General features: G+C 44.6%; 3 protein-coding genes across 8 annotated transcripts in view; 2 read left to right on the forward strand and 1 right to left on the reverse strand.

The window, feature by feature from the left end:
• LOC115115463 (OCIA domain-containing protein 1-like) overlaps window positions 1-19,055 on the forward strand; it is a 22,221-nt gene extending 3,166 nt beyond the window's left edge. For 2 of the 3 annotated variants that reach the window (XM_065003495.1, XM_065003497.1), the window contains exons 7-9: window positions 16,903-16,996; window positions 18,159-18,323; window positions 18,575-19,055. In XM_065003495.1, the coding sequence (XP_064859567.1) occupies window positions 16,903-16,996; window positions 18,159-18,323; window positions 18,575-18,612 (297 nt within the window). In that variant the 3' untranslated portion in view covers window positions 18,613-19,055. The remainder of the gene's footprint in view (window positions 1-16,902; window positions 16,997-18,158; window positions 18,324-18,574) is intronic. The other variant, XM_065003496.1, reaches the window with a different exon arrangement.
• A 3,075-nt stretch (window positions 19,056-22,130) lies between these two features.
• Window positions 22,131-24,245, forward strand: chic2 (cysteine-rich hydrophobic domain 2). Its single transcript, XM_065003498.1, has 6 exons — window positions 22,131-22,429; window positions 22,831-22,885; window positions 23,398-23,553; window positions 23,654-23,710; window positions 23,862-23,921; window positions 24,019-24,245. The coding sequence occupies exons 1-6, from the start codon at window positions 22,299-22,301 to the stop codon at window positions 24,067-24,069; spliced, it is 510 nt and encodes a 169-aa protein (XP_064859570.1). The 5' UTR covers window positions 22,131-22,298; the 3' UTR covers window positions 24,070-24,245.
• Window positions 24,246-30,376: 6,131 nt separating this feature from the next.
• On the reverse strand, window positions 30,377-58,088 carry LOC135561743 (NACHT, LRR and PYD domains-containing protein 1 homolog). 4 transcript variants are annotated; one of them, XM_065003508.1, is made up of 11 exons: window positions 58,018-58,085; window positions 55,454-55,624; window positions 45,084-45,463; window positions 42,950-42,987; window positions 41,887-41,951; window positions 41,544-41,758; window positions 41,099-41,355; window positions 40,827-40,952; window positions 35,404-35,536; window positions 35,288-35,317; window positions 30,377-32,262 (listed from the first exon to the last, which is right to left on the reverse strand). In XM_065003508.1, the coding sequence occupies exons 2-11, from the start codon at window positions 55,615-55,617 to the stop codon at window positions 31,925-31,927; spliced, it is 1,746 nt and encodes a 581-aa protein (XP_064859580.1). In that variant the 5' UTR covers window positions 55,618-55,624; window positions 58,018-58,085; the 3' UTR covers window positions 30,377-31,924. The 4 variants fall into 4 exon arrangements, with proteins under 4 accessions (XP_064859580.1, XP_064859579.1, XP_064859582.1 ...); XM_065003507.1 differs by lacking the exon at window positions 58,018-58,085 and adding an exon at window positions 56,460-57,991; XM_065003510.1 differs by lacking the exon at window positions 55,454-55,624 and having other exon boundaries at window positions 58,018-58,088.
• Between the last annotated feature and the right edge of the window lie 9,667 nt (window positions 58,089-67,755).

Genomic DNA, 67,755 nt, shown 5'->3' on the forward strand with positions numbered 1-67,755 from the left:
GTAGCTGGGAGACAGAGTGGTCAACACAGTCTAGTGTTGTAGTAGCTGGGAGACAGAGTGGTCAACACAGTCTAGTGTTGTAGTAGCTGGGAGACAGAGTGGTCAACACGGTCTCAGTCTAGTGTTGTAGTAGCTGGGAGACAGAGTGGTCAACACAGTCTAGTGTTGTAGTAGCTGGGAGACAGAGTGGTCAACACAGTCTAGTGTTGTAGTAGCTGGGAGAGACAGAGTGGTCAGACACAGTCTCAGTGTTGTAGTAGCTGGGAGACAGAGTGGTCAACACAGTCTCAGTCTAGTGTTGTAGTAGCTGGGAGACAGAGTGGTCAACACAGTCTCTGGGAGACAGAGTGCCAACACAGTCTCAGTGTGTTGTAGTAGCTGGGAGACAGAGTGGTCAACACAGTCTAGTCTAGTTGTAGTAGCTGGGAGACAGAGTGGTCAACACAGTCTAGTGTTGTAGTAGCTGGGAGACAGAGTGGTCAACACAGTCTCAGTCTAGTTGTAGTAGCTGGAGTGGTCAACACAGTCTAGTGTTGTAGTAGCTGGGAGACAGAGTGGTCAACACAGTCTAGTGTTGTAGTAGCTGGGAGACAGAGTGGTCAACACAGTCTAGTGTTGTAGTAGCTGGGAGACAGAGTGGTCAACACAGTCTAGTGTTGTAGTAGCTGGGAGACAGAGTGGTCAACACAGTCTAGTGTTGTAGTAGCTGGGAGACAGAGTGGTCAACACAGTCTAGTGTTGTAGTAGCTGGGAGACAGAGTGGTCAACACAGTCTAGTGTTGTAGTAGCTGGGAGACAGAGTGGTCAACACAGTCTAGTGTTGTAGTAGCTGGGAGACAGAGTGGTCAACACAGTCTAGTGTTGTAGTAGCTGGGAGACAGAGTGGTCAACACAGTCTAGTGTTTGTAGTAGCTGGGAGACAGAGTGGTCAACACAGTCTAGTGTTGTAGTAGCTGGGAGACAGAGTGGTCACAGTCTCAGTCAGTGTTGTAGTAGCTGGGAGACAGAGTCAACAGTCTAGTGTTGTAGTAGCTGGGAGACAGAGTGGTCAACACAGTGTTGTAGTAGCTGGTGGTGTAGTCTAGCTGGGAGACAGAGTGGTCAACACAGTCTAGTGTTGTAGTAGCTGGGAGACAGAGTGGTCAACACAGTCTCAGTGTTGTAGTAGCTGGGAGACAGAGTGGTCAACACAGTCTCTGGGAGACAGAGTGGTCTCTCAGTGTTGTAGTAGCTGGGAGACAGAGTGGTCAACACGGTCTCAGTCTAGTGTTGTAGTAGCTGGGAGACAGAGTGGTCAACACAGTCTAGTGTTGTAGTAGCTGGGAGACAGAGTGGTCAACACAGTCTAGTGTTGTAGTAGCTGGGAGACAGAGTGGTCAACACAGTCTCAGTGTTGTAGTAGCTGGGAGACAGAGTGGTCAACACAGTCTAGTCTAGTGTTGTAGTAGCTGGGAGACAGTCAACACAGTCTAGTGTTGTAGTAGCTGGGAGACAGAGTGGTCAACACAGTCTAGTGTTGTAGTAGCTGGGAGACAGAGTGGTCAACACAGTCTCAGTGTGTGTAGTAGCTGGGAGACAGAGTGGTCAACACAGTCTAGTGTTGTAGTAGCTGGGAGACAGAGTGGTCAACACAGTCTAGTGTTGTAGTAGCTGGGAGACTGGTCAGTCTCTAGTGTTGTAGTAGCTGGGAGACAGAGTGGTCAACACAGTCTAGTGTTGTAGTAGCTGGGAGACAGAGTGGTCAACACAGTCTAGTGTTGTAGTAGCTGGGAGACAGAGTGGTCAACACAGTCTAGTGTTGTAGTAGCTGGGAGACAGAGTCAACACAGTCTCAGTTGTAGTAGCTGGGAGACAGAGTGGTCAACACAGTCTCAGTCTAGTGTTGTAGTAGCTGGGAGACAGAGTGGTCAACACACAGTCTAGTGTTGTAGTAGCTGGGAGAGACAGTCTAGTGTTGTCAGTAGCTGGGAGACAGTCTAGTGTTGTAGTAGCTGGGAGACAGAGTGGTCAACACAGTCTAGTGTTGTAGTAGCTGGGAGACAGAGTGGTCAACACAGTCTAGTGTTGTAGTAGCTGGGAGACAGAGTGGTCAACACTCAGTCTAGTGTTGTAGTAGCTGGGAGACAGAGTGGTCAACACAGTCTAGTGTTGTAGTAGCTGGGAGACAGAGTGGTCAACACAGTCTAGTGTTGTAGTAGCTGGGAGACAGAGTCTCAGTCTAGTGTTGTAGTAGCTGGGAGACAGTCAAGTGTTGTAGTAGCTGGGAGACAGTCTCAGTCTAGTGTTGTAGTAGCTGGGAGACAGAGTGGTCAACACAGTCTCAGTCTAGTGTTGTAGTAGCTGGGAGACAGAGTGGTCAACACAGTCTCAGTCTAGTGTTGTAGTAGCTGGGAGACAGAGTGGTCAACACAGTCTCAGTGTTGTAGTAGCTGGGAGACAGAGTGGTCAACACAGTCTAGTGTTGTAGTAGCTGGGAGACAGAGTGGTCAACACAGTCTCAGTAGTAGCTGGGAGACAGAGTGGTCAACACAGTCTCAGTCTAGTGTTGTAGTAGCTGGGAGACAGAGTGGTCAACACGGTCTCAGTCTAGTGTTGTAGTAGCTGGGACAGAGACAGAGTGGTCAGTAGCTGGGAGACAGAGTGGTCAGTCTAGTGTTGTAGTAGCTGGGAGACAGAGTGGTCAACACGGTCTCAGTCTAGTGTTGTAGTAGCTGGGAGACAGAGACAGTAGTAGCTGGGAGACAGAGTGGTCAACACAGTCTAGTGTTGTAGTAGCTGGGAGACAGAGTGGTCAACACAGTCTCAGTCTAGTGTTGTAGTAGCTGGGAGACAGAGTGGTCAACACAGTCTAGTGTTGTAGTAGCTGGGAGACAGAGTGGTCAACACAGTCTAGTGGTTCTAGTTTGTAGTAGCTGGGAGACAGAGTGGTAGCAACAGAGTGGTCAGTCTAGTGTTGTAGTAGCTGGGAGACAGAGTGGTCAACACAGTCTAGTGTTGTAGTAGCTGGGAGACAGAGTGGTCAACAGTAGCAGTCTCTCAGTCTAGTGTTGTAGTAGCTGGGAGACAGAGTGGTCAACACAGTCTCAGTGTGTTGTAGTAGCTGGGAGACAGAGTGGTCAACACAGTCTCAGTCTAGTGTTGTAGTAGCTGGGAGACAGAGTGGTCAACACGGTCTCAGTCTAGTGTTGTAGTAGCTGGGAGACAGAGTGGTCAACACAGTCTAGTGTTGTAGTAGCTGGGAGACAGAGTGGTCAGACACAACAGTCTCAGTCTAGTGTTGTAGTAGCTGGGAGACAGAGTGGTCAACACAGTCTCAGTGTTGTAGTAGCTGGGAGACAGAGTGGTCAACACAGTCTAGTGTTGTAGTAGCTGGGAGACAGAGTGGTCAACACAGTCTCAGTCTTGTTGTAGTAGCTGGGAGACAGAGTGGTCAACACACAGTCTAGTGTTGTAGTAGCTGGGAGACAGAGTGGTCAACACAGTCTAGTGTTGTAGTAGCTGGGAGACAGAGTGGTCAACACGGTCTCAGTCTAGTGTTGTAGTAGCTGGGAGACAGAGTGGTCAACACAGTCTAGTGTTGTAGTAGCTGGGAGACAGAGTGGTCAACACAGTCTAGTGTTGTAGTAGCTGGGAGACAGAGTGGTCAACACAGTCTAGTGTTGTAGTAGCTGGGAGACAGAGTGTTTGTAGTAGCAAGACACAGTCTAGTGTTGTAGTAGCTGGGAGACAGAGTGGTCAACACGGTCTCAGTCTAGTGTTGTAGTAGCTGGGAGACAGAGTGGTCAACACAGTCTAGTGTTGTAGTAGCTGGGAGACAGAGTGGTCAACACAGTCTCAGTCTAGTGTTGTAGTAGCTGGGAGACAGAGTGGTCAACACAGTCTAGTGTTGTAGTAGCTGGGAGACAGTCTAGTGGTAGTAGCTGGGAGACAGAGTGGTCAGTCTAGTGTTGTAGTAGCTGGGAGACAGAGTGGTCAACACAGTCTAGTGTTGTAGTAGCTGGGAGACAGAGTGGTCAACACTCAGTCTAGTGTTGTAGTAGCTGGGAGACAGAGTGGTCAACACAGTCTCAGTCTAGTGTTGTAGTAGCTGGGAGACAGAGTGGTCAACACAGTCTCAGTCTTGTAGTGTTGTAGTAGCTGGGAGACAGAGTGGTCAACACAGTCTCAGTCTAGTGTTGTAGTAGCTGGGAGACAGAGTGGTCAAGCTGGGAGACAGTCTCTCAGTCTAGTGTTGTAGTAGCTGGGAGACAGAGTGGTCAACACAGTCTCAGTCTAGTGTTGTAGTAGCTGGGAGACAGAGTGGTCAACACGGTCTCAGTCTAGTGTTGTAGTAGCTGGGAGACAGAGTGGTCAACACAGTCTAGTGTTGTAGTAGCTGGGAGACAGAGTGGTCAACACAGTCTAGTCTGGGAGACAGTGGTCAACACAGTCTAGTGTTGTAGTAGCTGGGAGACAGAGTGGTCAGCTGGGAGACAGAGTGGTCACACAGTCTAGTGTTGTAGTAGCTGGGTTGTAGTAGCTGGTGGTCAACACAGTCTCAGTCTAGTGTTGTAGTAGCTGGGAGACAGAGTGGTCAACAGTCTCAGTCTAGTGTTGTAGTAGCTGGGAGACAGAGTGGTCAACACAGTCTCAGTCTAGTGTTGTAGTAGCTGGGAGACAGAGTGGTCAACACAGTCTCAGTCTAGTGTTGTAGTAGCTGGGAGACAGAGTGGTCAACACAGTCTCAGTCTAGTGTTGTAGTAGCTGGGAGACAGAGTGGTCAACACAGTCTCAGTCTAGTGTTGTAGTAGCTGGGAGACAGAGTGGTCAACACAGTCTAGTGTTGTAGTAGCTGGGAGACAGAGTGGTCAACACAGTCTAGTGTGGGAGACAGAGTGTAGTAGCTGGGGGAGACAGAGTGGTCAACACAGTCTCAGTCTAGTGTTGTAGTAGCTGGGAGACAGAGTGGTCAACACAGTCTAGTGTTGTAGTAGCTGGGAGACAGAGTGGTCAACACAGTCTAGTGTTGTAGTAGCTGGGAGACAGAGTGGTCAACACAGTCTAGTGTTGTAGTAGCTGGGAGACAGAGTGGTCAGTCTGGGAGACAGAGTGGTCAACACAGTCTCAGTGTAGTAGCTGGGAGACAGAGTGGTCAACACAGTCTAGTTTTGTAGTAGCTGGGAGACAGAGTGGTCAACACGGTCTCAGTCTAGTGTTGTAGTAGCTGGGAGACAGAGTGGTCAACACAGTCTCAGTCTAGTGTTGTAGTAGCTGGGAGACAGAGTGGTCAACACAGTCTCAGTCTAGTGTTGTAGTAGCTGGGAGACAGAGTGGTCAACACGTTGTCTCAGTCTCTAGTGTTGTAGTAGCTGGGAGACAGAGTGGTCAACACAGTCTAGTGTTGTAGTAGCTGGGAGACAGAGTGGTCAACACAGTCTAGTGTTGTAGTAGCTGGGAGACAGAGTGGTCAACACAGTCTAGTGTTGTAGTAGCTGGGAGACAGAGTGGTCAACACAGTCTCAGTCTAGTGTTTTAGTAGCTGGGAGACAGAGTGGTCAACACAGTCTAGTGTTGTAGTAGCTGGGAGACAGAGTGGTCAACACAGTCTCAGTCTAGTGTTGTAGTAGCTGGGAGACAGAGTGGTCAACACAGTCTAGTGTTGTAGTAGCTGGGAGACAGAGTGGTCAACACAGTCTCAGTCTAGTGTTGTAGTAGCTGGGAGACAGAGTGGTCAACACAGTCTCAGTCTAGTGTTGTAGTAGCTGGGAGACAGAGTGGTCAACACGGTCTCAGTCTAGTGTTGTAGTAGCTGGGAGACAGAGTGGTCAACACAGTCTAGTGTTGTAGTAGCTGGGAGACAGAGTGGTCAACACAGTCTAGTGTTGTAGTAGCTGGGAGACAGAGTGGTCAACACGGTCTCAGTCTAGTGTTGTAGTAGCTGGGAGACAGAGTGGTCAACACAGTCTCAGTCTAGTGTTGTAGTAGCTGGGAGACAGAGTGGTCAACACAGTCTCAGTCTAGTGTTGTAGTAGCTGGGAGACAGAGTGGTCAACACAGTCTCAGTCTAGTGTTGTAGTAGCTGGGAGACAGAGTGGTCAACACAGTCTAGTGTTGTAGTAGCTGGGAGACAGAGTGGTCAACACAGTCTAGTGTTGTAGTAGCTGGGAGACAGAGTGGTCAACACAGTCTAGTGTTGTAGTAGCTGGGAGACAGAGTGGTCAACACAGTCTCAGTCTAGTGTTGTAGTAGCTGGGAGAGTAGCTGGGAGACAGAGTGGTCAACACAGTCTCAGTCTTGTTGTAGCTGGGAGACAGAGTGGTCAACTCAGTCTAGTGTTGTAGTAGCTGGGAGACAGAGTGGTCAACACGGTCTCAGTCTAGTGTTGTAGTAGCTGGGAGACAGAGTGGTCAACACAGTCTAGTGTTGTAGTAGCTGGGAGACAGAGTGGTCAGTAGTCTGTGTTGAGAGCTGGGAGACAGAGTGGTCAACACAGTCTAGTGTTGTAGTAGCTGGGAGACAGAGTGGTCAACACAGTCTCAGTCTAGTGTTGTAGTAGCTGGGAGACAGAGTGGTCAACTGGGACAGTCTAGTGTTGTAGTAGCTGGGAGACAGAGTGGTCAACACAGTCTCAGTCTAGTGTTGTAGTAGCTGGGAGACAGAGTGGTCAACACAGTCTCAGTCTAGTGTTGTAGTAGCTGGGAGACAGAGTGGTCAGACAGAGTGGTCAGTCTCAGTCTTGTTGTAGTAGCTGGGAGACAGAGTGGTCAACACGGTCTCAGTCTCTCAGTCTAGTGTTGTAGTAGCTGGGAGACAGAGTGGTCAACACAGTCTGGGAGTGTTGTAGTAGCTGGGAGACAGAGTGGTCAACACAGTCTCAGTCTAGTGTTGTAGTAGCTGGGAGACAGAGTGGTCAACACAGTCTCAGTCTAGTGTTGTAGTAGCTGGGAGACAGAGTGGTCAACACAGTCTCAGTGTTGTAGTAGCTGGGAGACAGAGTGGTCAACACAGTCTCAGTCTAGTGTTGTAGTAGCTGGGAGAGTGGTCAGTCTAGTGGTCAGCTGGGAGACACAGTCTAGTGTTGTAGTAGCTGGGAGACAGGGGTCAGACAGTCTAGTGTTGTAGTAGCTGGGAGACAGAGTCTCAGTCTAGTGTTGTAGTAGCTGGGAGACAGAGTGGTCAACACAGTCTAGTGTTGTTGCTGGGAGTAGCTGGGAGACAGAGTGGTCAACACAGTCTCAGTCTAGTGTTGTAGTAGCTGGGAGACAGAGTGGTCAACACAGTCTAGTGTTGTAGTAGCTGGGAGACAGAGTGGTCAACACAGTCTCAGTCTAGTGTTGTGGGAGTAGCTGGGAGAGCTGGGAGACAGTGGTCAACACAGTCTAGTGTTGTAGTAGCTGGGAGACAGAGTGGTCAACACAGTCTAGTGTTGTAGTAGCTGGGAGACAGAGTGGTCAACACAGTCTCAGTCTAGTGTTGTAGTAGCTGGGAGACAGAGTGGTCAACAGTCTAGTGTTGTAGTCTCAGTGGTCTAGTGTGTTGTAGTAGCTGGGAGACAGTCTAGTGGTAGCAGACACAGTCTCAGTCTAGTGTTGTAGTAGCTGGGAGACAGAGTGGTCAACACAGTCTAGTGTTGTAGTAGCTGGGAGACAGAGTGGTCAACACAGTCTCAGTCTAGTGTTGTAGTAGCTGGGAGACAGAGTGGTCAACACAGTCTAGTGTTGTAGTAGCTGGGAGACAGAGTGGTCAACACAGTCTCAGTCTAGTGTTGTAGTAGCTGGGAGACAGAACACAGTGGTCAAGCACAGTCTCAGTCTAGTGTTGTAGTAGCTGGGAGACAGAGTGGTCAACACAGTCTAGTGTTGTAGTAGCTGGGAGACAGAGTGGTCAACACAGTCTAGTGTTGTAGTAGCTGGGAGACAGAGTGGTCAACACAGTCTAGTGTTGTAGTAGCTGGGAGACAGAGTGGTCAACACGGTCTCAGTCTAGTGTTGTAGTAGCTGGGAGACAGAGTGGTCAACACGGTCTCAGTCTAGTGTTGTAGTAGCTGGGAGACAGAGTGGTCAACACAGTCTCAGTCTAGTGTTGTAGTAGCTGGGAGACAGAGTGGTCAACACAGTCTAGTGTTGTAGTAGCTGGGAGACAGAGTGGTCAACACAGTCTAGTGTTGTAGTAGCTGGGAGACAGAGTGGTCAACACAGTCTCAGTCTAGTGTTGTAGCTGGGAGACAGAGTAGCTGTGGTAGAGACAGAGTGGTCAACACAGTCTCAGTCTAGTGTTGTAGTAGCTGGGAGACAGAGTGGTCAACACAGTCTCAGTCTAGTGTTGTAGTAGCTGGGAGACAGAGTGGTCAAGCTGGGACAGGTCTCAGTCTAGTGTTGTAGTAGCTGGGAGACAGAGTGGTCAACACAGTCTCAGTCTAGTGTTGTAGTAGCTGGGAGACAGTCTAGTGGTAGTAGCAGACAGAGTGGTCAGTCTAGTGTTGTAGTAGCTGGGAGACAGAGTGGTCAACACAGTCTAGTGTTGTAGTAGCTGGGAGACAGAGTGGTCAACACAGTCTCAGTCTAGTGTTGTAGTAGCTGGGAGACAGAGTGGTCAACACAGTCTAGTGTTGTAGTAGCTGGGAGACAGAGTGGTCAACACAGTCTAGTCTAGTTTGTAGTAGCTGGGAGACAGAGTGGTCAACACAGTCTAGTGTTGTAGTAGCTGGGAGACAGTGGTCAACAGTGGTCAGACAACAGTCTCAGTCTAGTGTTGTTGTAGTAGCTGGGAGACAGAGTGGTCAACACAGTCTCAGTCTAGTGTTGTAGTAGCTGGGAGACAGAGTGGTCAACACGGTCTCAGTCTAGTGTTGTAGTAGCTGGGAGACAGAGTGGTCAACACAGTCTCAGTCTAGTGTTGTAGTAGCTGGGAGACAGAGAGTGGTAGTAGCAGTCTCAGTCTAGTGTTGTAGTAGCTGGGAGACAGAGTGGTCAACACAGTCTCAGTCTAGTTGTAGTAGCTGGGAGACAGAGTGGTCAACACAGTCTAGTGTCAGAGTGGTCAACACAGTCTAGTGTTGTAGTAGCTGGGAGACAGAGTGGTCAACACAGTCTCAGTCTAGTGTTGTAGTAGCTGGGAGACAGAGTGGTCAACACAGTCTCAGTCTAGTGTTGTAGTAGCTGGGAGACAGAGTGGTCAACACAGTCTAGTGTTGTAGTAGCTGGGAGACAGAGTGGTCAACACAGTCTCAGTCTAGTGTTGTAGTAGCTGGGAGACAGAGTGGTCAACACAGTCTCAGTCTAGTGTTGTAGTAGCTGGGAGACAGAGTGGTCAACACGGTCTCAGTCTAGTGTTGTAGTAGCTGGGAGACAGAGTGGTCAACACAGTCTAGTGTTGTAGTAGCTGGGAGACAGAGTGGTCAACACAGTCTAGTGTTGTAGTAGCTGGGAGACAGAGTGGTCAACACAGTCTAGTGTTGTAGTAGCTGGGAGACAGAGTGGTCAACACAGTCTAGTGTTGTAGTAGCTGGGAGACAGAGTGGTCAACACAGTCTAGTGTTGTAGTAGCTGGGAGACAGAGTGGTCAACACAGTCTCAGTCTAGTGTTGTAGTAGCTGGGAGACAGTCTCAGTGGTCAGTAGCAGACAGTCTCAACACAGTCTAGTGTTGTAGTAGCTGGGAGACAGAGTGGTCAACACAGTCTCAGTCTAGTGTTGTAGTAGCTGGGAGACAGAGTGGTCAACACAGTCTCAGTAGTTGTAGCTGGGAGACAGAGTGGTCACAGTCTAGTGGTCAGACAGAGTGTCAAAGTCTAGTGTTGTAGTAGCTGGGAGACAGAGTGGTCAACAGAGGTCAACTGGGAGACAGAGTGGTCAACACAGTCTCAGTCTAGTGTTGTAGTAGCTGGGAGACAGAGTGGTCAACACAGTCAGTCTAGCTGGGAGACAGAGTGGTCAACACAGTCTCAGTCAGTCTGGGAGACAGAGTGGTCAACACAGTCTAGTGTTGTAGTAGCTGGGAGACAGAGTGGTCAACACAGTCTGGGAGACAGTGTGTTGTAGTAGCTGGGAGACAGAGTGGTCAACACAGTCTCAGTCTAGTGTTGTAGTAGCTGGGAGACAGAGTGGTCAACACAGTCTCAGTCTAGTGTTGTAGTAGCTGGGAGACAGAGTGGTCAACACAGTCTCAGTCTAGTGTTGTAGTAGCTGGGAGACAGAGTGGTCAACACAGTCTCAGTCTAGTGTTGTAGTAGCTGGGAGACAGAGTGGTCAACACAGTCTAGTGTTGTAGTAGCTGGGAGACAGAGTGGTCAACACAGTCTAGTGTTGTAGTAGCTGGGAGACAGAGTGGTCAACACAGTCTAGTGTTGTAGTAGCTGGGAGACAGAGTGGTCAACACAGTCTCAGTCTAGTGTTGTAGTAGCTGGGAGACAGAGTGGTCAACACAGTCTAGTGTTGTAGTAGCTGGGAGACAGAGTGGTCAACACAGTCTAGTGTTGTAGTAGCTGGGAGACAGTCTAGTGGTCAACACAACTCAGTCTAGTGTTGTAGTAGCTGGGAGACAGAGTGGTCAACACAGTCTAGTGTTGTAGTGGGAGCTGGTCTAGTGTTGTAGAGCTGGGAGACAGTGGTCAACACGGTCTGGGAGACAGTCAACTAGTGTTGTAGTAGCTGGGAGACAGAGTGGTCAACACAGTCTAGTGTTGTAGTAGCTGGGAGACAGAGTGGTCAACACAGTCTAGTGTTGTAGTAGCTGGGAGACAGAGTGGTCAACACAGTCTAGTGTTGTAGTAGCTGGGAGACAGAGTGGTCAACACAGTCTAGTGTTGTAGTAGCTGGGAGACAGAGTGGTCAACACAGTAGTCTCAGTCTAGTGTTGTAGTAGCTGGGAGACAGAGTGGTCAACACAGTCTCAGTCTAGTGTTGTAGTAGCTGGGAGACAGAGTGGTCAACACAGTCTAGTGTTGTAGTAGCTGGGAGACAGAGTGGTCAACACAGTCTAGTGTTGTAGTAGCTGGGAGACAGAGTGGTCAACACAGTCTAGTGTTGTAGTAGCTGGGAGACAGAGTGGTCAACACAGTAGTCTCAGTCTAGTGTTGTAGTAGCTGGGAGACAGAGTGGTCAACACAGTCTAGTGTTGTAGTAGCTGGGAGACAGAGTGGTCAACACAGTCTCAGTCTAGTGTTGTAGTAGCTGGGAGACAGAGTGGTCAACACAGTCTAGTGTTGTAGTAGCTGGGAGACAGAGTGGTCAACACAGTCTCTGGGAGACAGAGTCAACACAGTCTAGTGTTGTAGTAGCTGGGAGACAGAGTGGTCAACACAGTCTCAGTCTAGTTTGTAGCTGGGAGACAGAGTGGTCAACACAGTCTAGTGTTGTAGTAGCTGGGAGACAGAGTGGTCAACACAGTCTAGTGTTGTAGTAGCTGGGAGACAGAGTGGTCAACACAGTCTCAGTCTAGTGTTGTAGTAGCTGGGAGACAGAGTGGTCAACACGGTCTCAGTCTAGTGTTGTAGTAGCTGGGAGACAGAGTGGTCAACACAGTCTCAGTGTGTTGTAGTAGCTGGGAGACAGAGTGGTCAACACAGTCTAGTGTTGTAGTAGCTGGGAGACAGAGTGGTCAACACAGTCTCAGTCTAGTGTTGTAGTAGCTGGGAGACAGAGTGGTCAACACAGTCTCAGTCTAGTGTTGTAGTAGCTGGGAGACAGAGTGGTCAAGCTGGGAGACAGAGTCTCAGTCTAGTAGCTGGGAGACAGAGTGGTCAACACAGTAGTCTAGTGTTGTAGTAGCTGGGAGACAGAGTGGTCAACACACAGTCTCAGTCTAGTGTTGTAGTAGCTGGGAGACAGAGTGTCAGTCTAGTGTTGTAGCTGGGAGACAGAGTGGTCAACACAGTCTAGTGTTGTAGTAGCTGGGAGACAGAGTGGTCAACACAGTCTCAGTCTAGTGTTGTAGTAGCTGGGAGACAGAGTGGTCAACACAGTCTAGTGTTGTAGTAGCTGGGAGACAGAGTGGTCAACACAGTCTAGTGTTGTAGTAGCTGGGAGACAGAGTGGTCAACACAGTCTAGTGTTGCTGGGAGACAGAGTGGTCAACACAGTCTCAGTCTAGTGTTGTAGTAGCTGGGAGACAGAGTGGTCAACACAGTCTCAGTCTAGTGTTGTAGTAGCTGGGAGACAGAGTGGTCAACACAGTCTAGTGTTGTAGTAGCTGGGAGACAGAGTGGTCAACACAGTCTAGTGTTGTAGTAGCTGGGAGACAGAGTGGTCAACACAGTCTCTAGTGTTGTAGTAGCTGGGAGACAGAGTGGTCAACACAGTCTAGTGTTGTAGTAGCTGGGAGACAGAGTGGTCAACACAGTCTAGTGTTGTAGTAGCTGGGAGACAGAGTGGTCAACACAGTCTAGTGTTGTAGTAGCTGGGAGACAGAGTGGTCAACACAGTCTAGTGTTGTAGTAGCTGGGAGCTGGTCAACACAGTCTAGACAGAGACAGGGTCAACACAGTCTAGTGTTGTAGTAGCTGGGAGACAGAGTGGTCAACACAGTCTCAGTCTAGTGTTGTAGTAGCTGGGAGACAGAGTGGTCAACACACAGTCTAGTGTTGTAGTAGCTGGGAGACAGAGTGGTCAACACAGTCTCAGTGTTGTAGTAGCTGGGAGACAGAGTGGTCAACACGGTCTCAGTCTAGTCTGGGAGACAGTGGTCAACACAGTCTAGTGTTGTAGTAGCTGGGAGACAGAGTGGTCAACACAGTCTAGTGTTGTAGTAGCTGGGAGACAGAGTGGTCAACACAGTCTCAGTCTAGTGTTGTAGTAGCTGGGAGACAGAGTGGTCAACACAGTCTAGTGTTGTAGTAGCTGGGAGACAGAGTGGTCAACACAGTCTCAGTCTAGTGTTGTAGTAGCTGGGAGACAGAGTGGTCAACACAGTCTCAGTCTAGTGTTGTAGTAGCTGGGAGACAGAGTGGTCAACACAGTCTCAGTCTAGTGTTGTAGTAGCTGGGAGACAGAGTGGTCAACACAGTCTCAGTCTAGTGTTGTAGTAGCTGGGAGACAGAGTGGTCAACACACTCAGTCTAGTGTTGTAGTAGCTGGGAGACAGAGTGGTCAACACAGTCTAGTGTTGTAGTAGCTGGGAGACAGAGTGGTCAACAACACAGTCTCAGTCTAGTGTTGTAGTAGCTGGGAGACAGAGTGGTCAACACAGTCTCAGTCTCTGGGAGACAGAGTGGTCTAGTGTTGTAGTAGCTGGGAGACAGAGTGGTCAGAGTCTAGTGTTGTAGTAGCTGGGAGACAGAATGGTCAACTCAGTCTAGTGTTGTAGTAGCTGGGAGACAGAGTGGTCAACTCAGTCTAGTGTTGTAGTAGCTGGGAGACAGAGTGGTCAACACAGTCTCAGTCTAGTGTTGTAGTAGCTGGGAGACAGAGTGGTCAACACAGTCTAGTGTTGTAGTAGCTAGCTGGGAGACAGAGTGGTCAACACAGTCAGTCTAGTGTTGTAGTAGCTGGGAGTCAGAGTGGTCAACAGAGTGGTCAGACAGAGTGTCTCAGTCTAGTGTTGTAGTAGCTGGGAGACAGAGTGGTCAACACAGTCTCAGTCTAGTGTTGTAGTAGCTGGGAGACAGAGTGGTCAACACAGTCTCAGTCTAGTGTTGTAGTAGCTGGGAGACAGAGTGGTCAACACAGTCTAGTGTTGTAGTAGCTGGGAGACAGAGTGGTCAACACAGTCTAGTGTTGTAGTAGCTGGGAGACAGAGTGGTCAACTCAGTCTAGTGTTGTAGTAGCTGGGAGACAGAGTGGTCAACACAGTCTAGTGTTGTAGTAGCTGGGAGACAGAGTGGTCAACACGGTCTCAGTCTAGTGTTGTAGTAGCTGGGAGACAGAGTGGTCAACACAGTCTACAGTCTGGGTGTTGTAGTAGCTGGGAGACAGAGTGGTCAACACAGTCTAGTGTTGTAGTAGCTGGGAGACAGAGTGGTCAACACAGTCTAGTGTTGTAGTAGCTGGGAGACAGAGTGGTCAACACGGTCTCAGTCTAGTGTTGTAGTAGCTGGGAGACAGAGTGGTCAACACAGTCTAGTGTTGTAGTAGCTGGGAGACAGAGTGGTCAACACAGTCTCAGTCTAGTGTTGTAGTAGCTGGGAGACAGAGTGGTCAACACAGTCTAGTGTTGTAGTAGCTGGGAGACAGAGTGGTCAACACAGTCTCAGTCTAGTGTTGTAGTAGCTGGGAGACAGAGTGGTCAACACAGTCTCAGTCTAGTGTTGTAGTAGCTGGGAGACAGAGTGGTCAACACAGTCTCAGTCTAGTGTTGTAGTAGCTGGGAGACAGAGTGGTCAACACAGTCTCTGGGAGACAGAGTGGTCAACACAGTCTAGTGTTGTAGTAGCTGGGAGACAGAGTGGTCAACACTCAGTCTAGGTCTCAGTCTAGTGTTGTAGTAGCTGGGAGACAGAGTGGTCAACACGGTCTCAGTCTAGTGTTGTAGTAGCTGGGAGACAGAGTGGTCAACACAGTCTCAGTCTAGTGTTGTAGTGTGGGAGACAGAGTGGTCAGTCTCAGCTGGGAGACAGAGTGGTCAACACAGTCTAGTGTTGTAGTAGCTGGGAGACAGAGTGGTCAACACAGTCTCAGTCTAGTGTTGTAGTAGCTGGGAGACAGAGTGGTCAACTCAGTCTAGTGTTGTAGTAGCTGGGAGACAGAGTGGTCAACACAGTCTCAGTCTAGTGTTGTAGTGGGAGACAGAGTGGTCAACACAGTCTAGTGTTGTAGTAGTGTTGTAGTAGCTGGGAGACAGAGTGGTCAACACAGTCTCAGTGTTGTAGTAGCTGGGAGACAGAGTGGTCAACACAGTCTCTAGTGTTGTAGTAGCTGGGAGACAGAGTGGTCAACACAGTCTCAGTCTAGTGTTGTAGTAGCTGGGAGACAGAGTGGTCAACACAGTCTAGTGTTGTAGTAGCTGGGAGACAGAGTGGTCAACACAGTCTCAGTCTAGTGTTGTAGTAGCTGGGAGACAGAGTGGTCAACACAGTCTAGTGTGTTGTAGTAGCTGGGAGACAGAGTGGTCAACACAGTCAAGTGTTGTAGTAGCTGGGAGACAGAGTGGTCAACACAGTCTAGTGTTGTAGTAGCTGGGAGACAGAGTGGTCAACACAGTCTCAGTCTAGTGTTGTAGTAGCTGGGAGACAGAGTGGTCAACACAGTCTAGTGTTGTAGTAGCTGGGAGACAGAGTGGTCAACACAGTCTCAGTCTAGTGTTGTAGTAGCTGGGAGACAGAGTGGTCAACATGGTCTCAGTCTAGTGTTGTAGTAGCTGGGAGACAGAGTGGTCAACACGGTCTCAGTCTAGTGTTGTAGTAGCTGGGAGACAGAGTGGTCAACACAGTCTCAGTCTAGTGTTGTAGTAGCTGGGAGACAGAGTGGTCAACACAGTCTAGTGTTGTAGTAGCTGGGAGACAGAGTGGTCAACACAGTCTAGTGTTGTAGTAGCTGGGAGACAGAGTGGTCAACTCAGTCTAGTGTTGTAGTAGCTGGGAGACAGAGTGGTCAACACAGTCTAGTGTTGTAGTAGCTGGGAGACAGAGTGGTCAACACGGTCTCAGTCTGGGAGACAGAGTGGTCAACACGTTGTCTAGTGTTGTAGTAGCTGGGAGACAGAGTGGTCAACACAGTCTAGTGTTGTAGTAGCTGGGAGACAGAGTGGTCAGACACAGTCTAGTGTGTTGTAGTAGCTGGGAGACAGAGTGGTCAACACAGTCTAGTGTTGTAGTAGCTGGGAGACAGAGTGGTCAACACGGTCTAGTGTTGTAGTAGCTGGGAGACAGAGTGGTCAACACAGTCTAGTGTTGTAGTAGCTGGGAGACAGAGTGGTCAACACAGAGTGGTCAACACAGTCTAGTGTTGTAGTAGCTGGGAGAGCTGGGAGACAGAGTGGTCAACACAGTCTCAGTGTTTGTAGTAGCTGGGAGACAGAGTGGTCAACACAGTCTAGTGTTGTAGTAGCTGGGAGACAGAGTGGTCAACACAGTCTCAGTCTGGGAGAGTGTTGTAGTAGCTGGGAGACAGAGTGGTCAACACAGTCTAGTGTTGTAGTAGCTGGGAGACAGAGTGGTCAACACGGTCTCAGTCTAGTGTTGTAGTAGCTGGGAGACAGAGTGGTCAACACAGTCTAGTGTTGTAGTAGCTGGGACAGTCTAGTGTTGTAGTAGCTGGGAGACAGAGTGGTCAGTAGCTGGGAGACAGAGTCTCAGTCTAGTGTTGTAGTAGCTGGGAGACAGAGTGGTCAACACAGTCTAGTGTTGTAGTAGCTGGGAGACAGAGTGGTCAACACGGTCTCAGTCTAGTGTTGTAGTAGCTGGGAGACAGAGTGGTCAACACGGTCTCAGTCTAGTGTTGTAGTAGCTGGGAGACAGAGTGGTCAACACAGTCTAGTGTTGTAGTAGCTGGGAGACAGAGTGGTCAACACAGTCTCAGTCTAGTGTTGTAGTAGCTGGGAGACAGAGTGGTCAACACAGTCTAGTGTTGTAGTAGCTGGGAGACAGAGTGGTCAACACGGTCTCAGTCTAGTGTTGTAGTAGCTGGGAGACAGAGTGGTCAACACAGTCTAGTGTTGTAGTAGCTGGGAGACAGAGTGGTCAACACGGTCTCAGTCTAGTGTTGTAGTAGCTGGGAGACAGAGTGGTCAACACGGTCTCAGTCTAGTGTTGTAGTAGCTGGGAGACAGAGTGGTCAACACAGTCTCAGTCTAGTGTTGTAGTAGCTGCATCCGTCTGATACCGAGGAGTGTTGTCCTGGATGTACGATGAGCTTCTGCAACAACACTTGCAGTCTGACCACAACTGCATCCGAGGCCGTCTCTGGCTCAGTGTTACATATCCGTCCGTGTCCAACCTGATCTCCAGTCATTCCAACACCACGTGTTCCCGTTTTGATTGTGTGTGTGTCAGGTCCCGCCCAACGCCAGAGACTATGGATACAGTGACGCCCCCACCGCGGAACAGACCAGCCGCACCGCTGCAGACGTCGACTACAACATGCCAGGTAACCGTGGCAGCAAGTAGTAACCTAACTACAGTTGTTAACCATGACAACCCTCCAACGGTATCCTCCTAGTTAACTGCCCACTCCACCTCTCGTCCTGCAGCCCAACCTCTGACCTCTAACCTGTATTTCTTGAATGTCTGTCCCCTGCAGCCCAGGGTCGTTTTCACTAGGAACCGAACCGGGAAGGGTGCAGGGTGAAGTTGGCCCTAGACACTGATCTTAGGTCAGTTGCAAAATATTTTTTTTAAAACAGAACATGCAACAATTTCTGAGTTACTGTTCATATAAGGAAATCAGTCAATTGATATATATTCATTAGGCCCTAATCTATGGGTTTCACAGGACTGGGAATACAGATACCTTTAAAAAATATATATATATTTTTAAAGTAGGGGTTTGGATCAGAAAACCACTCACTATCTGGTGTGACCACCATTTCAAATCAAATTTTTATTTATATAGCCCTTCGTACATCAGCTGATATCTCAAAGTGCTGTACAGATACCCAGCCTAAAACTACAAACAGCAAGCAATGCAGGTGTAGAAGCACAGTGGCTAGGAAAAACTCCCTAGAAAGGCCCAAAACCTAGGAAGAAACCTAGAGAGGAACCAGACTATGTGGGGTGGCCAGTCCTCTTCTGGCTGTGCCGGGTGGAGATTATAACAGAACATGACCACCATTTGCCTCTTCAATGGCTGTGCAAAGTTGCTGGAAATTGGCGGGAACTGCAACACACTGTCGTAGACGGGTCTTTCCAGAGCATTCTAAACATGCTCAATGTCTGGTGTACGCAGGTCATGGAACTGGGACATGTTCAGCTTCTAATAATTGTTTACAGATCTTTGTGCCCCATGGGGCAGTTCATTATCATGCTGAAACATGAGGTGATGGCGGTGGATGAATGGCACGACAATGGGCCTCAGGATCTCATCACGGTATCTCTGTGCATTCAGATTGTCATCCATAAAATGCAATTGTGCAAACTGGGATGGGCCTACCTGAATTTGTCAAATAAAAAGTGCTCGTGTTCTTTTTCCTGACCTATCACCTCTGACCCCTGAAGCCTTATTGTTCCAATATGACGAGGAGCCCAGGAGGAAGCCAATCATGTACGAGGACTTCTAACCTTTACCCTCAAACCTCTGCCCCCCCCTCCAGCCCAGTCGTTCCTGGATGACGAGGAGCCCAGGAGGAAGCCCATCATGTACGAGGACCTAAGGAACAAGAACCGAGAAACCTATGAGGTCACGCTTACCCAGAAGGCTGAGACGCTGCTCAAACCAGAGTCTGACCGGCCAGGGAGGACCGCCCCCAAGAAGGACGGTGAGTCAGTGGATGTGTCCCAAATGGCACCCTATTCCCTACGTAGTGCACTACTTTAGACCAGAGCCCTATGGCACCCTATTCCCTATATAATGCACTACTTTAGACCAGAGCCCTATGGCACCCTATTCCCTATATAGTGCACTACTTTAGACCAGAGCCCTATGGCACCCTATTCCCTATATAGTGCACTATTTTAGACCAGAGCCCTAATGGTGTTTATCATCCCTTCGTCCTCTCCTCTCTTTTAGCAGGGAAGAAGAACGTCTACGGAGACAGCTTGGAGTGAGTCTCTCCATCTGTTATCACTGACAGTGCTGATTGGACTACAATACCCACAAACCCCTTCTGGTTGCTTTGCTATTATTGACGTCTCAATTTATGGGATTATGCATTTCCTTGATTCCTTGCGTCCTCTCTCCTCATAACCCATTGGATGAGGAGGTCAGGGGGTAGGCAGGTAGCCTAGGGGTAAAGAGCGTTGGGCCAGTAACCAAAAGGTTGCTGGTTCAAATCCCCGAACCAACTCGGTGAAAAATCAGTCGACGTGCCCTTGATCAAGGCAATTAACCACAATTGCTCCTGTAAATTGCTCTCGATAAGCGTCAGCTAAATTACTTTAAATTAGGCCCCCCCCCTGCGAGGAATCAAGGAAATGATATTCTCCCATTTGTCTGTCTGATTCTGTCTTTTGAAAACATGTCAATAAACCCAATTGGTTTTGAAATTGCATACCGTTGTCTTTTTGTGTGTCTGTCAATCAGAGAATGATAAGAGGCCTCTATTGGCCAAATGGCCTTTCCAATTCATTGGCTGATACCTCCTGTGCTTTGTTGTTTTATTGCAGAAAAAAACAGTATACATACAAGAAGTAATACAAACAGGCAATGGTAACATATGCCTGGGGGTACAACACATTATACAAAGAACTTAAAAGAAACACACATTGATTGTTTTAACTGCTTTCTTATCAGAAGATTGTAGAATGGTCTTAATGTACTGCTGGAATTCCTTATAGAAAACATGGAAGTGTGGTTTGTTATTAGTGAATTTACATTTATGTATAGATATTTGGACATTAGCATAATTAGATTTGAGGTAAAAATTGGGTTTCCTTTTTATAGTTAAGGAAACGGAGCAGCACATTCTCCCATAAAAAAAAAGTTTAAAAAAGTCAATGAAAAACAATGAATATCTTGTCATTTCTTTACATGTAGACAACGCAATAATAAATGCACAAATGTTTCTGGATGCTCAACACAAAATACAATTCATGTTAATGTATTTAAAAAAAATAGTTTCTGCAGGTAATGATTCCCAGGGTCATACTTATGAATCGTTCTGAAAAAGAGACATCTTTCACCTTGTTAAACAAGCAGGTGTGGTAATAACCAGACTTTTTTTCTCTCCCCCCAACAGACATTATTGACAAATGTATTCCAGTAAGTTGTGACATTTTTATTTACCTTTATTTAACTAGTCAGTTAAGAACAAATTCTTATTTTCAATGACGGCCTAGAAACAGTGGGTTCTGAACTGCCTGTTCAGGGGCAGAACGACAGATTTGTACCTTGTCAGCTCGGGGGTTTGAACTTGCAACCTTCCGGTTACTAGTCCAACGCTCTAACCCTGCCGCCCCACATAAGGAATGGATTCAAAATATCCCGTTCTGAGGGAACAAGGAGAAACACATTTTCCCTATCGGAGAGTCAACTGGATTAAGGAGGGCAGGTCAAGAAGGTGAAATCTGGCTACACCTCTAAATAACATGAGAGTTCCAGATGGAACAGCATCAAAGACTACGGAGAACTCTCTAGGAGGGCAGGTCAACAAGGTGAGGTCTGGTTACACCTCTAAATAACATGAGAGTTCCAGATGGAATAGCATCAGAGACTACGGAGAACTCTCTAGGTGTGTAAAGGATACTGTAACGAAATAAAAAAAATCCTCATAATTGAGTAACAATCCTTCTGCATTAATATTAACAACGGACACCTTCTGGTGACCCTGTAGGAGTCATGTCCAACCGCGTCATCAGGATGGATCAGCCAATCGTGAAGAAAGTCTACAAACAAGAATGAGATTGAGGCAATGGTGCTGCCACAGAAGCAATAATGGCACAAGATAAGTCCTCTATCTATATGGTTGCAATCTGCCAACCTAGGGTCGATAAACCAATAAGCAGTATGGATTGAAATAGATAAGTCCTCTATCTATATGGTTGCAATCTGCCAACCTAGGGTCGATAAACCAATATGCAGTATGGATTGAAACATGTCGTTTTTAAATGCACATTTTTATTTCACCTCTATGGGATCAGTGTCCCTAAACTGGCCCTAATGTGACTAGAATGAAGAAAGTAACAGCCAACTTTCCGGGACATTGACATGTCTTATATATGGGCAGAAAGCTTAAATTCTAGTTAATCCACCTGCACTGTCCAATTTACAGTAGCTATTACAGAGAAAAAAAATACCATGCTATTGTTTGAGGAGAGTGCACAACAACAAAACACTCATCACGGCAACTGGGTTTAATACATTCACCTCTGAAGGTAAATAATGTACTTTACATTCAGTAATCTTGCTCTGATTTGTCATCCTGAGGATCTCAGAGATAAAAATGTAGCATGGTTTTGTTTGATAAAAATCAATTTTTTATATTCAAATGTAGGAACTGGGTTCTACAGTTTTAACCCCTGTTGTCTCTGGCCCCACAACCACGCCGCTCGGCCATCTAGATGTGTGAAGGTTAGTGTTTTTTTTCTGTAGGGAAGCTAATTATCCTTCATTTATGGCATTCCTGGGCGTGTGTAAACTTGAATTGTTTTATTACTGTATCATTTTTGTATGTTCTCTATAGTTATGTACTTGAAAATGTATCAATTGGCCAATTTGGGCAAACTCCTGGCAGACCTGATACAAAATATTGTGTCGTAAATTAAATGCTTCACTGGATCAGTCTGAAACTTTGCCCACCCACTGCTGCCATCTGGTGGCCAAAATCTAAATTACAACTAAACTGCCTATGGCCCTTCATTTGGGTTTCAAAGATGATAAAATAGAAAATAGAAAACGCATGTTCTTTGGTTTGTATTATCTTTTACCTGATCTAATGGGTTATATTCTCCTACATTAATTGCACATTTCCACAAACTTCAAATTGTTTTCTTTCAAATAGTATCAAAAATATGCATATATTTTTTTTTAACTAGGTAAGTCAGTTAAGAACAAATTCTTACTTACAATTACGGCCTACCCCCCTGGACAAACCCTCTCCTACCCCGGACGATGCTGGGCCAATTGTGTTTCGCCCTACAGCCTGGGAACGAACCAGGGTCTGTAGTGACGCCACTGCAATGCCATAGACCGCTGCGCCACTCAGGAGGCCATAAAAGCCACATAGCTCAGTAGCTACAACTAATGGAAACAATTGCTTTCCTGTATAAGGTTGTTTCATATGATACAGCTTTAGTGGTATGGACAGAAGGAAGAGGTTTAGCTCATGTGTGCTCATCATGGTAACAAGTAGGCCTAATAATCTCAACTGAATCACATGTCCGTTCTTTACTGCAACCATAAATAAATTACAAATAGCTACATACTTTAACCAAGAACATACGATAGCTAGCTACTGTCGGATAAATATGTTGAGATATTTATATGTAGAATAAAAAGCCATTTCAAAACACAGAATACTTTTTGTGGAATTCCTGAATCGATGACGAAAGAACGTCTCTCCCCTTCCGGTTTCAGGGCACTGCGGCGGATGTTGATATTCTGTTTTGGAGACCACAACCAGAGTTAGCTAGCGAGCTTTCGTCGTTGCCGGAGTTTTTTTTTGTTAGTTGTTGTTTGGTTGTTGTCTGACTTTTTTTTAATCGTTTTTCAACCGGGGGAAGGAACCCACTCCCCAAACGACGGCACCGTGTCTCTCCCGGCGCCTCACCGGGGAAACGCGAGGCCGAGTCGTGCGATGATGGAGGACTTCGACGAGATCTACGAGGAGGAGGAGGAAGAGGAGGACGAGGAGAGGGCCGCGGAGGAACAGCTGTTGAAGTACGCTCCAGACCCGGTGGTCGTCCGAGGATCTGGCCACGTCACTGTGTAAGAAACCGGCAGGGCTCGGGGGGGAAAGACCCAAGCACCTGTTAGTTGTCATAAAATAACGCGAACTAGATAACGAAAGTTACACTACGGCATTAACTAGCTTGTTAGCGGAAAGCTAAGCTAACGTAATCAGGTCGGTGTATTTACGATAACAGGGCCAAGAAACTAGCCTATTAGCATGGCAACAATAACTATTAACGAGCTAACATGACCTAGTTTATGTAGTTCGGACCATAAAATGACTATATACACACCGTAACTACCTGGTTAACTAAATATACTTTCCATATGTGATTTAGTCAAACAGTTAAATAGCCTCATATCCCTTGAGTGACGTTATATCTAGTTGTTGTGTGCGTCAAATAATGCATTTACTTATCATGTTCTTGTCCCCGAAGGTTTGGACTCAGTAACAAGTTTGAGTCAGAGTTCCCATCGGCACTTACAGGGAAGGTGAGTCATGGAAAGTACACACATTTTCTGTAAATCTGCCATTTTCGACGTGTCCCTCAAGAGTTTTAACGAGTGCAGGTGGCCAGGGGCGGTTGCCAGGTGTGCATCAATCATGATTGTATATATATATATGTTTGTGTTGGGATAGCGTTGAGGTGCCACTTGTTGGGAACAACTACCATACCTGGCAGCCCTGCATTTCCAGCTAGCTACAGACTCTGAGAGAATACCTTGCAAACGGCACTTTTACACTATTGTAACTTTGTAGTATTGTATTTGCCACTTTAAAATATAAAGATCCACCTGAATTCATTGTAATAGTCATGTGTTTATTAGCAGGTAATATTGACCCCCCCCAGGACAGCTAACTAGCTTTCCTGGAGACGTTGAAAGTGTGCAGGTCTCCCCAGCAGAATCTTGTATGTTTTGATTCCATCCTCAGACAAGCTCACTCTCCTTACTTGTTTCATGTATATGACCTGATTTGAGTATTTCCCCTGTCTGTCCTCTAGGTGGCGCCAGAGGAGTTCAAGGCCAGTATAAACCGTGTTAACGGCTGTCTGAAGAAGACGCTGCCAGTGAATGTGCGTTGGCTGCTGTGTGGCTGTCTCTGTTGCTGCTGTACACTGGGCTTCAGTCTCTGGCCCGTCATCTGTCTGAGCAAAAGGGTGGGAGACACACACACACACTGAGATACACACACAGACATACACACAGACCATCCCTCTGCGTACCATACTCAAGGTTACCTGTCTCTCTCCTCCTCAGACACAGAGATCCATGGAGAAGCTGTTGGATTGGGAGAACAGCAGACTGTACCACAAGGTGTGTAGGGGTGGGAGGAGGGCCGGGAGCGGTAGTTATGTTTAACTGATCTCTCCCTCTCTTTTTCTCCTCTCCCTCCCTCCCCTCCCCCTCTTTCCCTCCCCCCCTCTCTCTCCCCCTCTCTCTCTCTCCCTTTCCTTCCCTCTCTCAGCTGTGTTTGCATTGGAGGCTGAGCAAGAGGAAGTGTGAAACCAACAACATGATGGAATATGTGAGAACACACACACACACACATATATATATGATGGAGTACTTGAGTAATGCACACACACACACAGTTTGAAGAACCTCTCTCTCTCCCCCCTCAGGTAATCCTGATAGAGTTCCTACCCAAGATCCCCATTTTCAGACCGGACTAGCTCTCTGCGGCCCCACCCACATCCTCCCGTGGTGCCTCTCTTCACTCGGCCCAGTCACCTCTCCAAAATGGCCTCCTCTTTCCTCCCCTAACCAGGCCCATACCCCTAAAACAACACCACCATTTAGTGTTGACTGGACATTATCTAACTTCTCTATCTAGCCCCTCTATATACCCAGAAAACACCTGTTTACACCCTAAAGCCCCTCCCCTTCTCTGATGTCAACCTTCGACCCCTGATCTGTTGGAGGAGATGTGGCCTTTTGACTCCCCGGGGTGGCCATGTTGACTGTCATCGGTATGTGGGTCATCATGGGAGACCCAGCTCAGAAAGGGTGTAAACGGTACCATAGAACTGTGGAACTGGAGAAAGCGGACTCCTAATGTTGGACCTGCAACGATGGACCTCCTTCACAGCCCTTCCCTGTACACGAGGCACAATCTTTACTCAGATTTATACCCCCGTTATATTGTACCCCAACCTGAACTATGAGACACTCTGTGCTGTTGGAACAGTTGATGTTATACTCTGTTCTAGAACCTCTATGGAACCGCTGAGGTGACAATCAATGGATTAGCTACGGAACTTCTACAGAACTTCAATGGAACTAATATAGAACATTGACAGAACTTCAATGGATTAGCAAACGGAACAGCTATGGAACTGACAGAACATCATTAGAACATCTATGGAACTGACAGAACATCATTAGAACAGCTATGGAACTGACAGAACATCATTCGAACAGCTATGGAACTGACAGAACATCATTCGAACAGCTATGGAACTGACAGAACATCATTCGAACAGCTATGGAACTCCCAACGGAACATCATTGGGCTCCCGAGTGGCGCAGCGTTCTAAGACACTGCATCTCAGTGCAAGAGGCGTGACTGCAGTACCTGGTTCGAATCAAGGCTTCATCACATCCGGCCGTGATTGGGAGTCCCACAGGGCGGCGCACAATTGGCCCAGCGTCGTCCGGGTTTGGCCGTCATTGTAAATAATAATTTGTTCTTTAAATGACTTGCCTAGTTAAATAAAGGTTAAATACTAATGGAACATTGGTAGAACAGTTGTGGAACTTGCAACATCATTTGCCTTTTGACTGGTCATAGAGAACAGCCAAACTAACCACACTGGGTCAGTAGAGAGAACAGTCAAACTAACCACAGTAGATCGGTAGAGAGAACAGCCAAACTAACCACAGTGGGTCAGTAGAGAGAACAGTCAGTAGAGAGAACAACCAAACTAACCACAGTGGGTCAGTAGAGAGAACAGCCAGTAGAGAGAACAGCCAAACTAACCACAGTGGGTCAGTAGAGAGAACAGCCAGTAGAGAGAACAGCCAAACTAACCACAGTGGGTCAGTAGAGAGAACAGCCAAACTAACCACAGTGGATCAGTAGAGAGAACAGTCAAACTAACCACAGTGGATCAGTAGAGAGAACAGCCAGTAGAGAGAACAGCCAAACTAACCACAGTGGATCAGTAGAGAGAACAGTCAAACTAACCACAGTAGATCGGTAGAGAACACCCAAACTAACCACAGTGGGTCAGTAGAGAGAACAGCCAAACTAACCACAGTGGGTCAGTAGAGAGAACAGCCAAACTAACCACAGTGGATCAGTAGAGAGAACAGCCCGTAGAGAGAACAGCCAAACTAACCACAGTGGATCAGTAGAGAGAACAGCCAGTAGAGAGAACAGCCAAACTAACCACAGTGGATCAGTAGAGAGAACAGCCAGTAGAGAGAACAGCCAAACTAACCACAGTGGGTCAGTAGAGAGAACAGCCAAACTAACCACAGTGGGTCAGTAGAGAGAACAGCCAAACTAACCACAGTGGGTCAGTAGAGAGAACAGCCAAACTAACCACAGTGGATCAGTAGAGAGAACAGCCAGTAGAGAGAACAACCAAACTAACCACAGTGGGTCAGTAGAGAGAACAGCCAAACTAACCACAGTGGGTCAGTAGAGAGAACAGCCAAACTAACCACAGTGGATCAGTAGAGAACAACCAAACTAACCACAGTGGGTCAGTAGAGAGAACAGCCAGTAGAGAGACCAGCCAAACTAACCACAGTGGATCAGTAGAGAGAACAACCAAACTAACCACAGTGGATCAGTAGAGAGAACAACCAAACTAACCACAGTGGATCAGTAGAGAGACCAGCCAAACTAACCACAGTGGATCAGTAGAGAGAACAACTAACCACAGTGGTCAGTAGAGAGAACAGCCAAACTAACCACAGTGGGTCAGAAGAGAGAACAGCTAAACTAAACACCGTGTGTCAGCTACATGAAAACCCTGAATCTCTCTCTGCGTCCACTCAAACTAGTCTTCGTCCCAAATCCTGCATCCTGTTCCTCTATTACCTAACAGGGTTCTGGCCAAAAGTAGGGTACAATCTAGACTAGAGAATAGACTGCTATTTCAGATGGTAATCCTAGACCCTCCTACCCCCCCCCCTCATCTCCTCCAATAGGATTACCATCTGATTGTCATCTCCTCCAATAGGGTGTCATTTCAGATGGTAATCCTAGACTCTCCTCATCTCCTCCAATAGGGTGTCATTTCAGATGGTAATCCTAGACTCCCTCATCTCCTCCAATAGGATGTCATTTCAGATGGTAATCCTAGACTCTCCTCCAATAGGGTGTCATTTCAGATGGTAATCCTAGACTCTCCTCATCTCCTCCAATAGGATGTCATTTCAGATGGTAATCCTAGACTCTCCTCCAATAGGGTGTCATTTCAGATGGTAATCCTAGACTCCCCTCATCTCCTCCAATAGGATGTCATTTCAGATGGTAATCCTAGACTCTCCTCCAATAGGGTGTCATTTCAGATGGTAATCCTAGACTCTCCTCATCTCTTCCAATAGGGTGTCATTTCAGATGGTAATCCTAGACTCTCCTCATCTCCTCTAATAGGGTGTCATTTCAGATGGTAATCCTAGACTCCCCTCATCTCCTCCAATAGGGTGTCATTTCAGATGGTAATCCTAGACTCTCCTCATCTCCTCCAATAGGGTGTCATTTCAGATGGTAATCCTAGACTCCCCTCATCTCCTCCAATAGGGTGTCATTTCAGATGGTAATCCTAGACTCTCCTCATCTCCTCTAATAGGGTGTCATTTCAGATGGTAATCCTAGACTCTCCTCCAATAGGGTGTCATTTCAGATGGTAATCCTAGACTCTCCTCATCTCCTCCAATAGGGTGTCATTTCAGATGGTAATCCTAGACTCTCCTCATCTCCTCCAATAGGATGTCATTTCAGATGGTAATCCTAGACTCTCCTCATCTCCTCTAATAGGGTGTCATTTCAGATGGTAATCCAAGACTCCTCTCATCTCCTCCAATAGGGTGTCATTTCAGATGGTAATCCTAGACTCTCCTCATCTCCTCCAATAGGGTGTCATTTCAGATGGTAATCCTAGACTCTCCTCATCTCCTCCAATAGGATGTCATTTCAGATGGTAATCCTAGACTCTCCTCCAATAGGGTGTCATTTCAGATGGTAATCCTAGACTCCCCTCATCTCCTCCAATAGGATGTCATTTCAGATGGTAATCCTAGACTCTCCTCCAATAGGGTGTCATTTCAGATGGTAATCCTAGACTCTCCTCATCTCTTCCAATAGGGTGTCATTTCAGATGGTAATCCTAGACTCTCCTCATCTCCTCTAATAGGGTGTCATTTCAGATGGTAATCCTAGACTCCCCTCATCTCCTCCAATAGGGTGTCATTTCAGATGGTAATCCTAGACTCTCCTCATCTCCTCCAATAGGGTGTCATTTCAGATGGTAATCCTAGACTCCCCTCATCTCCTCCAATAGGGTGTCATTTCAGATGGTAATCCTAGACTCTCCTCATCTCCTCTAATAGGGTGTCATTTCAGATGGTAATCCTAGACTCTCCTCCAATAGGGTGTCATTTCAGATGGTAATCCTAGACTCTCCTCATCTCCTCCAATAGGGTGTCATTTCAGATGGTAATCCTAGACTCTCCTCATCTCCTCCAATAGGATGTCATTTCAGATGGTAATCCTAGACTCTCCTCATCTCCTCTAATAGGGTGTCATTTCAGATGGTAATCCAAGACTCCTCTCATCTCCTCCAATAGGGTGTCATTTCAGATGGTAATCCTAGACTCTCCTCATCTCCTCCAATAGGGTGTCATTTCAGATGGTAATCCTAGACTCTCCTCATCTCCTCCAATAGGATGTCATTTCAGATGGTAATCCTAGACTCTCCTCATCTCCTCCAATAGGATGTCATTTCAGATGGTAATCCTAGACTTTCCTATCCCTCATCTCTGCACACTCGACTCACCTCTAAACCAGAGACAATCACACAAACTGTCCGACTATACTGTATGGTCGTACCCTCAAATCACACCCTTCTCCTTATACAACACACTACTACTACTGCTTTCCCCACAGCTCTGGTCTAAAGTAGTGCACTTCATAGGGAACAGGGTACCAGTTGGTATTAGAGCCTATTTGTATTGACCCGTATGCTACACCAGGACATGGGCCGATTTCCTGTATCCATGACGCTGGTTTGCAGGGTCAGCCTGGCGACCGTTGCCTAGCGACGGGGAGAACTGATGATTAGCGACGCAGAAGGAACGGAACTGATTGATTGTTTTTGTTTTACCTGTGGATGTTTTTTTTGCGTTTACTGCTCTCTGTGTGTTTGTGTGTGTGTCATTTTGAATGTGTGTGTATTAGATTAATGCTAACCGGTTTCCCTGACAACCAACGGTGAACAGACAGAAGCGTGGTGGAATACTCACCTGAGTTAAAGGAGTGAGTCCTAAATGGTACCCTATTCCCTATGTATTGCACTACTTTAGACCAGAGCCCTATTCCCTATGTAGTGCACTACTTTAGACCAGAGCCCTATTCCCTATATAGTGCACTATCTTTGACCAGTAATACACTAGATGGTGACTAGGGGGGCATTTTAGAAGTCACACCAAGCTACACACTCCTCATGACCCTTGTTTCTGCTCAAACACTAATGGCTGGGTTTTTGGTTGGTCTTTAATCACTGGTAGCTCTCTCTCTCCATCAGGGCTCTCCCTACTTTTAACCACCTTCTCTGTTGTCATTTCTCAATCTCCTTTTATTGTTAAACACTCAGTCTTGAGTCTATCTGTCCCAAATGGTACTCTATTCCCTATGTAGTGCACTACTTTAGACCAGGGCCCTATTCCCTATGTAGTGCACTACTTTAGACCAGGGCCCTATTCCCTATATAGTGCACTACTTTAGACCAGAGCCCTATTCCCTATGTAGTGCACTACTTTAGACCAGAGCCCTATTCCCTATGTAGTGCGCTACTTTAGACCAGGGCCCTATTCCTTATGTAGTGCACTACTTTAGACCAGAGCCCTATTCCCTATGTAGTGGACTACTATAGACCAGGGCCCTATTCTCTATATAGTGCACTACTTTAGACCAGGGCCCTATTCCCTATGTAGTGCTGTGTAGGGCTAAGGGCTCTGTATAGGGAATAGGATGCCATTTGGGACAGCTTTGGCTGATAAGTAAAGGTCGAGGGTCATGCTCCGGGGTAACCATGGAGATGGAGGAATATGTAGAATTAAAACAGGATGGCCAAACCTACTCCTGGAGATGCTACTGGCTGTGCAGTATTTTACTCCGACCCTGCTCTAACACCTGATTCTACTAATCAGTCTAATCAGAACCTTGACTGGCAGAATGGGGTGTGTTAGAGCAGGGCTGAAGCAAAAGCCTGCAGACCCAGTAGCTCTCTGGGAGGAGGGTTGATATCATCATGACCACTCTAGGTTCATACGGCATCAACTAGCTTTCTGATTGGTGTACCGGCCATCAATTAGCTTTCTGATTGGTTACCTCACATATAAAGCAAGTTTCCTGTGTGTGTAGCTATGTTTTCAACTGTAATCTCAGTCCATGACTGGATCACCCTTTTTATATTCTTTGTCTGGTATTTCTGAACAGGTGTGTTATGATCCCAGCAGACGTGTGGATGAATGATCACGTAACGTCTGTGTGTGTTTAATGGATGTGAAATAGCTAGCTAGTTAGCGCTAAATAGCGTTTCAATCGGTGACGTCACTCGCTCAGAGACCTTGAAGTAGTAGTTCCCCTTGCTTTGCAAGGCTTTTGTGGAGCGATGGGTAACAATGCTTCGTGGGTGACTGTTGTTGATGTGTGCAGAGGGTCCCTGGTTCGCGCCCGGGTATGGGCGAGGGGACGATCTAAAGTTATACTGTTTCATGTTTATATGAGGCATATGGACAGTAAACTACCCAGAAACAAACATTTATTGACAAAGAATTACAGCCCAGTCAGATCAGGGGTGTATTTATTAGTCGCCCACCGTAGCATAACGTTTTCCAACGTTGGTTGAGTAGGAGTCCTGATCTAGGATCAGGTCTGTTTCCTAGTGAATACACCCCAGGGTGTTGAGTAGGAGTCCTGATCTAGGATCAGGTCTGTTTCCTAGTGAATACACCCCAGGGTGTTGAGTAGGAGTCCTGATCTAGGATCAGGTCTGTTTCCTAGTGAATACACCCCAGGGTGTTGAGTAGGAGTCCTGATCTAGGATCAGGTCTGTTTCCTAGTGAATACACCCCAGGGTGTTGAGTAGGAGTCCTGATCTAGGATCAGGTCTGTTTCCTAGTGAATACACCCCAGGGTGTTGAGTAGGAGTCCTGATCTAGGATCAGGTCTGTTTCCTAGTGAATACACCCCAGGGTGTTGAGTAGGAGTCCTGATCTAGGATCAGGTCTGTTTCCTAGTGAATACACCCCAGGGTGTTGAGTAGGAGTCCTGATCTAGGACCAGGTCTGTTTCCTAGTGAACACACCCCATGTTGTTCAATTGGAGTGTTACTGTCCCCATTTGGTACCCCAACACTGTAACTATCCATTCTACCATTAGGTTGGTACCCCAACACTGTTACTATCCATTCTACCATTAGGTTGGTACCCCAACACTGTTACTATCCATTCTACCATTAGGTTGGTACCCCAACACTGTTACTATCCATTCTACCATTAGGTTGGTACCCCCAACACTGTTACTATCCATTCTACCATTAGGTTGGTACCCCAACACTGTTACTGTCCATTCTACCATTAGGTTGGTACCCCAACACTGTTACTGTCCCCATTCTACCATTAGGTTGGTACCCCAACACTGTTACTATCCATTCTACCATTAGGTTGGTACCCCAACACTGTAACTATCCATTCTACCATTAGGTTGGTACCCCAACACTGTTACTATCCATTCTACCATTAGGTTGGTACCCCAACACTAACTATCCATCCTACCATTAGGTTGGTACCCCAACACTGTTACTATCCATTCTACCATTCGGTTGGTACCCCAACACTGTTACTATCCACTCTACCATTAGGTTGGTACCCCAACACTGTTACTATCCACTCTACCATTAGGTTGGTACCCCAACACTGTTACTATCCATTCTACCATTAGGTTGGTACCCCAACACTGTTACTATCCATTCTACCATTAGGTTGGTACCCCAACACTGTTACTATCCATTCTACCATTAGGTTGGTACCCCAACACTGTTACTATCCATTCTACCATTAGGTTGGTACCCCAACACTGTTACTGTCCATTCTACAATTAGGTTGGTACCCCAACACTGTTACTATCCATTCTACCATTAGGTTGGTACCCCAACACTGTTACTATCCACTCTACCATTAGGTTGGTACCCCAACACTGTTACTATCCACTCTACCATTAGGTTGGTACCCCAACACTGTTACTATCCATTCTACCATTAGGTTGGTACCCCAACACTGTTACTATCCATTCTACCATTCGGTTGGTACTCCAACACTGATCTGAAGCTGTGACCAAAGATTGGGGTCCATCTCCCCAAGAAGGTTGATCATCCTGGAACACGACTCAGTTCCTTTTCTCAACACCATGTCGATGATGTCACGTGCCTTCTCTGCCCTCTCAGCGATCACCTTCACTGACTCCATGTCCTCCTGGTTGATGACTGTGTGTTGCAGGAGTCTGTCCAGCAGTTCATTCAGGACAGGTCCTGATACTCGTTTCACAAACTCTGTCCGTACAGAACGCAGCTGCTGCTCTGCAGAACCAGTCAGACTGCTCTCAGCCGGACCTCCTGCCCCCAACACAGCACCTAAGAGTCAGGTTACAAAATAATTACATGTGTACATTTACATTTCAGTCATTCAGAAGCAGACACTTTCCTCCTTAAATAAAAGCGACCTGAAATAACAAGTATTGAGAAAAAAAAATTTTTTTACAATGACGACCTGCATCACTATTTAATATATAATATATTTAACATATTTAAGGCCGGTTTCACAGACATAGAAAAACAGACTGGGGCTTCAGAACCAGATCTACATCAAGTTCTGGAGGAGATGTCATTGGGTCCTTCAGAACCAGGAGGAGATGTCATTGGGGCATTCAGAACCAGGTTAATCTACATCAAGTCCTGGAGGAGATGTCATTGGGTCCTTCAGAACCAGGTTAATCTACATCAAGTCCTGGAGGAGATGTCATTGGGTCCTTCAGAACCAGGTTAATCTACATCAAGTCCTGGAGGAGATGTCATTGGGTCCTTCAGAACCAGGCTAATCTACATCAAGTCCTGGAGGAGATGTCATTGGGTCCTTCAGAACCAGGTTAATCTACATCAAGTCCTGGAGGAGATGTCATTGGGTCCTTCAGAACCAGGCTAATCTACATCAAGTTCTGGAGGAGATGTCATTGGGACATTCAGAACCAGGTTAATCTACATCAAGTCCTGGAGGAGATGTCATTGGGGCATTCAGAACCAGGTTAATCTACATCAAGTCCTGGAGGAGATGTCATTGGGGCATTCAGAACCAGGTTAATCTACATCAAGTCCTGGAGGAGATGTCATTGGGGCATTCAGAACCAGGTTAATCTACATCAAGTTCTGGAGGAGATGTCATTGGGACATTCAGAACCAGGTTAATCTACATCAAGTCCTGGAGGAGATGTCATTGGGGCATTCAGAACCAGGTTAATCTACATCAAGTCCTGGAGGAGATGTCATTGGGGCATTCAGAACCAGCCTAATCTACATCAAGTCCTGGAGGAGATGTCATTGGGGCATTCAGAACCAGGCTAATCTACATCAAGTCCTGGAGGAGATGTCATTGGGGCATTCAGAGATGTCATTGGGGCATTCAGAACCAGGTTAATCTACATCAAGTCCTGGAGGAGATGTCATTGGGTCCTTCAGAACCAGGCTAATCTACATCAAGTTCTGGAGGAGATGTCATTGGGACATTCAGAACCAGGTTAATCTACATCAAGTCCTGGAGGAGATGTCATTGGGGCATTCAGAACCAGGTTAATCTACATCAAGTCCTGGAGGAGATGTCATTGGGGCATTCAGAACCAGGTTAATCTACATCAAGTCCTGGAGGAGATGTCATTGGGGCATTCAGAACCAGGTTAATCTACATCAAGTTCTGGAGGAGATGTCATTGGGACATTCAGAACCAGGTTAATCTACATCAAGTCCTGGAGGAGATGTCATTGGGGCATTCAGAACCAGGTTAATCTACATCAAGTCCTGGAGGAGATGTCATTGGGGCATTCAGAACCAGGTTAATCTACATCAAGTCCTGGAGGAGATGTCATTGGGGCATTCAGAACCAGGCTAATCTACATCAAGTCCTGGAGGAGATGTCATTGGGGCATTCAGAACCAGGTTAATCTACATCAAGTCATGGAATAGATGTCATTGGGGCATTCAGAACCAGGTTAATCTACATCAAGTCATGGAATAGATGTCATTGGGGCATTCAGAACCAGGCTAATCTACATCAAGTCCTGGAGGAGATGTCATTGGGGCATTCAGAACCAGGCTAATCTACATCAAGTCCTGGAGGAGATGTCATTGTTCTTGAAGACAGTCTTTTATAATCAGGACTAGTCCAGGTCCTACAGTAAACCATGTTGACTGGCCCTCATGCCATTGGTTTGTACAGAGCATTCAGAAAGTATTCAGACCCCTTGACTTTTTCCACATTTTGTTACGTTACAGCCTTGTTCTAAAATTAATTAAGTGTTTTTCCCTCATCGATCTACATACACAATACCCCATAATGGCATCACAATACCCCATAATGGCATCACAATACCCCATAATGGCATCACAATACCCCATAATGGCATCACAATACCCCATAATGGCATCACAATACCCCATAATGACATCACAATACCCCATAATGGCATCACAATACCCCATAATGACATCACAATACCCCATAATGACATCACAATACCCCATAATGAAATTGAAAACTGGTTTTTAGACTTGTTTACAAATAAACAAATACGTTATTTACATAAGTACTTAGACCCTTTGCTATGAGACTCGAAATTCAGCTCAGGTGCATCCTGTTTCCATTGATCATCCTTGAGATGTTTCTACAACTTGGAGTCCACTTGTGGTAAATTGAATTGTTTGGAAAGGCACACACCTGTCTATATAAAGGTCCCACAGTTGACAGTGCATGTCAGAGCAAAAACCAAGCCATGATGTTGAAGGAATTGTCCGTAGAGCCCCGAGACAGGATTGTGTCGAGGCACAGATCTGGGGAAACATATCTGCTGCATTGAAGGTCCCCGAGAACACAGTGGCCTCCATCATTCTGAAATGGAAGAAGTTTGGAACCACCAAGACTCTTCCTGTCTGCACGGCCAAACTGACCAATCGGGGGAGAAGGGCCTCGGTCCGGGAGGTGACCAAGAACCCGACGGTCACTCTGACAGAGCTCTAGTGTTCCTCAGTGGAGATGGGAAAACCAATCAGTCCTTTATGGTAGAGGCCAGACGGAAGCCACTCCTCAGTAAAAGGCACATGACAGCCTGCTTAGAATTTGCAAAAAGGCACCTAAAACACAAAATTCTCTGGTATGATGAAACCAAGATTAAACTCTGGCCTGAATGCCAACTTGGCACCATCCCAACAGTGGTGGCAGCATCATGCTGTGGGGATGTTTTTCAGCGGCAGGGACTGGGAGACTAGTCAGGATTAAGGGAAAGATGAACGGAGAACAGTACAGAGATCCTTGATGAAAACGTGCTCCAGAGTGCTCAGGAGTCAAGGGGTCTGAATACTTTCCGAATGCATTGTAACTCTCATGGTTACTTACTTGTTGAACGGGTGTCAGAGATGTATTCATCTGAAAGATAAACAAAAATGAGGTTATGTCACTCTAAATAGCATCTGGTACTAAAGTACAAAGTGATGATTGACATGTGCTCCTACATCGTGATACTTTCTCTTTCCATGCTGTCCTCTCATCATCACTGAATAACTCCATCTCAATGTCAATCCCTGTTATTTTCACAATCGCCTTGAAAAAGCTTGGTGTGGTGTCTCTTTGTATGAGATGAATCTTCTAGAGAGAGAGAGAGAGAGAGAGAGAGAGAGAGAGAGATTGCCAAAGCAATGTAAACGTATGTTTCCAGTGCCAATAAAGCATTTTGAATTTAATTGAGAGCGAGCGAGAAGGCGACAGCGAGAGAGAGAGCAATGGATAGACATGTTCTTATCCTACTGAAACAATGGACAGACATGTTCTCATTCTACTGAAACAATGGACAGACGACATGTTCTTATTCTATTGAAACAATGGACAGACATGTTCTCATTCTACTGAAACAATGGATAGACGACATGTTCTCATTCTACTGAAACAATGGATAGACATGTTCTCATTCTACTGAAACATGTTCTCATTCTACTGAAACAATGGATAGACGACATGTTCTCATTCTACTGAAACAATGGATAGACATGTTCTCATTCTACTGAAACAATGGATAGACATGTTCTCATTCTACTGAAACAATGGATAGACGACATGTTCTCATTCTACTGAAACAATGGATAGACATGTTCTCATTCTACTGAAACAATGGACAGACGACATGTTCTTATTCTATTGAAACAATGGATAGACATGTTCTCATTCTACTGAAACAATGGATAGACGACATGTTCTCATTCTACTGAAACAATGGATAGACATGTTCTCATTCTACTGAAACAATGGATAGACGACATGTTCTCATTCTACTGAAACAATGGATAGACGACATGTTCTCATTCTACTGAAACAATGGATAGACGACATGTTCTCATTCTACTGAAACATTGGATAGACGACATGTTCTCATTCTACTGAAACATTGGATAGACATGTTCTCATTCTACTGAAACAATGGACAGACATGTTCTCATTCTACTGAAACAATGGATAGACGACATGTTCTCATTCTACTGAAACAATGGATAGACGACATGTTCTCATTCTACTGAAACAATGGATAGACGACATGTTCTCATTCTACTGAAACAATGGATAGACGACATGTTCTCATTCTACTGAAACAATGGATAGACGACATGTTCTCATTCTACTGAAACAATGGATAGACGACATGTTCTCATTCTACTGAAACAATGGATAGAAACAATGGACATGTTCTCATTCTACTGAAACAATGGATAGACATGTTCTCATTCTACTGAAACAATGGATAGACATGTTCTCATTCTACTGAAACAATGGATAGACATGTTCTCATTCTACTGAAACAATGGATAGACATGTTCTCATTCTACTGAAACAATGGATAGACATGTTCTCATTCTACTGAAACAATGGATAGACATGTTCTCATTCTACTGAAACAATGGATAGACATGTTCTCATTCTACTGAAACAATGGATAGACGACATGTTCTCATTCTACTGAAACAATGGATAGACGACATGTTCTCATTCTACTGAAACAATGGATAGACATGTTCTCATTCGACATGTTCTCATTCTACTGAAACAATGGATAGACGACATGTTCTCATTCTACTGAAACAATGGATAGATGTTCTCATTCTACTGACATGTTCTCATTCTACTGAAACAATGGATAGACGACATGTTCTCATTCTACTGAAACAATGGATAGACGACATGTTCTCATTCTACTGAAACAATGGATAGACGACATGTTCTCATTCTACTGAAACAATGGATAGACGACATGTTCTCATTCTACTGAAACAATGGATAGACATGTTCTCATTCATGTTCTGTTCTCATTCTACTGAAACAATGGATAGACGACATGTTCTCATTCTACTGAAACAATGGATAGACGACATGTTCTCATTCTACTGAAACAATGGATAGACGACATGTTCTCATTCTACTGAAACAATGGATAGACGACATGTTCTCATTCTACTGAAACAATGGATAGACGACATGTTCTCATTCTACTGAAACAATGGATAGACGACATGTTCTCATTCTACTGAAACAATGGATAGACATGTTCTCATTCTATGTTCTCATTTCTCATTCTGAAACAATGGATAGACGACATGTTCTCATTCTACTGAAACAATGGATAGACACATGTTCTCATTCTACTGAAACAATGGATAGACATGTTCTCATTCTACTGAAACAATGGATAGACATGTTCTCATTCTACTGTTCTCATTCTACTGAAACAATGGATAGACGACATGTTCTCATTCTACTGAAACAATGGATAGAGACATGTTCTCATTCTAAACAATGGATAGACGACATGTTCTCATTCTACTGAAACAATGGATAGACATGTTCTCATTCTACTGAAACAATGGATAGACATGTTCTCATTCTACTGAAACAATGGATAGACGACATGTTCTCATTCTACTGAAACAATGGATAGACGACATGTTCTCATTCTACTGAAACAATGGAAAGACATGTTCTCATTCTACTGAAACAATGGATAGACATGTTCTCATTCTACTGAAACAATGGATAGACATGTTCTCATTCTACTGAAACAATGGATAGACGACATGTTCTCATTCTACTGAAACAATGGATAGACATGTTCTCATTCTACTGAAACAATGGATAGACGACATGTTCTCATTCTACTGAAACAATGGATAGACGACATGTTCTCATTCTACTGAAACAATGGATAGACGACATGTTCTCATTCTACTGAAACAATGGATAGACATGTTCTCATTCTACTGAAACAATGGATAGACATGTTCTCATTCTACTGAAACAATGGATAGACATGTTCTCATTCTACTGAAACAATGGATAGACATGTTCTCATTCTACTGAAACAATGGATAGACGACATGTTCTCATTCTACTGAAACAATGGATAGACGACATGTTCTCATTCTACTGAAACAATGGATAGACATGTTCTCATTCTACTGAAACAATGGATAGACATGTTCTCATTCTACTGAAACAATGGACAGACATGTTCTCATTCTACTGAAACAATGGATAGACATGTTCTCATTCTACTGAAACAATGGATAGACACTGAAACAATGGATTCTCATTCTACTGAAACAATGGATAGACATGTTCTCATTCTACTGAAACAATGGATAGACGACATGTTCTCATTCTACTGAAACAATGGATAGACATGTTCTCATTCTATGTTCTCATTCTACTGAAACAATGGATAGAAACAATGGACATGTTCTCATTCTACTGAAACAATGGATAGACATGTTCTCATTCTACTGAAACAATGGATAGACATGTTCTCATTCATGTTCTCATTCTACTGAAACAATGGATAGACATGTTCTCATTCTACTGAAACAATGGATAGACGACATGTTCTCATTCTACTGAAACAATGGATAGACATGTTCTCATTCTACTGAAACAATGGATAGACATGTTCTCATTCTACTGAAACAATGGATAGACATGTTCTCATTCTACTGAAACAATGGATAGACATGTTCTCATTCTACTGAAACAATGGATAGACATGTTCTCATTCTACTGAAACAATGGATAGACTACATGTTCTCATTCTACTGAAACAATGGATAGACATGTTCTCATTCTACTGAAACAATGGATAGACATGTTCTCATTCTACTGAAACAATGGATAGAGACATGTTCTCATTCTACTGAAACAATGGATATTCTACTGAAACAATGACATGTTCTCATTCTACTGAAACAATGGATAGACATGTTCTCATTCTACTGAAACAATGGATTGTTCTCATTCTACTGAAACAATGGATAGACATGTTCTCATTCTACTGAAACAATGGATAGACATGTTCTCATTCTACTGAAACAATGGATAGACAATGTTCTCATTCTACTGAAACAATGGATAGACATGTTCTCATTCTACTGAAACAATGGATAGACATGTTCTCATTCTACTGAAACAATGGATAGACATGTTCTCATTCTACTGAAACAATGGATAGACATGTTCTCATTCTACTGAAACAATGGATGTTCTCATTCTACTGAAACAATGGATAGACATGTTCTCATTCTACTGAAACAATGGATAGACATGTTCTCATTCTACTGAAACAATGGATAGACGACATGTTCTCATTCTACTGAAACAATGGATAGTTCTCATTCTACTGAAACAATGTTGTTCTCATTCTACTGAAACAATGGATAGACATGTTCTCATTCTACTGAAACAATGGATAGACATGTTCTCATTCTACTGAAACAATGGATAGACGACATGTTCTCATTCTACTGAAACAATGGATAGACATGTTCTCATTCTACTGAAACAATGGATAGACATGTTCTCATTCTACTGAAACAATGGATAGACATGTTCTCATTCTACTGAAACAATGGATAGACGACATGTTCTCATTCTACTGAAACAATGGATAGACGACATGTTCTCATTCTACTGAAACAATGGATAGACGACATGTTCTCATTCTACTGAAACAATGGATAGACGACATGTTCTCATTCTACTGAAACAATGGATAGACTCATTCTACTGAAACAATGGATAGACTGTTCTCATTCTACTGAAACAATGGATAGACGACATGTTCTCATTCTACTGAAACAATGGATAGACGACATGTTCTCATTCTACTGAAACAATGGATAGACGACATGTTCTCATTCTACTGAAACAATGGATAGACGACATGTTCTCATTCTACTGAAACAATGGATAGACGACATGTTCTCATTCTACTGAAACAATGGATAGACGACATGTTCTCATTCTACTGAAACAATGGATAGACGACATGTTCTCATTCTACTGAAACAATGGATAGACGACATGTTCTCATTCTACTGAAACAATGGATAGACATGTTCTCATTCTACTGAAACAATGGATAGACATGTTCTCATTCTACTGAAACAATGGATAGACATGTTCTCATTCTACTGAAACAATGGATAGACATGTTCTCATTCTACTGAAACAATGGATAGACATGTTCTCATTCTACTGAAACAATGGATAGACATGTTCTCATTCTACTGAAACAATGGATAGACATGTTCTCATTCTACTGAAACAATGGATAGACATGTTCTCATTCTACTGAAACAATGGATAGACATGTTCTCATTCTACTGAAACAATGGATAGACATGTTCTCATTCTACTGAAACAATGGATAGACATGTTCTCATTCTACTGAAACAATGGATAGACATGTTCTCATTCTACTGAAACAATGGATAGACATGTTCTCATTCTACTGAAACAATGGATAGACGACATGTTCTCATTCTACTGAAACAATGGATAGACATGTTCTCATTCTACTGAAACAATGGATAGACGACATGTTCTCATTCTACTGAAACTGTACCGGTGGATTGATGGAGGTAGAACAGGGAATGTTCAGTCTGAAGAAACTGTATAGTTTGAAGGACTGCTCTGGTCTGGAGATGAGAAACCTTGAAGACCCGTAGGACTTTTCCTGTTGTTCCACAGCCTGCGAAACAACCCAGCCAGTCAATGTACAGTCTTATTCAAACATTATTCAGAAAACTGGCAACACACTTATCTTCATTTAATGAGTGTCAACATAAACTGCACCAGTGGTTAGTTAAGGTCATCTCTATAATAATGGTACCTCACCTGTATTTGGCCGGGGTTCCAGGGGAACAGGTACAGGCGAGAAATTAATGTTTCCCTTTTCACTGTCAGATAGAGCATCAGCTCACAGTGGACATCTACGTTCCAAGACAGTAATCTCAGTATCAGAGCGATAGGTGAAAACTTGGGATGGAGAATCTTAACATGGAATCTGGTGACCTCATGCACTTCCTCTAAAGACACTCCATGTTCCTCTGCATGAAGAATCTTCATCTCATTCCTCAAGGAAGGGTTGGTCCCTGAACAACACAATACAAAGGAGACAGAAAGACAAATATTGAATTATTCATCCAACTAAAACACAAAGAATATGCAGTACCAGATCACAGTAAACTCAAACTCCCAGAATAGTTTATAAATGAATTGAGGAAGTGAAACTCAGTTACATGGAAATGTCTTTCTGAATACTATTTCTATATGGTTTTACCTAAACAGACAAAGTGTGGCAGATGAACTTCCTCCAGTTCACCTAACTCCATAGTGATGTCCAGCAATGGACCACCTTGTGTGTACTGCATGTCTTTCAGAAGTTGACTGTAGGGTTCCCAGTTCCTGAAGTGATACTTCAGAATGACATCTCTCTCACACAGCCAGCGGAGCCCAGACACTGTGCACTCATAACTCCCTTTGGGTGTCCTGTGCCTGAGGGCAACAACAATATGGTAGAGGGTCAATCATCAAATGGGGAGGTTGGATTAGAAGACTATTCCCAAAGGTAATGAGGAAATACACTAGCAAGTGGAATTAAATGTTAAAAGTAGTTATTTTACCTGAACATTGTCACTCCCTGGGCAGTGGAAGTCAAGGGTTCAATCTGAAGCCAGTGTGTGGAGTCCTGAACAAGGACAAGCATGTCAGTAATACATATGGGGCCTGTTTCCTGGACACAGATTGAGTCTAGTGCTGGACTTACAGCATGCTCAATGGAAGTGTCAATAGAAAGTTCTTTAAGGTCCAGGACTAGACTTAATCTGTGTCCGGGAAACTGGCCCATTAACCAAAGTAACTAATCTAATATATGTATTCAATGTTACATGGAATGCTGGTGATTTATCAATTAAACTGTCTAATGACAAAATATGACAACAGCTAAAGTCCTGCATGACTACAAGCAGAACACAGGACTGTCTATATCCCAGTATGAATGGTTGGTCAGTACACACCTGGTTTTGAGACTGTGTTTATATTACTAAAGCAGAACACAGGACTGTCTATATCCCAGTATGAATGGTTGGTCCAGTACACACCTGGCTTTGAGACTGTGTTTATATTACTAAAGCAGAACACAGGACTGTCTATATCCCAGTATGAATGGTTGGTCAGTACACACCTGGCTTTGAGACTGTGTTTATATTACTAAAGCAGAACACAGGACTGTCTATATCCCAGTATGAATGGTTGGTCACTACACACCTGGCTTTGAGACTGTGCAGGAGTGGTAGAGATACTCTGAATGATCGGCTATGAAAAGCCAACTGACATTTACTCCTGAGGTGCTGACCTGTTGCACCCTCGACATCCACTGTGATTATTATTATTATTTGACCCTGCTGGTCGTCTATGAACATTTGAACATCTTGGCCATGTTCTGTTATAATGCACAGCCAGAAGAGGACTGGCCACCCCTCAGAGCCTGGTTCCACTCTAGGTTTCTTCCTAGGTTCTGGCCTTTCTAGGGAGTTTTTCCTAGCCACCGTGCTTCTACACCTATATTGCTTGCTGTTTGGGGTTTTAGGCTGGGTTTCTGTACAGCACTTTGAGATATCAGCTGATGTAAGAAGGGTTTTACAAATAAATTTGATGTAAAAGTAAGAACTGAGACTAATGACTTACCTCCACATGGTCACAAGTCTTACAGCTCTGAGGAATCACTGAAGGCAAAAGTAGTTGTTATTTAAAACGGACAATCTCATGGAATAATGAATTAATAATTATTAAATAGACTTGTAATAATAATTTATATAAGTGAGCAACAGTCTCAGAATGTACACTCATTATTAACATACCCTAATCTGACATTAGTGTTATATTAATGAATGTTTGTGGAAGCAGGAAACATCGTTCTGGTCGATGTTGAGGGCCTGATTTCTGCTAGATCCTAGGATGAGAGTTTATTGGTAGAGTCAGATAAATGTATGTTGTACGAGCAGCACCACAGATATTGTGATGAGCAAGATGCCCGACTTCTCTCTCACACAGTCACACACAGTATCTGTCCATGTGCGTGGGTCTTCTTCACTCTCTTACAACGTGGTAGCCACCGGACCAAAACAGTGGTCTAGCCTTGCGCTCCAAAGCTCTTAGTTGATGCAGAAATTCACCCACTATTACCAGCCTTTCTTAATGAAAGTATGGGTCGCGACGTGTCAGAGTAAATGTATAATTATTTAATGATTTACTGGAATTGATTCGGCCAAGTGCATCTGCGCTCTCTGCCTGTTAGCAGCGGTCTGTGCTCAGTTTGGCAGCTGGGTGAGTAGGAGAGGGAGATGCCCGTGTGCTTCGCGGTTAAACCGGATATATTTTTCTGCGACACATCGTTCAGCAGCGGATGAGGCCCTGTTAGCCACTCAACATCACTCACCGCTGTCATCAAATGGACTCATACTAGCCACAAGTTCAGAATGAGCTCCAATTGTCATAAAACGCAAATACAGGGATGAGTTTCTCTCTCTTTCATACACACGTTGAGAAATAACGAGGAGCGCCCACTCTGTTTTGTGCGGGGAATTTGCGTTAGTAATGAGTCTCTCAAAACAAACAAATTAATTAAAAACAACACGTCCTGACCAAACGTCCGCAACATGATGGTAAACCCATTGACTTCCTTCAGAACAAGGCAGAATACTTCAGGAAACAGTGCGACGGTGGAAAACTAAGTCACCTAGCAAGGCATTGTAGTCATTTTTTTATAACAGGTATAACATTTTATAACATAAGCAGAAATAAGGGAGTACTAACTCTCATAGTAGTAGATGTGCGTTTCTCTTTCAAACAATCCCCTGGCCTTGTACACAGCTAATAGCTCAAATTAGCCAAAGCAAGCTAGCTAGTTACGGATGGTGCAACCCTTAGTAACAGTACAGATTAATATTTAAAAAATGATCAGGCCTACTGTACATCTTACTGTAGAAAGTATTGTTTTAAACTAGTCTTGGTTGGAACTGTTGCTGTTCAAATACAAGTAATAATTTGTATTCTGAACTGGAATAAACTGATTGAAGGAAGATTTTTTTTTTTTTTGAGGCAAACAGTCATCGACAGCAGGAAGCGGTCTCCTGCCTGACTGAGGAAACAGTAGAGGTTCTGGTCCAGTTTGGCTCCACATACCTACGCGGTGAGTCAGGGTTAGGAACTCTTGACATACTTAAAAACACAAGTACAGAAACAGTCTCAAGGTTGAGTATGACCTCAGTGTTGCACTGTTAACCACGGAGCCCAGAATAGACCTGCTTGTTGAAAACATCAACAAGACACACACCTCTCATTAGGACTGTGTGTGTTTTCGAGTCTACACCTGTGTGATCAATCAGTTTATTCCCAGTTCAGAATGAAAATGATTTATTGTATTTTTAGCAGCAAACAGTTCCAACCTAGACAGATATGTAAGAGTGTTTTAAATGGGGGAAAATGAACATTAAAATATTTTTAAATGGGTATTTAATTTAATTGTTATTTGTTTTAGGCATAAGGGCAATGAAATGTACCAATATTTATGTATTGTTGCATATTTTCCTAAGCTTGGGTCCCAGGAAAAACACATAATCTGTAATTTGGGTCCCAGGCTGAAAAAGTTTAAGAACCCCTGCACTATGTTGTTTACATTGTGCATCTACGTCATATTGCGGTCTCTACCTTTAAGTGTGTTTTGACCAAATAGATCATGATTGTTTTCCTTGTCTGGGACTCAAGTATAATGAACGCTTTTATCATATTTTGATTAAAAAATAATGATCAGTTAACTCACATTCCTCAGGTCCAGGCTTGATACAACTCTCTCCACCATGGTCTCTGGTGTCCTCAGGTCCAGGCTTGATACAACTCTCTCCACCATGGTCTCTGGTGTCCTCAGGTCCAGGCTTGATACAACTCTCTCCACCATGGTCTCTGGTGTCCTCAGGTCCAGGCTTGATACAACTCTCTCCACCATAGTCTCTGGTGTTCTCAGGTCCAGGCTTGATACAACTCTCTCCTCCATGGTCTCTGGTGTCCTCAGGTCCAGGCTTGATACAACTCTCTCCACCATGGTCTCTGGTGTCCTCAGGTCCAGGCTTTAACCAACACTCTCCACCATGGTCTCTGGTGTCCTCAGGTCCAGGCTCGATACAACTCTCTCCACCATGGTCTCTGGTGTTGGTAAAGCAGAAGGATAGACTGTGAATAAACTAAATACAACTTATAAAGGCTTGATATAGCATACATACAGTCTTCATAAGCAATACAAAGTGTGTACAAAGGGTGACAGAACAGCTCCCTATGTGGGGTGCATTGTCAAATGTGACATAACATACTATGTCAACTTCAAAATGTGGCCCTGTGTAGCTCAGTTGGAAGAGCACGGTGCTTGAAATGTCAGGGTTGTGGGTTCGACTCCCACCGGGAAAGAGCATATGCTAAATTATGTAAATGTGACATAACGCCCCTATGTCAACTTTGATAAAAGCAATACTGATGGTGACATTACACGTGACATTGCTTATCATGATGAAAGCCCCTAGAGATGTGAAGTCACCCCAGGTATCATGAGTTACACCCCCCCCTCAAAACACTGCACTGCGCTTCTGACACAAAATTGAGACCTACACCTGAGTGAGACTGACATTACAGTGAGACTGTTCTATTCAACAGGTTCTGCTGCCCTCTAGTGGTTAGAGTGAGACTGACATTACAGTGAGGCTGTTCACTGTATGGGATTCTCTACTTTACATAGTCTCTGTTCTGATCATTCACTGTATGGGATTCTCTACTTTACATAGTCTCTGTTCTACTCATTCACTGTATGGGATTCTCTACTTTACATAGTCTCTGTTCTGATCATTCACTGTATGGGATTCTCTACTTTACATAGTCTCTGTTCTGATCATTCACTGTATGGGATTCTCTACTTTACATAGTCTCTGTTCTGATCATTCACTGTATGGGATTCTCTACTTTACATAGTCTCTGTTCTGATCATTCACTGTATGGGATTCTCTACTTTACATAGTCTCTGTTCTGATCATTCACTGTATGGGATTCTCTACTTTACATAGTCTCTGTTCTGATCATTCACTGTATGGGATTCTCTACTTTACATAGTCTCTGTTCTACTCATTCACTGTATGGGATTCTCTACTTTACATATAGTCTCTGCTCATTCACTGTATGGGATTCTCTACTTTACATAGTCTCTGTTCTGATCATTCACTGTATGGGATTCTCTACTTTACATAGTCTCTGTTCTGATCATTCACTGTATGGGATTCTCTACTTTACATAGTCTCTGTTCTGATCATTCACTGTATGGGATTCTCTACTTTACATAGTCTCTGATCATTCACTGTATGGGATTCTCTACTTTACATAGTCTCTGATCATTCACTGTATGGGATTCTCTACTTTACATAGTCTCTGTTCTACTCATTCACTGTATGGGATTCTCTACTTTACATAGTCTCTGTTCTGATCATTCACTGTATGGGATTATCTACTTTACATAGTCTCTGTTCTACTCATTCACTGTATGGGATTCTCTACTTTACATAGTCTCTGTTCTACTCATTCACTGTATGGGATTCTCTACTTTACATAGTCTCTGTTCTGATCATTCACTGTATGGGATTCTCTACTTTACATAGTCTCTGTTCTGATCATTTACTGTATGGGATTCTCTACTTTACATAGTCTCTGTTCTGATCATTCACTGTATGGGATTCTCTACTTTACATAGTCTCTGTTCTACTCATTCACTGTATGGGATTATCTACTTTACATAGTCTCTGTTCTGATCATTCACTGTATGGGATTCTCTACTTTACATAGTCTCTGTTCTGATCATTCACTGTATGGGATTCTCTACTTTACATAGTCTCTGTTCTACTCATTCACTGTATGGGATTCTCTACTTTACATATAGTCTCTGCTCATTCACTGTATGGGATTCTCTACTTTACATAGTCTCTGATCATTCACTGTATGGGATTCTCTACTTTACATAGTCTCTGATCATTCACTGTATGGGATTCTCTACTTTACATAGTCTCTGTTCTACTCATTCACTGTATGGGATTCTCTACTTTACATATAGTCTCTGCTCATTCACTGTATGGGATTCTCTACTTTACATAGTCTCTGTTCTACTCATTCACTGTATGGGATTCTCTACTTTACATAGTCTCTGTTCTACTCATTCACTGTATGGGATTCTCTACTTTACATAGTCTCTGTTCTACTCATTCACTGTATGGGATTCTCTACTTTACATAGTCTCTGTTCTACTCATTCACTGTATGGGATTCTCTACTTTACATAGTCTCTGTTCTACTCATTCACTGTATGGGATTCTCTACTTTACATAGTCTCTGTTCTGATCATTCACTGTATGGGATTCTCTACTTTACATAGTCTCTGTTCTACTCATTCACTGTATGGGATTCTCTACTTTACATAGTCTCTGTTCTACTCATTCACTGTATGGGATTATCTACTTTACATAGTCTCTGTTCTGATCATTCACTGTATGGGATTCTCTACTTTACATAGTCTCTGTTCTGATCATTCACTGTATGGGATTATCTACTTTACATAGTCTCTGTTCTGATCATTCACTGTATGGGATTATCTACTTTACATAGTCTCTGTTCTGATCATTCACTGTATGGGATTCTCTACTTTACATAGTCTCTGTTCTACTCATTCACTGTATGGGATTCTCTACTTTACATAGTCTCTGTTCTGATCATTCACTGTATGGGATTCTCTACTTTACATAGTCTCTGTTCTAATTCACTGTATGGGATTCTCTAACATAGTCTCTGTTCTACTCATTCACTGTATGGGATTCTCTACTTTACATAGTCTCTGTTCTACTCATTCACTGTATGGGATTCTCTACTTTACATAGTCTCTGTTCTGATCATTCACTGTATGGGATTCTCTACTTTACATAGTCTCTGTTCTACTCATTCACTGTATGGGATTCTCTACTTTACATAGTCTCTGTTCTACTCATTCACTGTATGGGATTCTCTACTTTACATAGTCTCTGTTCTACTCATTCACTGTATGGGATTCTCTACTTTACATAGTCTCTGTTCTACTCATTCACTGCCCAGAGAACAGACCAAGATTGAGAACATCTCACTATTTTTTAAACTATTTTCTACATTGTAGAATAATAGTGAAGACATCAAAACTATGAAATAACACATATGGAATCATGTAGTAACCAAAAAAGTGTTGAACAAATCAAAAAATATTTTAGATTTTAGATTCTTCAAATAGCCACCCTTTGCCTTGATGACAGCTTTGCACACTCTTGGCATTCTCTCGGCACTGCATCTCAGTGTTAGAGGCATCACTACAGACCCTGGTTCGATTCCAGGCTGTATCACAACCGGCCGTGATTGGGAGTCCCATAGTACAGTGTACAATTGTCATTGTAAATAAGAATTTGTTCTTAACTGGACTTGCATAGTTAAATAAACACACACATATATATATATATATATATATATATATACACACATTCACACATATACATGCATCAATTATCTATGGGATTATAATGGATGACAGAACCCTGTGAGTTTGTATTCTGAATTTCATGGTCGCACATTGAGATTCATGGTTACAAGTACGATTCCTCTTCGCTACTTCCTGAGGCGGCTGTGGTTTTGGCTGATTGGTCAGGAGTAAAAAAAGGTCCTACCCACAAAGCAACTGAAACCATTTTTACAGAAATCTCTTTCTATTAACTTACTAAACTGTTTACAAGTTTACGAATCTCTTGGTTTTGTGACACTGACAGAACTCTGAGCGTGCCCAGATAAAACATCTGCAAGTGTATTTTTTGATTCACAGCAGAATATTCATACTAGTAAATGGGCCTGTAATAATTCTGAAAATAAATTATTTTTGCAAATCGTATTGAGCGTATTCAAATGTCAAGTTATAAGTCTGCGACCATTATTCAATGGTCATTATTATTATTATTATTATCCCGAGTGGCGCAGTGGTTTAGAGATTCTGGGTTAGAGTCCAGGCCCGGTCTCAGCCGGCCACAACCGGGAGACCCATGGGGCGGCGCACAATTGGCTCAGCGTCGTCCAGGTTAGGGAGGGTTTGGCCGGCAAGGATGTCCGTGTCCCATTGCGCACTTGTAACGGCGTTCGTCTGTTGAAAGAAGAGAGTCGGACCGAAATGCAGCGTGTAGGTTACTCATGTGCTTTAATAAAGGAAATAGCGATACATGAAATAACTGTGAGATACAAAACAACAAACGGAACGTGAAACTATACAGCCTATCTGGTGAATACACAAAGACAGGTACAATCACCCACGAAATACAACGCGAACTCAGGCTACCTAAATACGGTTCCCAATCCGAGACAACGAGAAGCACCTGACTCTTAATTGAGAACCGCCTCAGGCAGCCCAGCCTAACAACACCCCTACTCAACCGCAATCCCAACTATACAAACCCCAATACGAAAACAACATATAAACCCATGTCACACCCTGGCCTACCCAAACATATAACAAAAACACAAAATACCATGACCAAGGCGTGACAGCACCTAGCAACTCCTGTGGCGGGGCCCCGGGCGCAGTGTACGCTGACACGGTCGCCAGGTGTACGGTGTTTCCTCCGACATGTTGGTGTCAAGAAGCAGTGCGGCTTGGCTGGGTTGTGATTTCGGAGGACGCACGACTCTCGGCCTTCGCATCTCCAGAGTCTGTACGGGAGTTGCAGCGATGAGACAAGACTGTAACTACCAATTAGATACCACGAAAAAGGGGTGAAAAACAACAACACAACATGATACAAGATTGTGAAATGTAATTACAGATTTGTGAATCGTAATTGCAACCACGAATCTCAATGTGTGACGACAAACTCACAGGGTTTTGTCATTATCGAAATATGTGGGATTGGATAGAACCCTAGCCTGTTACCAGTTGGATAGAAACCTAGCCTGTTACCAGTTGGATAGAACCCTAGCCTGTTACCAGTTGGATAGAACCCTAGCCTGTTACCAGTTGGATAGAACCCTAGCCTGTTACCAGTTGGATAGAAACCTAGCCTGTTACCAGTTGGATAGAAACCTAGCCTGTTACCAGTTGGATAGGACCCTAGCCTGTTACCAGTTGGATAGAAACCTAGCCTGTTACCAGTTGGATAGAAACCTAGCCTGTTACCAGTTGGATAGAACCCTAGCCTGTTACCAGTTGGATAGAACCCTAGCCTGTTACCAGTTGGATAGAACCCTAGCCTGTTACCAGTTGGATAGAAACCTAGCCTGTTACCAGTTGGATAGAAACCTAGCCTGTTACCAGTTGGATAGGACCCTAGCCTGTTACCAGTTGGATAGAAACCTAGCCTGTTACCAGTTGGATAGAAACCTAGCCTGTTACCAGTTGGATAGAACCCTAGCCTGTTACCAGTTGGATAGAACCCTAGCCTGTTACCAGTTGGATATAAACCTAGCCTGTTACCAGTTGGATAGAACCCTAGCCTGTTACCAGTTGGATAGAACCCTAGCCTGTTACCAGTTGGATAGAAACCTAGCCTGTTACCAGTTGGATAGAAACCTAGCCTGTTACCAGTTGGATAGAAACCTAGCCTGTTACCAGTTGGATAGAAACCTAGCCTGTTACCAGTTGGATAGAAACCTAGCCTGTTAACAGATGGATAGAAACCTAGCCTGTTACCAGTTGGATAGAAACCTAGCCTGTTACCAGTTGGATAGAAACCTAGCCTGTTACCAGTTGGATAGAACCCTAGCCTGTTACCAGTTGGATAGAAACCTAGCCTGTTACCAGTTAGATAGAAACCTAGCTTGTTACCAGTTGGATAGAAACCTAGTCTGTTACCAGTTGGATAGAAACCTAGCCTGTTACCAGTTGGATAGAAACCTAGCCTGTTACCAGTTGGATATAAACCTAGCCTGTTACCAGTTGGATATAAACCTAGCCTGTTACCAGTTGGATAGAAACCTAGCCTGTTACCAGTTAGATAGAAACCTAGCTTGTTACCAGTTGGATAGAAACCTAGTCTGTTACCAGTTGGATAGAAACCTAGCCTGTTACCAGTTGGATAGAAATCTAGCCTACCAGTTGGATAGATTGTTACCAGTTGGATATAAACCTAGCCTGTTACCAGTTGGATATAAACCTAGCCTGTTACCAGTTGGATAGATTGTTACCAGTTGGATAGAAATCTAGCCTGTTACCAGTTGGATAGATTGTTACCAGTTGGATAGAAACCTAGCCTGTTACCAGTTGGATAGATTGTTACCAGTTGGATAGAAATCTAGCCTGTTACCAGTTGGATAGATTGTTACCAGTTGGATAGAAACCTAGCCTGTTACCAGTTGGATAGAAACCTAGCCTGTTACCAGTTGGATAGAAACCTAGCCTGTTACCAGTTGGATAGAAATCTAGCCTGTTACCAGTTGGATAGATTGTTACCAGTTGGATAGAAATCTAGCCTGTTACCAGTTGGATAGATTGTTACCAGTTGGATAGAAACCTAGCCTGTTACCAGTTGGATAGAAACCTAGCCTGTTACCAGTTGGATAGAAACCTAGCCTGTTACCAGTTGGATAGATTGTTACCAGTTGGATAGAAACCTAGCCTGTTACCAGTTGGATAGAAACCTAGCCTGTTACCAGTTGGATAGAAACCTAGCCTGTTACCAGTTGGATAGAAACCTAGCTTGTTACCAATTGGATAGAAACCTAGCCTGTTACCAGTTGGATAGAAACCTAGCCTGTTACCAGTTGGATAGAAACCTAGCCTGTTACCAGTTGGATAGAACCCTAGCTTGTTACCAGTTGGATAACAGAACAGGGCTCCGGGCAGCCGAGCGGAAATGGAGGAAAACTCGCCTCCCTGCGGACCTGGCATCCTTTCACTCCCTCCTCTCTACATTTTCCTCCTCTGTCTCTGCTGCTAAAGCCACTTTCTACCACTCTAAATTCCAAGCATCTGCCTCTAACCCTAGGAAGCTCTTTGCCACCTTCTCCTCCCTCTTGAATCCTCCTCCCCCTCCCCCCCTCCTCCCTCTCTGCAGATGACTTCGTCAACCATTTTGAAAAGAAGGTCGACGACATCCGATCCTCGTTTGCTAAGTCAAACGACACCGCTGGTTCTGCTCCTCACTGCCCTACCCTGTGCTCTGACCTCTTTCTCCCCTCTCTCTCCAGATGACATCTCGCGTCTTGTGACGGCCGGCCGCCCAACAACCTGCCCGCTTGACCCTATCCCCTCCTCTCTTCTCCAGACCATCTCCGGTGACCTTCTCCCTTACCTCACCTCGCTCATCAACTCATCCCTGACCGCTGGCTACGTCCCTCCCGTCTTCAAGAGAGCGAGAGTTGCACCCCTTCTGAAAAAACCTACACTCGATCCCTCCGATGTCAACAACTACAGACCAGTATCCCTTCTTTCTTTTCTCTCCAAAACTCTTGAACGTGCCGTCCTTGGCCAGCTCTCCCGCTATCTCTCTCAGAATGACCTTCTTGATCCAAATCAGTCAGGTTTCAAGACTAGTCATTCAACTGAGACTGCTCTTCTCTGTATCACGGAGGCGCTCCGCACTGCTAAAGCTAACTCTCTCTCCTCTGCTCTCATCCTTCTAGACCTATCGGCTGCCTTCGATACTGTGAACCATCAGATCCTCCTCTCCACCCTCTCCGAGTTGGGCATCTCCGGCGCGGCCCACGCTTGATTGCGTCCTACCTGACAGGTCGCTCCTACCAGGTGGCGTGGCGAGAATCCGTCTCCTCACCACGTGCTCTCACCACTGGTGTCCCCCAGGGCTCTGTTCTAGGCCCTCTCCTATTCTCGCTATACACCAAGTCACTTGGCTCTGTCATAACCTCACATGGTCTCTCCTATCATTGCTATGCAGACGACACACAATTAATCTTCTCCTTTCCCCTTCTGACGACCAGGTGGCGAATCGCATCTCTGCATGTCTGGCAGACATATCAGTGTGGATGACGGATCATCACCTCAAGCTGAACCTCGGCAAGACGGAGCTGCTCTTCCTCCCGGGAAGGACTGCCCGTTCCATGATCTCGCCATCACAGTTGACAACTCCATTGTGTCCTCCTCCCAGAGCGCTAAGAACCTTGGCGTGATCCTGGACAACACCCTGTCGTTCTCAAATAACATCAAGGCGGTGGCCCGTTCCTGTAGGTTCATGCTCTACAACATCCGCAGAGTATGACCCTGCCTCACACAGGAAGCGGCGCAGGTCCTAATCCAGGCACTTGTCATCTCCCGTCTGGATTACTGCAACTCGCTGTTGGCTGGGCTCCCTGCCTGTGCCATTAAACCCCTACAACTCATCCAGAACGCCGCAGCCCGTCTGGTGTTCAACCTTCCCAAGTTCTCTCACGTCACCCCGCTCCTCCGCTCTCTCCACTGGCTTCCAGTTGAAGCTCGCATCCGCTACAAGACCATGGTGCTTGCCTACGGAGCTGTGAGGGGAACGGCACCTCAGTACCTCCAGGCTCTGATCAGGCCCTACACCCAAACAAGGGCACTGCATTCATCCACCTCTGGCCTGCTCGCCTCCCTACCACTGAGGAAGTACAGTTCCCGCTCAGCCCAGTCAAAACTGTTCGCTGCTCTGGCCCCCAATGGTGGAACAAACTCCCTCACGACGCCAGGACAGCGGAGTCAATCACCACCTTCCGGAGACACCTGAAACCCCACCTCTTTAAGGAATACCTAGGATAGGATAAAGTATTCCCTCTCACCCCCCTTAAAAGATTTAGATGCACTACTGTTCCACTGGATGTCATAAGGTGAATGCACCAATTTGTAAGTCGCTCTGGATAAGAGCGTCTGCTAAATGACTTAAATGTTAAATGTTAGAAACCTAGCCTGTTACCAGTTGGATAGAAACCTAGCTTGTTACCAGTTGGATAGAAACCTAGCTTGTTACCAGTTGGATAGAAACCTAGTCTGTTACCAGTTGGATATAAACCTAGCCTGTTACCAGTTGGATAGAAACCTAGCCTGTTACCAGTTGGATAGAAACCTAGCCTGTTACCAGTTGGATAGATTGTTACCAGTTGGATAGAAACCTAGCCTGTTACCAGTTGGATAGAAACCTAGCCTGTTACCAGTTGGATAGAAACCTAGCCTGTTACCTGTTGGATAGAAACCTAGCTTGTTACCAGTTGGATAGAAACCTAGCTTGTTACCAGTTGGATAGATTGTTACCAGTTGGATAGAAACCTAGCCTGTTACCAGTTGGATAGATTGTTACCAGTTGGATAGAAACCTAGCCTGTTACCAGTTGGATAGAAACCTAGCTTGTTACCAGTTGGATAGATTGTTACCAGTTGGATAGAAACCTAGCCTGTTACCAGTTGGATAGAAACCTAGCCTGTTACCAGTTGGATAGAAACCTAGCCTGTTACCAGTTGGATAGAAACCTAGCCTGTTACCAGTTGGATAGAAACCTAGCCTGTTACCAGTTGGATAGAACCCTAGCCTGTTACCAGTTAGATAGAACCCTAGCCTGTTACCAGTTAGATAGAACCCTAGCCTGTTACCAGTTAGATAGAAACCTAGCCTGTTACCAGTTAGATAGAACCCTAGCCTGTTACCAGTTGGATAGATTGTTACCAGTTGGATAGAACCCTAGCCTGTTACCAGTTGGATAGAACCCTAGCCTGTTACCAGTTAGATAGAAACCTAGCCTGTTACCAGTTAGATAGAACCCTAGCCTGTTACCAGTTGGATAGATTGTTACCAGTTGGATAGAACCCTAGCCTGTTACCAGTTGGATAGAAACCTAGCCTGTTACCAGTTGGATAGAAACCTAGCCTGTTACCAGTTGGATAGAAACCTAGCCTGTTACCAGTTGGATAGAACCCTAGCCTGTTACCAGTTGGATAGAACCCTAGCCTGTTACCAGTTGGATAAAACCCTAGCCTGTTACCAGTTGGATAGAAACCTAGTCTGTTACCAGATGGATAGAAACCTAGCTAGCAGTTGGTCCTAGGAATTTTTTTACATAATGATATAGGCCTACATTTTATGTCATTTGGAAACACTTCTCTTCAAATTAGTTGTATATCTTTAAAATAACTATATTTACAATTTATATCTTACCTCTTAGAACTGGTGTCTTGAGGCACACTCTTTTTAGAGGGTGTGGCCCCTTCCTCTCGGTCAGAATACTTCCTTTTAGAGGCAGTGCCTCGCTTCTCGCTCTCCCCAGAGAGACTCATTTCAGAGGCAGTGGTCCCCTCCTCTCTCTCCCCACAGAGACTCATCAGCTATCTGGATTTGGGTGAATGAGAAATGGGGAGGCTTGGGCAAGTTGCTATGGGGAGGAGTGCAGGGCTGTGGACCGGGGTTGGGGTAGCCAGGTGGAAAGCATGGCCAGCTGTAGAAAAACGCTTTTTGAAATTCTCAATTATCACGGATTTAATCGGTGGTGACAGTGTTTCCTAGCCTCAGTGCTGTGGGCAGCTGGGAGGAGGTGCTCTTATTCTCCATGGACTTTAGTGTCCCATAACGTTTTGGAGTTTGTGCTACAGGAAGCAAATTTCTGTTTGAAAAAGCTAGCCTTTGCTTTCCTAACTGCCTGTGTGTATTGGTTCCTACCTTCCCTGAAAAGTTGCATATCGCGGGGGCTATTCGATGCTAATGCAGAACGCCACAGGATGTTTTTGTGCTGGTCAAGAGCAGTCAAGTTTGGAGTGAACCAAGGGCTATATCTGTTCCTGGTTCTACATTTTTTGAATGGGGCATGCTTATTTAAGATGGTGAGGAAAGCACTTTTAAAGAATAACCAGGCATCCTCTACTGACGGAATGAGGTCAATATCCTTCCAGGATACCCGGGCCAGGTCAATTAGAAATGCCTGCTTGCTGAAGTGTTTTAGGGAGCGTTTGACAGTGATGAGGGGTGGTCGTTTGACCGCAGACCCATTACAGACGCAGGCAATGAGGCACCGACAGAGATGGCCGCTTCTCTTCGCATTCCTAGGAAACTATGCAGTATTTTTTTGTTTTTTTATGTGTTATTTCTTACATTGTTACCCCAGGTAATCTTAGGTTTTATCACATACAGTCGGGAGGAACTATTGGATATACGAGCAACGTCAACTCACCATCATTACGACCAGGAATATGACTTTCCAAAAGCGGATCCTCCGTTTTGCCCACTACCCAGGACAATGGATCGGATCTGTTCACCCCACTATCATCCAGAAGGCCAGGTCAGTACAGGTGCATCAAAGCAGGGACCGAGAGACTGAAAAACAGCTTCTATCTCAAGGCCATCAGACTGTTAAACAGCCATCCCGAACATTGAGTGGCTGCTGCCAACATACTGACTCAACTCCAGCCACTTTAATAATGGAAAAATTGATGTAATAAATGTATCACTAGCCACTTATATATGTTTACATACCCTACATTACTCATCTCATATGTATATACTGTACTCTATACCAGCTACTGCATCTTGATGTAATGTATCACTAGACACTTTAAACAATGCCACTTATATAAGTTTACATACCCTACATTAGTCATCTCATATGTATATACTGTACTCTATACCATCCACTGCATCTTGCCTGTGCCACTCTATACCATCACTCATTCATATATTTTTTTATGTACATATTCTCATTCATTCCTTCACACTTGTGTGTATAAGGTAATTGTTGTGAAATATTTAGGTTAGATTACTCGTTGGATATTACTGCATTGTCGGAACTAGAAGCACAAGCATTTCGCTACACTCGCATTAACATCTGCACATGACAAATAAATTTGATTGCTGAGATCCTGGTTGAAGACAGCAGAGGTGTATTTGGAGGGCAGGTTGGTTAGGATGACATCTATGAGGGTGCCCATGTTTACGGATTTGGGGTTGTACCTGGTACATTCATTGATAATTTGTGTGAGATTGAGGGCATCAAATTTAGATCGTAGGATGGCCGGAGTGTTAAGCATGTCCCCGTTTAGGTCGCCTAACAGCACAAGCTCTGAAGATAGATGGGGGTTAATCAATTCACATATGGTGTCCAGGGCACAGCTGGGGGCAGGAGGAGGTCAATAGCAAGCTGCAACCGTGAGAGACTTGTTTCTGGAAAGGTGGATTTTTAAAAGTAGAAGCTCAAATAGTTTGGTCACAGACCTGGATAGTTTGGCAAAACTCTGCAGGCTAAACTCCGCCCCTTTGGCAGTTATATTTTTGTCGGAAAATAGTTAAGGACGGAAATTTCAGGCTTGGCTGGGTTGTGATTACGGGGAACGCACGACTCTCGGCATTCGCTTCTCCGGAGTCCATACGGGAGATGCAGCGATGAGACAAGACTAACTACCAATTGGATGCCACGAAATTGGGGAGGAAAAAAATGGGTGCATTTTTACATTTTATTTAAATAAATTATAATCGCGATCTTGTGCAGACAATCGCCCATACCCTACCTCATAGCCCCATACCCTACCGCATAGCCCTGTCGCCTATAATATAACATAATCAATATGAATCAGCATCAATGTAAGGAAGCCTAAAAATATCATTTTGAAAGTTGAAATCAGTAATGTAATAATATAAGAATTCGGATGTCTTACACCCTAAATCACCTTTCTCTGCGATGGCCTAACTTCTCCAAAAACACGTCTCTACATAATATTGTAAAAAAAGCAACAAACCTCAGAAACATGTTTTCTTCGGCCGATGGTGTTAATTTATTTATCTACTTCCTTATAAATGTACTTCCTGTTTCAACACAGTGGGCGGGTTTAACACGAATAAGTTTATTTTATATATTCATATTTATGTCATGTAAAGTCTCCATACACTTCATGTAAGTATTCAGCCCATATAATGTGATTTTCTGGTAAAAGTGGATTTATATTTTATTTCAGGATTTGATTGAGTGATGTTTTGCAGTGCTACCAGGAGAGGGCAGAGTGACAACAACCAGATTTGGCAGAAGGACACTAGACGGTCATTTCTCTGTTGTTGTGGTAACATGATAGGATGCGTTGTTGGTTAGGAATAGATAATAGAGCCACGGTTGGACACTTCAGAATACAGCCATGGTTGGACGAGTCAGCCGGGAGTGGATATCTGTATCGGCCACTGTTGGATAGCTCAGCCGTAGCTACATACTAGAGTCATGTTCGGATAATAGAGGCGTGGTGGAATGTACCAGTCAGCTATGATTGGATAGCTGCGGTAGCTCCGCCCCGTTCCTAGTCCCAGACCCAAAACACTCTCAGTCTGTCAGCGACCGTGTAAGAGTGAACATCTCCCCGTGACTGTTATTTCTAAACTTGTCAAAGCTTGAAGTCTTTCACTCATTTCCATCCCAGCCCGAAACCGTATCTGCAGAACAGCACTTTTTTTTAGGAGTTTTGATATTCTTATATTGTTACGGTACTTTTTGATACTGTTTGTAAGTATCCATGTTATGCACTGAATTTGTAATTGTATTTGAATGTGAAATATTATTAAAAATATTTTTTCAAAAAAAAAAAATAAAATATATATATATGTATGCTTATGTGTACAACGTGGTGCTTTGTTGAAAAAAAAACCGGAAACAAACCAACCAGAATATAGTCGTCTTTATTTTCACATTTCAATATTATATCACCTTGTTCATGGAGGTAATAGACATTTAGGGTGGCAGAGTATGAGTTTGAAAACATAACACTGTCAAAAAAAAGTACAAGTTCAATGTGTACTCAATTTTCAGGGGCTTCCTCTACGTGAAGCAGAGCCGTCCTGAGCCTCCACTACACGAACTCAGTGCCAGAGTGAACTTCTCCCCTGGCTACTATTTCAAAGTTGTCAAAGCTTGAAGTCGTTAGACTCATTTCCATCCCAGCCCGAAACTGAGAAGTCCCTACATGAACTTGGCACCTCTCCAGCTCTCGAGATTCATTGTAGGTTAGGAATGGATAATAGAGCCACGGTTGGACACTTCAGAATACAGCCACGGTTGGACACTTCAGAATACAGCCACGGTTGGACACTTCAGAATACAGCCATGGTTGGACGAGTCAGCCGGGAGTGGATATCTGTATCGGCCACTGTTGGATAGCTCAGCCGTAGCTGCATACTAGAGTCATGTTCGGATAATAGAGGCGTGGTGGGATATACCAGTCAGCTATGATTGGATAGCTACGGTAGCTCCGCCCCGTTCCTAGTCCCAGACCCAAAACACTCAGTCTGTCAGCGACCGTGTAAGAGTGAACATCTCCCATGACTGTTATTTCTAAACTTGTCAAAGCTTGAAGTCTTTCACTCATTTCCATCCCAGCCCGAAACCGTATCTATGTATGCTTATGTGTACAACGTGGTGCTTTGTTGAATAAAACGGAAACAAACCAACCAGAATATAGTAATGTCTTTAATTTCACATTTCAATATTATATCACACTGCATACTAGTCATGTTCGGAAAATAAAAAAATAAGAAAAATAAAAACTGAGAAACGGCCTCAGTTGAATAAAACGCCTCGGTTGGATATAACGGCCTCGGTCGGATATAACGCGCGGGCTGGATAAAACGACCTCGGTTGGATAAAACCGTGGATGTAAGTGAATGGAAATACAAGTCACTATATAACCAGCACTACTCACTGACACTGCGCTGTAAAACGAAACCAGAAGGGAGCTGCAAACCGTCATCAAATCAGCCAGAAGCCAGAAACCCTCCGATTGACTGCTGCTGAGGCTTGAACACTACCAGAGAGAACTGCGTTGATTATGAAGGGGAAAGGTGTAATGACGGGTTTCCTACTTGCACTTGTTGCAAAATCCTCCGTGTCTCTTCCGATCACTATAACCGTGATTTTGAATCACCCAGTTACACCGCCCTGCTCTGGATCATGCCGTGGTGGCAGAAATAAGACGGGAAGGAAAGATCCATAGAATAAATGGAACATTCTGCCATCACTCCGTGGATCCAAGACCAAGAAAACACATCCCCTCAGGAAAAAACACTGGCATGTCACGCTCTGCTCTGCCGTCGCTGCCAGCCACCAGCATGACTGACACACACTTCATCGGCGTCTCTCTACTGCCACCGTGCGATAGTCTCGGCTCCCATTGTGAACTACACCCCCTTACACACCTGCATATAGCTGAGGGGAGAGATTCGGAAGAAATGCTGAGCTCCTCTGCAGACCAGCCCATTGAAATCCTACGAGGCCGCCTACAATTGACACGCCACATTGCATCAACCAATGGTTGTGTGCCATGTCACTGACGATAATAAAATACATCTTTCATGCAGAACTCTCCGTCTTCAGTCTTTCAAATAATATGTTTAGATATTAAGGAGGCTGTATGTTTGTATTATCACAGCACTATAATAAAAGGGGGTCCTCAGAATCCGTTGTGAGACTAAAAACGTCATAAGTGTCGTCAATAACAACGACGAGACAGCCTATAGACAGACAAGAAGCGCAGTGTCTAACAGCGATGTGCAGCGGAAACAACCTGAACACAAAGAAAATAAAGGACGTCATAGAGGATTTTATACAGGTTTTATTTGTTCCGTGTGACTGTTATACTGTCTACCTCTGTGTGCTATGTAGACCTACTATATGTGAGAGAGCTCCAAAGAATAATTCCAATATATTACTTTTAACAGGTCCTTGCAAATGGCAATTATACTACTTGAATAAAATGGATTAAACTACTTGAATAAATTTTAGAAAAGCTTCTGATGGAGTTTGGAACTGTCAGATCATTTCTGTACCACAGAAATATAACGAGAGTAAAATATGACGTAATGAAACAGGCAGGGAGCAGGACTCGAACCCTCGGACCTTCTAGCCCAAAGTCCAGCGCGCTATCGACTGTGCCCCAAAAGCATACTCAAGCAGAGTCGCTATCCACGCTTATAAACCCAGGGTCGTTACGCTATATGATGATATTGTGTACGACCGATGATATTATGATATTTAACAAAAGGGGACAGAGGAATCAGGGTGATGGTTATATGTTAGTTGGATTAGTCTGCTGGTTTGACGCTCAAAAAGCGGCTTCACTCCGAGGAGCTGCTGTAGTGTTGCCGGCAAGGAGAAGTTAGGCTGGGCTCTGTGAGGACGATGGCAGTCAGAGGAAGGGACACGGCTGCGTTACGACACCAGTCAAATCGATGCGCAGCTCTACTAATCTCGGTTGTAGCTCCGCGGACGAGAGTCTTTCACATGAGAACATCCAACCACGGCTGAATTGTCCGACCAATGTTAAATCAAGTCAGTCACTGTAAAACCAAGCTGTACTGGATAGAAAATAGTAGACAGTAAGTTGACCTACCCGGTCGAAGCATACTACTAATCTACTGGAGAAATGCGTCTCACTTTTGTAAGTGAATGGAAATACAAGTCACTATAAAACCAGCACTGTGTCTCTACTCACTGACACTGGGCTGTCCGAAAAAACCATAAGGGAGCTGCCAACCATCATCATCAGAAGAAAAAATCAGCCAGAAACACTCCGATTGACTGCTGCTGAGGCTTGAACACTACCAGAGAGAACTGCGTTGATTATGAAGGGGAAAGGTGTAATGACGGTTTTCCTACTTGCACTTGTTGCAAAATCCTCCGTGTCTCTTCCGATCACTATAACCGTGATTTTGAATCACCCAGTTACACCGCCCTGCTCTGGATCATGCCATGGTGGCAGAAATAAGACGGGAAGGAAAGATCCATAGAATAAATGGAACATTCTGCCATCACTCCGTGGATCCAAGACCAAGAAAACACATCCCCTCAGGAAAAAACACTGGCATGTCACGGTCTGCCCTGCCGTCGCTGCCAGCCACCAGCAATGACTGATACACACTTCATCGGTGTCTCTCTACTGCCACCGTGCTGTCTCGGCTCCCATTGTGAACTACACCCCCTTACACACCAGCATAGCTGAGGGGGAGAGAGATTCGGAAGAAATGCTGAGCTCCTCTGCAGACCAGCCCAAATCAATCAATCAATCAAATTTTATTTGTCACATACACATGGTTAGCAGATGTTAATGCGAGTGTAGCGAAATGCTTGTGCTTCTAGTTCCGACAATGCAGTGATAACCAACAAGTAATCTAACTAACAATTCCAAAACTACTGTCTTATACACAGTGTAAGGGGATAAGGAATATGTACATAAGGATATATGAATGAGTGATGGTACAGAGCAGCATACAGTAGATGGTATCGAGTACAGTATATACATATGAGATGAGTATGTAGACAAAGTAAACAAAGTGGCATAGTTAAAGTGGCTAGTGACATAAGAATGCAGTCAATGATCTAGAGTACAGTATATACATATGCATATGAGATGAATAATGTAGGGTAAGTAACATTATATAAGGTAGCATTGTTTAAAGTGGCTAGTGATATATTTACATCATTTCCCATCAATTCCCATTATTAAAGTGGCTGGAGTTGGGTCAGTGTCAATGACAGTGTGTTGGCAGCAGCCACTCAATGTTAGTGATTGCTGTTTAACAGTCTGATGGCCTTGAGATAGAAGCTGTTTTTCAGTCTCTCGGTCCCAGCTTTGATGCACCTGTACTGACCTCGCCTTCTGGATGATAGCGGGGTGAACAGGCAATGGTTCGGGTGGTTGATGTCCTTGATGATCTTTATGGCCTTCCTGTAACATCGGGTGGTGTAGGTGTCCTGGAGGGCAGGTAGTTTGCCCCCGGTGATGCGTTGTGCAGACCTCACTACCCTCTGGAGAGCCTTACGGTTGAGGGCGGAGCAGTTGCCGTACCAGGCGGTGATACAGCCCGCCAGGATGCTCTCGATTGTGCATCTGTAGAAGTTTGTGAGTGCTTTTGGTGACAAGCCGAATTTCTTCAGCCTCCTGAGGTTGAAGAGGCGCTGCTGCGCCTTCTTCACGACGCTGTCAGTGTGAGTGGACCAATTCAGTTTGTCTGTGATGTGTATGCCGAGGAACTTAAAACTTGCTACCCTCTCCACTACTGATCCATCGATGTGGATAGGGGGTGTTCCCTCTGCTGTTTCCTGAAGTCCACAATCATCTCCTTAGTTTTGTTGACGTTGAGTGTGAGGTTATTTTCCTGACACCACACTCCGAGGGCCCTCACCTCCTCCCTGTAGGCCGTCTCGTCGTTGTTGGTAATCAAGCCTACCACTGTTGTGTCGTCCGCAAACTTGATGATTGAGTTGGAGGCGTGCATGGCCACGCAGTCGTGGGTGAACAGGGAGTACAGGAGAGGGCTCAGAACGCACCCTTGTGGGGCCCCCGTGTTGAGGATCAGCGGGGAGGAGATGTTGTTGCCTACCCTCACCACCTGTGGGCGGCCCGTCAGGAAGTCCAGTACCCAGTTGCACAGGGCGGGGTCGAGACCCAGGGTCTCGAGCTTGATGACGAGCTTGGAGGGTACTATGGTATTGAATGCCGAGCTGTAGTCGATGAACAGCATTCTCACATAGGTATTCCTCTTGTCCAGGTGGGTTAGGGCAGTGTGCAGTGTGGCCATTGAAATCCTACGAGGCCGCCTACAATTGACACGCCACATTGCCTCAACCAATGGTTGTGTGCCATGTCACTGACAATAACAAAATACATCTTTCATGCATAACTCTCCGTCTTCAGTCTTTCAAATAATATGTTTAGATATTAAGGAGGCTGTATGTTTGTATTATCACAGCACTATAATAAAAGGGGGTCCTCAGAATCCATTGTGAGACTAAAAACGTCATAAGTGTCGTCAATAACAACGACAAGACAGCCTATAGACAGACAAGAAGCGCGATGTGCAGCGGAAACAACCTGGAGCTGAACACGAAGAAAAGAAAGGACATAATAGAGGGCCTAATTCCAATACTTCCAAAGACATTTGATCCAGTTCACCATGGATACTTCCTTTAGATATACTGTCTGGGCCTAATTCCAATACTTCCAAAGACATTTGATCCAGTTCACCATGGATATTTCCTTTAGATATACTGTCTGGGCCTAATTCCAACACCTCCAATGACATTTGATCCAGTTCACCATGGATATTTCCTTTAGATATACTGTCTGGGCCTAATTCCAACACCTCCAATGACATTTGATCCAGTTCACCATGGATATTTCCTTTAGATATACTGTCTGGGACCTAATTCCAATACTTCCAAAGTATACAGCAAATAAGGGCGTTATTGTCCCCATAAAGGGTGAATGAGGGGCGTATTTCACCTGGAGTTATAAAGCTAGTTCACGCGGGCACCGTATTTACAACCGGTCTGATTTATAACTGGAAACATGCATGCGCCAAGTTGATAAATCTCAATATTTTTATGCATTTACATTTACAAATGTATAAATATTGTGTAGAAACTATCCTAACATACACCTTTATAAACGCAATGTTGAATGTTGGTACGCATTGAAAAAGTGTGATTTATCAAACAATCCTATGACACAAACGTAGGAGATCGCCGTTGATAAATACCAATTGTTCTGAGCCTCAGTTCTTGTGAATTACCTTGGCTATTTAGCATGTAGAAACGCCCCTAATTAACCATATATGGTCAAATCCTCCATTTAAAACCCACGGGGAATACAAAAAGCCTTACAATGAAATTTAACAGCGCAAAACAATAAAAAGCGAAGAAACTACTTTTCCTTTTTGACTGAAATAGAGGTGTCAGATATTGAATAGAGGTGTCAGATATTGAATAGAGGTGTCAGATATTGAATAAAGGTGTCAGATATTGAATAGAGGTGTCAGATTTGAATAAAGGTGGTAGTGTCAGATATTGAATAAAGGTGGTAGTGTCAGATATTGAATAAAGGTGTCAGATATTGAATAGAGGTGGTAGTGTCAGATATTGAATAGAGGTGCTAGTGTCAGATATTGAATAGAGGTGTCAGATATTGAATAGAGGTGTCAGATATTGAATAGAGGTGCTAGTGTCAGATATTGAATAGAGGTGTATTGAATAGAGGTGGCTAGTGTCAGATATTGAATAGAGGTGTCAGATATTGAATAGAGGTGTCAGATATTGAATAGATGGTAGTGTTGAATAGAGGTGGTAGTGTCAGATATTGAATAGAGGTGCTAGTGTCAGATATTGAATAGAGGTGGTAGTGTCAGATATTGAATAGAGGTGGATAGTGTCAGATATTGAATAGAGGTGCAGATATTGAATAGAGGCGGTAGTGTCAGATATTGAATAGAGGTGGTAGTGTCAGATATTGAATAGAGGTGCTAGTGTCAGATATTGAATAGAGGTGGTAGTGTCAGATATTGAATAGAGGCGCTCGTGTCAGATACTGAATAAGAGGTGGTAGTGTCAGATACTGAATAGAGGCGCTAGTGTCAGATATTGAATAGAGGTGGTAGTGTCAGATATTGAATAGAGGTGGTAGTGTCAGATACTGAATAGAGGTGGTAGTGTCAGATATTGAATAGAGGTGGTAGTGTCCGATATTGAATAGAGGTGGTAGTGTCCGATATTGAATAGAGGTGGTAGTGTCAGATACTGAGTACAAACAAAAGGTTTGATTGGCTCACTCAGTCGAGGTTTGATGAGTAACAATAAAAACATAGCAACAAAGAGAGGACAAATAGCACAATTCAAGTTTCTTTATCAATGACAAATATAGTTCATATTAGTAGTCAATACTCACCAATAAGCCATCCATCCTCAACAGCTCCCTCCTGTAGGTGGAAAGGCAAACTTTGCTGTTCTGCAGAATGAACAAGTGCTTTCTACCTGGCCACCACATTCAGCAGCGTCTTTTGCACATAACATTATGTAACAGTATAATTTTAGACCGCCCCCCTCGCCCATACCCGGGCGCGAACCAGGGACCCTCTGCACACATCAACAACAGTCACCCACGAAGCATCGTTACCCATCGCTCCACAAAAGCCGCGGCCCTTGCAGAGCAAGGTCTCAGAGCAAGTGACGTCACCGATTGAAACGCTATTTAGCGCGCACCACCGCTAACTAGCTATCAGTTTCACATCCGTTACACTTACCTACCATCACCTTCGCATTAAAAGTAGATGTCTTCTCTGTTCACATAGTCTATCACCTTCACATGAAGAATATAAGTCTTCTCTGATTACATAGCCTTGTTCAACTCGTTTTGGGATGGTGCTCTTATGGTGATTTTGGTGCCGTCTATTGCTCCATTCGTATTTGGGGAACCCATTGATGGAAAAGAACCCCATTCAATCAGTTGTGCGATGATAGAAATGGTATATTACACGTTTGCTGATGATTAGATCCTCAACATTGTCTCATCGAGGGATGTGAGATGCCGCTGGCGGATCCACGAGCATCCGCCTGAAACGTGCCGGTTACCAAAAACCCGAGGGTGGATAGCACTTCGACGTGAACCCCGAATGTCGATGATGTCACGTGCCTTCTCTGCCCTCTCAGCTATCCCCCTTTCGTGAGTCCATTTCCTCATTTCCTTCAGACAGAGTGAGTTGTAATCCCGTAAAGAATCTAAGGAAGGTCTTTGGTCAAGATGTCAACGTGGTGGTGTGTATCTTTGACTAGCCTGACTATCAGCTTCCCCATCTGTATAGGACAAGAGATCATTCCAGTTCATCCCCTTAATTGCGTTTTCAAAATCATGTTGTTGAAATTCTTCCACGCAGAGACACTCGAAGTCAATCTGAAATGAGCTGGAAAGGTTCAAACCAATCAGGAGCTCTCCCTGGGCAGACCCAACTCAATGTACCATAGTACACATGTCAATCAGGATCTCTCCCTGGTCAGGCCCAACTCAATGTACCATAGTACACATGTCAATCAGGAGCTCTCCCTGGGCAGACCCAACTCAATGTACCATAGTACACATGTCAATCAGGATCTCTCCCTGAAGCACATGAATAAAACACGTGTTTAAAGAATAGCAAACATTACAATTTAAAATAATTTAAGTGTCTTTGTCCACAGACTAGGAGACAGGCCTTCGCATCTTCAGATTAGGTGGAGAAGTGTCTGTCCACAGACTAGGAGACAGGCCTCAGCATCTTCAGATTAGGTGAAGAAGTGTCTTTTGTCCACAGACTAGGAGACGGGCCTCAGCATCTTCAGATTAGGTGGAGAAGTGTCTTTCTCCACAGACTAGGAGACAGGCCTCAGCATCTTCAGATTATTTGGAGAAGTGTCTTTGTCCACAGACTAGGAGACAGGCCTCAGCATCTTCAGATTAGGTGCTACAAGACAGAGGATGGATGAGAGATCAGAAAGTATGGAGAAGAATGAGGAGTGAGATACACCTGAGATAATGATGTGATGATGGTCCTATGATACACCTGAGATAATGATGAGATAATGGTCCTATGATACACCTGAGATAATGATGTGATGATGGTATACCAGAGATAATGAGATAATACCTGAGATAATGATGTGATGATGGTCCTATGATACACCTGAGATAATGATG

The sequence above is a fragment of the Oncorhynchus nerka genome, linkage group LG18, assembly GCF_034236695.1.
Source record: "Oncorhynchus nerka isolate Pitt River linkage group LG18, Oner_Uvic_2.0, whole genome shotgun sequence".
In the NCBI taxonomy this organism is placed as follows: domain Eukaryota; kingdom Metazoa; phylum Chordata; class Actinopteri; order Salmoniformes; family Salmonidae; genus Oncorhynchus; species Oncorhynchus nerka.

Coding starts and splice junctions, on each gene's coding strand:
- chic2 (XM_065003498.1), top strand. CDS start 22,299: ATGATGGAGGACTTCGACGAGATCTACGAGGAGGAGGAGGAAGAGGAG. Junction 22,430..22,830: donor GGATCTGGCCACGTCACTGT/GTAAGAAACCGG, acceptor TTGTCCCCGAAG/GTTTGGACTCAGTAACAAGT. Junction 22,886..23,397: donor CATCGGCACTTACAGGGAAG/GTGAGTCATGGA, acceptor TCTGTCCTCTAG/GTGGCGCCAGAGGAGTTCAA.
- LOC135561743 (XM_065003508.1), bottom strand. CDS start 55,617: ATGAGTCTCTGTGGGGAGAGAGAGGAGGGGACCACTGCCTCTGAAATG. Junction 42,988..45,083: donor CAAGCCTGGACCTGAGGAAT/GTGAGTTAACTG, acceptor TTTTGCCTTCAG/TGATTCCTCAGAGCTGTAAG. Junction 41,759..41,886: donor CAGGGAGTGACAATGTTCAG/GTAAAATAACTA, acceptor TGTTGCCCTCAG/GCACAGGACACCCAAAGGGA.